Consider the following 72089-nt stretch of genomic DNA (forward strand, 5'->3'; position numbering starts at 1 on the left):
TTGCCCCATCCTTGAGAAGCCATGAGCTTCACGCAGGAGGCAGAAAACTGAGTTACACTAAGAAAGAGGGAGCCCTGTATAGTAGGAGGAGACGCAGAATGTGATGCTATCTCAGGGGTTACAATCACTCCCTGTGGCTACAGTGCGTTTCTATGAGGAGGCAGATCCTAATATACTCCATCTCAGTAGACCAAGGGCACAGGCAGAGAGACCAGGACATGCAAAGCCCCCACGTGGCACTGTCCTAACAATGATAACTTTTTTTTTCCCAGTGTGTGATTGCGTTGGACGCAAGTAGAGAAGAGTAGAAGTGGCTGGAGAGAGATTTCTGTTTGGGGATGAGCTCTGGGGGAAATCTACAAGTGATTCTTGGATATGAACTCTGAAGGTGGAACCCTTGTGGAGAGGGGAGGTTCATCCTCGGAACTGTCCCAAGGGCAGGGCCTGGGAAAGAAGGAAGAAGCACCCAGGCAAAAGGGATGGTTTCTGTTACCCTGTGACAAAGGGTTAGGTCTGGGCCTGACCTAAGTGTTCAAGCTCTCATTGGCTAAATCTGGAGATGCTGCCTAGGGAGCCAAAATTCTTACCAGGGGTTCAAGGTCCTTTTCTAGCCTCTATGGTTATTACATCAATTTACTAGATTAAAGTGGCTGTCCATTGAGGTCTGTCTTGGTGCAGAAACAGTTGCCTGTTTCTGCCATGTGTGGGCCCTTGCTCCCTTCACACCTCCGACTCCTCTTTCTGCACCAAGGAAGAAACTCTAGCCTTCTAAAATTTCCACAAATAAGTTAGACTCAAGACTCACCTATATAATCTCTGTAAACCAAAGCCGTTAACAGAGAGCTGTGCACAGTCCCTTCACAGCGGCACTCCAATTCATTCTTGATTGGATAACAAATTGTGCGATTCTAGGGGGTGTAGGGGGCCAGCTTGGGTTTCTGCCTGATCTGGGACAGGCAGCTTCTGTCTGGACAGCTTCTGGGAAGGCACTGAGTATGGGAAAGTCACAGAAGGGAGAGGAGGCAGACAAAGGCCACGGTGGCCCTGCGTGCTCCTGCAGCCTTGCCTAGTAGGCCTCAGAGTGGCATCCCTGAGGCCTGTCCTAAGGCAGATTACACCCCTGTCCCTCAAGGGTTGTGCTTCTGCTTGGCTTCTGAGTCAGGCGAGGGTGGGAAGGGGCTGAATCTAAGTGGCTGTTGAAGACCGGGTTTCTTCCTCTGAGTCCAGTGTGGAAGGGAAAGGGTGAGCAAACACCTGAAGGGACACAGTCCCCCCCCCCCACCCCACGCATGCACCAGTCCCACAGCCTCTGCTCTCTGCTCAACATTCTAATGCTAAACCTATGTACAAAGTCAGGAAGCTCTCCCCCAAATTCTGACTGGTTGGTCACTTCCCTTCTGGGCCCCTTCTGTCTAGGCTAGAGGGCCCTCTCAGGCGGCAAATGGCCAAAACTTGTGAGAAGCAAAAGATATGAGTGAGGAGAAAACCCATTTTTTTTTTTTACAAAGGTGGAAACTGAGGTTAAGAGCATGGCAAATTTGGTACAGGCACAGAGCTTGTACGAAATGGGGTTATCTTGAAACTGGGCCTTGGTTTTTTTAGTCACTCAGGTGTCTAGCTGGTGAAGCCCAAAGGAAGGGAGAAGCAAGGAGATTTCAGGGCATGATGAGGGGGACCTTCCTGGTGCTCCCTAATTCAGGCATCTCTCTGTGGGACTCTCTTTGCCCTCAAGCTGAAGCATCACTGCACTCTGTGTGTTTCCAGAACCTGCCATCTTCCCCTACCTCTTGGTTCTGAAATGTCTAGATATATTTTAGTGAAGGCCTTTAAGATGAGGAGAGAAGTCTGTGGCTGCCAGTGCTGAATTACTTAACTACATCGTGTGAAGTCAGCCTTGGATGACCCCACCCCCCAGCCCCCAAGGGTGGAGAGTCAGGAGGATTCCTTAACAAGCAATCCTTGGACTGAGCCTGGAATGGTAAACCCTCACTCAGACCTCCTGCACCAAACTGGCTCCACCAGAGACCAGGCAGGCTTAACCTTAGTGCCCAGGTGGAGAGAAGCTGGTGACGTTCCCCAGACACCCACAGAGCAGATGCCTTGCAAAGCCTGAGGATTATTCACTTGGCATGTGTAAGTAGCTAATTAAGTTTCACTATTTACCTCTGGAAAAGCACAGGGTTTCCTGGGCTCTGCAGAGGGCCTGAGCCTTCCCCTCCCCCACCTCCTTCATCTCTCTCATCTTCTGCCCTTAATCAGGCCTGGAGACTTGTAGCTCCTTGGAATCTTTCGGTGGGTGGGAGAGTGCTTATGGACAGACAGATGGCCATGCCCACCCCTAGCCTGCAGGTAGAGCAAGGTGGAGAAGAGGTGGGGTTGAAAGGCTAATTAGCAACTCTGGCTGAGTGACCTTGATCCCTTTGAAGGTTGTTCAGCTGTAAGGTGGGGCAGATAATCACCTTGGCTATGAGGATTGGTAGAAGGACAAGGACAGGGGTTTATGAGGGAAAGGCTAGAGGTCTCCCTACTGCCCATCCTGCCCTGTCTCCTTACCTAAACACTCAGTAAGAACACCCACATAAGACAAGACACTTCTGGCCTCTTTGCCTTAAGGATGCCCCACAAGAGAAGAGAAAGTTGGATGGTAATAGTGGGGTTCCCAGGAGCAATGTTGGGTGCTGTTCAACTTAGAGACGAGACTTTCCCTGACTACTTTCTCCCCCCTTCGTGCCTGGAGTACGTGCATGCTGGCTGGAGCCTCGGTAGCTATTTTACAGCATGAAGCAACCTTGTGAGTGGACCTAGTGACGCAGACAGTGAAGCCAAACATTGGAAACATCACTGTGACCCTGGATTGCCTTTCTGAAGAAAAGAGAATGAACTGTTAGGGGTCTTTTGTTGTTGTTTAAGCCATTGGTTTTAAATTTTCAGCATGGATTCCAACCATCTGGCAGGCTCATTCGGGCATAAACTTTCGGTCCCTGTCACCAATCTGTCTACCTCACAAAACAAGTGACAGAACTCATACTTAGCATTGGACCTGGATGGCTAGTCAGTGAGATTTAGGCCTGGCATCACCCTTACTCTGCCATGTTCATTTGTGCCCCCCCCCCAGAGGCAGGAAAGGCAAGGAGGTGGGCTTTGGGGGGGGGGACTTTGGGAACTTTAGGAGAGGGAGAGGGAGTTGGAATACTCAGGCTTCCATTCCTGGTCTGGCCGTGAACTTTCTTCCTAGAGGGCTGGTGCAAAGCCCTGGAGAGAATGTGCAGCGGCAATCTTCTTCCCAGTGGGTTATGGTGACAGATGAAGCAGGCGTTCCCTAAGGGCGGAGGTGTGTGGCCCAGCATCACCAGCTGCTCCAGTGAAATAGGAAGTTAGAACCCTCTAGGGAGTCTCCGTTCTGTAAGCTGTGTAATGGGCTCCCAAGCTAACTTCATTTATCAGCTCTCCTGAGTCTGCCTAACCGCGATGACTGCAGGTGAGAGCAGGGTCCCTGAGAGCAGCAAGGGCATTGGTGTAGGACCACTTGTCACCCTCAAGTCTTGCTAATGGGGGAAGGTGACACAAGCAAGCGTCCCACTGCACTGTATAAATCACAGACTCTGTGATGGTACCCGATGATGTTGGTGGGAGGCCCCAGGACCTGAGTACCACTTCATCAAAAAGGCAGCGCAAGAGACACATCCTGCCGGGAGGGAGTGGAGAGGTAAATGCATCTCTCAGCCTAGTGCAGCCTGCAAGCCCTTAAAGGCAGAGTCAGATCCTTGGCTCTCGCACTTATTGGCTGTGGCAGTAGCTGAGACCCATAACTTCTGTCTGCTGAGTTCGTGCTTAAGGGTATCAAATTTGGTTTTGTAGCTGGTTCTGTATATTACCTGCTAGGTGATGGGGACCAAGTCTCTTCTCTCTGTGTCTCCATTTCATCACCTGTGAAATGATCTGTGCTGATTTAAAAAAAAAAAAAACACCTCATGGATAGGGCACTGTTGATTCCCCAGGCCTGGGACAGCAAATTGACATTAAACTGAGTGGCATAAAGAGGTAAGAGCATAGTGCTCCACTAGTCTGGAGACAAGATGGTCACAGTCAAGATGGAAGCCAGGCCACACTCCAGTGAAGGATGTTCCTGGCCCTCCTAGCCCTCCCTGGCTTTAGAGTGCCCTGGCAGAGGCTATACAATGGCAACTGTTGCCTTTGCTCCATGGGAGACGCTCTTGGAGCTCACTTGGAGGACATGATCTGTCAAGACCCTTTTTCCAAGCAGAGTCCCATTCACAGAGCTCAGGCTTAGAATTTGCCCATAGCTTTGTGGTGGTGGAGGGTTGGCAGTAGGGGGCGGGGCACACACCATAATCCTACTCAGTACCAGCACTGCTGTGAGAATCAAAGAACTAGTGTTTGTAGCTTCCTTAAGGGGCCCTGGCACATGCTAAGCGCTACTACAAGTACCTGCACACCCAACCATTCATTCATTCACCAAGCCTGGCTCCCCTTGCTCCCATGGCCCTCCATATGAGCCTCCCTATGAAGCTCCCACAATCCTTGCTAAAGTCCTCCCCACAGTCCTCCCTATGATCCTCCCGGTGATCCTCCCCATGGTCCTCTGTTCTGGGCATGCTATTCTGAAGTGTTGAGAGTCAGCCCACCTCCCTGTTCCCCTGAGCCTAGTACTTTGCCACTTATGCTGCTTTCTCTGGCCACCCCAGGGCTGACTCAGTCTTGTCCCAGGTGTCTCAGCTTGAGTGACATCCTACAAAGGCTGCTCAGACTGGCCTCTCTAAGGAAACAACACCAGCTGTGTTCTGAGCACTGTGTCCCTTCAGGCCCTCTGGATTGGGGACTTCAGCCGTCAATGGTGACAGTCCCGTAGCTACGCCACTTCATTTCATTTCCCGATGTCCCTAGACACAGGGTTCCCCAAAGGCCTGCCAGCCTCTCAGGCCTGGGGTGTGTTTTGGGTGTCAGAACCAGGTTCAAGAGTGTTGATATCATGTTCAGTCAACACGGTATGTGTGTGTGTGTGTGTGTGTGTGTGTGTGTGTGTGTGTGTGTGTTGTGTGTGTGTGGTGCGATGTGTGTTTATGTGTGTGTAGTGTGTGCGTGGTGTACGTGTGTATGTGTGGTGTGTGTGTGTGTGTGTGTGTGTGTGTGGTGTTTGTGTGTGTGTGTGGTGTGTGTGTGTTGGTGTGTGTGTGTGGTGTGTATGTGTGGTGTGTGTGTGTGTGTGTGTGTGTGGTGTGTGTGGTATGTGTGTGTGTGTGGTGTGTGTGTGTGTGTGTATTTCATAGGACATAGGGCCAAATGACCTGGTCCATGCTGCTGCTGGTTTCCTTGACACCCTTCTAGGCTCTTCTCCTGTCTCTTCTCTCCCATCTCACTTCCTAGCTGCTTCCTGAGGTTACCAGCTGGAAAACACATTTGTACCCACACCTGCACCTAAAGCCTTGTCTCCTGTCTGTCCTCACGACTTCAGAAGAAGTCCCCACAGCTCCCTTGCTGTATTGCCATGGAGCTACGACGATGATGGTCTTCCCCGCCCATCACCTACACATCACTGTTACCTGTTGTGGTAACTAGCTCTCAAGAGACTCCCTCCACATGTCCCCCAGACCCTCGTGGGGCCTTCCTTGACCATATTGTGTGACAGCAGATTCTACTATAGTTTTGGTATGTGACTTGAAAGCCACTGCTCACAAACAGAGATTGCTTGGATTACCATCTTCAGGGCAGCAGTCCTAGATTTCCCATCCACCTCCTGCATTTAATGTTGAGCCCAGGGGGCTGTACCAGAGAGGATGCTCCAGCCCTATCTCATACCATAGCACAAGCATGGCCACCGTGCCACAAGAGAGCTTTGCCACAGCCACCAAGTAACTGGTTCTGTGTTCGTAACCTGCAAAATAGTGAGAAAGAGCTTACATGGAGGACTATCCTCGCCTGCTGGCATGCATATTTAATGTGCTGATCCCATTGAGTGGCTGCGTACTGGCCATGTGCCAAGGGCGGATGTTGCCCTGAAGGGCACAGCACACATGCTACCAGGGCCCTGCAAAGTGCAATAGACAAGCAGTCCCCAAAGCTCAGTGGGGGAGGGGAAAGGGGGCTTGGGTACAGTGGGCACTGCCAAGATGCGAGGCTTTCCAAATCAAGTCCCCACAGCTCAGAGCTGAGGAGAAGCAATAATGGACAACACGTGGGAAGAGGGTTTTCTTTAAAGGCAAGGCATTGCATCATTGTGAGTAACCCTGAATCGACTACCTCTGGCCACTTCTCTATTCTCCCCACATCTGCTTAGCATCCCCCAGCAGCTCCGTGTTCTCTCCTGTGCACAGTGTTTTTTCAAATCAGATTCCTCACATGCTACACAATGCTGCTCCTTTACCTGTTAGGAATTGTAAGGTATGCATCCTTTTCTTTTTTTTTTTTTAATATATTTTTAGGGCTGAAGCTAAGGGTCAAAAGGGAAAAGTGATTTGCTTGTTAACCTGACAAACGCTAGAATATTATCTTAATTAGGTTGGCTGGGATGAGAAGATCCACCTTAAAAGTGGGCGTCACCATTCCCTAGGCTTGTGTCCTAGACTTCAGAAAAAGAAAGTGAGCGGCATGTATGCACACATAGCTCCCTGCTTTCTGGCTGTGACCTTAGCCCCTGACACCGCACCTCTCCATATGACAGATGTTTTCAAACTGTGAGGCAACAGAAACCCTCTCTTCCTTAGATGGCCTTGGTTATTTTATCACAACAGAAAATACTATTAATACACCACTTGTTGTTGTTGTTGTTGTTGTTGTTGTTGTTGTTGTTGTTGTTGAATATCTCTGAGATCCTAAAGACTTTGGAATTCCTCTGCTTCATACTGTCATCTGAACATCCCAATATGCTAATATCCCCAGGCTGCACCCGACTCAGGCCTCTGTCAAGCCTCACACAGGTCCCTGGAACATGGCTTGAGGTCCATAGTCCCCTGTTTGTAACCCTGACACAGTGCTGATCAGAGGCTGGCCTTTGCCCAGTGTCCTCTCTCCATGAGCTATGTGGCGTTGGTCTGCAGGAGGTATTCAGGAGACCCATTGCTGCAGGGGAAAGTCAGCAATCGGGGCTCTAGTTTGACCCCAGGCAACCCTATTTACCTGTTCCATAGTCTGAGACTTTAGGCAAAATATCGCTTGATGCATACATAATTGCTACACTAGTAAAGGAAACCAGGGGCAGCCATCGCTGTGATGGTGCTGATGAGAGCTCTTATCCACCGATGTGGGAACGTAAGATGAGACCCTTGCAAACTGCACTTGGACAGTTTCTGAGAAAACTGAGGCCAGGCCTGTTTACCAAAAGGAACTAATACATGCCCAACTTGTGTAAGCGGGCTTGCGGAAACTTTCCTGAGAATAGCCTAAAGTAGAAGAGATCAGCATGTTCCTCCCAAGGAGCCGATGAGCCAGTGGGGCCTTCCCTGCAAGGACTGCCGCTCCATAAGAGCTGGAAGCCACCAGTGTGCTCGGCAGCACAGATGGCTCTTCTGGACACTGTGGTCAACTCAGTGCCTGCATGGTGTGTGTTTTTACAGACCATTCTAGAAAAGGCTGGAACTCTAAGCAAAGACAACAGACAGGTGGGTGCTGGCAGGTGTAACCACGAGAGGGTTGGCGGGGATCGAACGAATCTATTTCTGCCAGGGCAATCTGCGCAATCCTGTGTTTATAAGAATTTCACCAAACACAAAGTGTGCCTTAATTTAAAACTTCAAAGAAAATCATGAGAGGAAAGATTTTGTTGCTACAAAGCAACAGCTGGCAAGTTGTCAAAGTGGTGCAAAGCAGGGTCTTTCCTAAGAGACCATGAGAAATCCTGGGAGGCTTCAATGTTGCCCTCATCTACTGGGGCCAGGGCCAGGCAGTCTGTGGCTCTGACGGAGTGTGTCTGAGAGGCACTGGGCACCCTGCCTAAAGACAGCCAGTCCTCCAGAGTGGTCAGCTGTGTCCTCTGCTGAACAAATACTGACCTCTGCTGTCTCCATTTCTTCTCCCTCTTTCCTGCTTGCTCTCAGGGACAGGAAATTGGAGGCCATCTCCAGATCTGAAGGTTCTTTGGTGGAGTGTTGTGTGGGATGCTAAGGGAGGGCACCCTCCGGCTACTGCTTCAGGAAGGGAGACACTCCTGAATGGCTTGGACCCTGAAGCTATACCGTATGGCTCAGAGCAGATGTAAGGCAGACAGAGGTGGGAAGACCAGAAGTTCCCAGAATCCTTTGCTGCCCGCTTGCTGGGGGATTCAGGTTTCACTGCCTCTGGCCTCTATGTGAGGAATGGATCCTAAGAGTCCACAGATCAGGCAGCCCTGGCTGAGACAGGAGGCAGATAGGTGTAGCTTTAGTAAAACCTGGCCTTCTTGGGCCATGGTTTCCACAGCTGCTAAGTGGCATAGTGGAGAACCCAAGTACTTTAATGGCCTGAGTAGAAATGAATGAGCCATGCAAGTATGGTCTCCTCCATATCCACAGGCCCTCAGATACTAAGAGCCAGTGCTCCATCTACACATGTAGGCCTAATCTCTGGAGAGGGTCTGGGCCTGGTCTGCTGTTGACTCCATCTCAGAATCTTCAGTGTGCAGAGGTAGAAAGATGCTAACCCGAGATGAAGGTGGCAAGTGCAGAGTGAGGGGGATTCTGGATAACTTGCCCTACCCTCCCATCCCAGCACTCACCAAAATGACCTTGGATGCTCAATTGGATACATCGACTGCTCCAGCTTTGACCCTCTAGGATGATCATGCCTAAGATAAGAAGCATCCTAAGAAGGCTAAGAAGGCAGGGTCAGCATGCCGGGACTGGGAGACCACTTTCCTAAATGTACAAATGAGGGGTGTGTGTGTGTGTGTGTGTGTGTGTGTGTGTGTGTGTGTGTGTGTGTTCATGTGAGTGCTCCTGCCTGGATACATGCTAAGGCTCCTATATGTCTTCTCTGGTATGTATATGCACTCCTGTACACATGTATCAAGGCTCTAGAATATAGCTAGCTGAGTGGATCTCTGCATATGTATACCTCCCAGGTCCACCAAAAAAAAGCACATGTGCTACCTGTTGGAGTAGGTGAGGGGTGTTGAGTGCAGGTGTGTGTATGTGACAGTTGGTCACATGTGTTGCTCTCAGTGCACATCTGCCTGCCTCGTCAAGGATGCATTAGCTTATATAGCTGTTTGTGGCCATGTTTGGAAATTCAGGATGTCTCTATGTGTTGACAGCTGTAAGTTCTTGAGGAGTGGCCGGATTAGTAGGGTATCACCCCTGAATTTCTAAGGACTCTTGTCTTAGAAATGGCTGGCGTTTTGGAGGCTGAAGGCCAATATCCAGGCGAACAGCGGCCTGCCTTCTTCCTTGGGCAAAGCCAGAGCGGTGGGGAACAGCAGCCTTAGCATGGCAGGGCAGGGCAAGGCAGGGCAGGGCAGGGCTCAGCCCGCCACACACCTACGAGTTCCCTTCATGTGGTGGTCAGGGCCTATTTCTGTCCTGTTTGGCTCATCCTGGCCGGGTGTTCCCCTCCAATGATGCCCTGTTTCCCCACCCAGCTATTTCGGCTAGGAATGTGATGTTCTGTCTGAAGTAGAAACCCCAAAACCTCCATTATGGTTAGCTGCCTGAGGCCCCGAGCCGCCACTCACTTATTTAGGTTTCTCCTGGTCTATATTTGTCCACAATGACATGATGAACTTAGAAGGCGGGGGCTCTTCGGGGAGGGGAGGGCGTCATGTCAGGCCCCCCCCCTTCTGTCTAGAGCAGAGCTGGCATCTCCTCCAGGGGGTGCTGGCCTTCTGCTGTGCTCTATCTTCCCGGGCTGGCCAGATCCCCCAGACATGGTAGCCTGCTCTTCAGCTCAGCATGCTGGAGGCTAACCTGGCCTCTCCTCTCTTGCCTTGACTGGACCACAAATTCTTGCCCAATAGCAGTTTCCTGGCTCATCTCCACACACTCAGAAGAGCAAGCAATAAATAGTTAAACTGCAGCATTTGGAACCAAACTGTGAGGCTCAAATCTTGCTCAGCCATCCGCTGGCTGGGTGGCCTCGGAGAGGTTATTTATCTTCCAGGTGTTGCTTTAAGAGAGAAGGAATGCTCTCTCCCACAGATTGTGGGACACATATCTTTACACTCTGATGTTGATCTTGCTATAGGTGGCATGTAACTGTTTAATTGACTATATTTTTCTTAGTGGCCCATCAAATAATGCAGGGAGTAGAGAGGTGGATCAGTCAGTAAAGTGCTCATTGTACAAAAACGGGGACCTAAGTTGGAATCCTTGGCACGGATGGTAGCATGTGTCTTTAGTGGAGGCCTGAGAAGGTAGAAGTAAGGGGCCCTTGGGGCTTTCTGGCCAGCTGGTTTAGCAGAGTCATCAAGCTCTGGGTTTAGTGTGAGATCCTAGCTTTAAAAAACAAACAAACAAACAAAAAATTCTGGGTAGTTTTATGTCAACTTTACACAAGCTACTGCCATCTGAGAGGAAGGAGCCTCAATTAAGAAAATGGGCTGTAGGCATTAAGGGACTTAATTAGTGATTGACGGGAACAGGGCCAGCCCGTTGTGAGTGGTGCCATCCCTGGGCTGCCAGCCCTAGATTGTATGAGAAAGCAGGCTGAGCAAGGCATGAGGAGCAAGCCAGTAAGCAGCACCCTTCCATGGCCTCTGCATCAGCTCCTGCCTGCAGATTCCTGCCCTGTTTGAGTGCCTGTCCTGACTTCATTCAATGAGAGACTGCAATATGAAAATGTAACCCAAATAAGCTCTTCTTCCCCTAAGTTGCTTTGGTCCTACTGTTTCATCAAAGCAATTGTAACCCCATCTAAGACAACACCTGATGTCAACCTCTGACTGCCATTCATGTGCACACTCATGAACCTGTACACAGCGTGTATACATACATCCCCCACACAAGTATATGAACATATGCATATACCATACACAAGAACATGTGCACACACCAGCTATAGTATACACGCTACACGTGAACATGTACACACACATATACAATGCATAGCACAACACATAGCAGCATGCACACATATATCATACACACACCAAACATGTACATGTACACACACATATTGCACATGCACACACATGTATACAGCACATGCTAACATATACAGACCACATACACGTATACACAGTAACAAAGTGGTGCTGGCCATCAGTGTTGAATGAGCCATGCCAAGGGATTCTGATGGGTGGAGCACTCAAATTTTAGATGACATGAAAGGGTTTCAGTGCTGGCTCGCTGTCTGTTCACTATGTGGTCTTGGGCAAATGATTTGCCTTATCTGTGCCTTTAGTTCCTGCCTCACACTGTGGTAAAAGCTTAAACAAAGACATGCAGACTGCGCAGGGGACATCAGCGCCAACTGCACATCACTGTGTGTAATATGCCAATAACAGTCCAGGAAGAGTTAGCTCAGACTGGTGCTCTAAGTATCCCCGTTCCCATGGTACTCAGGCACCACCCCCTCCATCTGACCTGTGAACATCCCAGAATCAGCGCAACCCCATCATTTTTTGACTTGTGTTAGCATAGCTTGATTTATGAGGCTTGCCGTCAAAAAGCTCTAACTCTGCCATAACACAGTAATCACCCAGGAGTCAGTCACCTCCCCGGCAGTCACCAGTGATAACATGGTTGCTGGTTCACAGTCTCACCCCACCCCAGCCAGCCGCATGCAAAGCCAGCATAAAAGGCAAGCCCCTATCTCCCCGTGCTAGCCCCTTATGGAAGTAGGAAAGGAAAAGGCACGATCCTTGCTGCTTCCCCCCCCCCCCACCGGTTCCTCTTTCCCTTCCCTCACCTCAGGACCCCAGTCCTAGTCTTGGTTCTTCAAGTATACTGATGTGCTACCGATTACGTCCGCTGCCAGTCAGTGCAAGCCCAGCCCAAGCCCTCAGACCACCAGTCTTGCCTGCTTTTGCCAGAAGGAAAGAGACAACAGTGCCGACATTAACAAGCCCTGTGGGGACACATGTGGAGCTCTGTTGTTGAAATCGGGGCAAGAGTGAGTCACTGGCAAGCTATCGCACCTACATGGCTCACAGTCTGGTAGTTATTGGAAAATGATAGGCCCCACACTGTGCTGGTGCAAATGCGTACCCCTACAGGCTCTGGGGTTAACCAACAACCCACCACAAGCTGAGCTGGTGACCAGGAAACCAAACCAACAGCAATTCATAATTAAAATGTAAGAACAGCAGCGACTAGAAAGCAGGAGCCACACCAGGCAGGCAGCAGTGCCCTGGTCTGGATGGATCCTGCCCAAACAGGCCCGCCATCCTCCTGCTTGTGGGAACATGCCAGGCAGGCATGGCATCCCCACTGCTCCGCCAGATGCTGAATCAAGTCTTCAGAGAGACCCCACAATGTGCTAATTTTCATTTTTAAACACCAAATTTGGGTACCCTGGGTGAATCCCAGGTTTATTGTTAAGTGATCTTTGTGTATATAAAGTGTGTCATTTGGGGGGTGGGGGGGGGAAAATAACCATTTCTATCCTGGTGTGTTTCAAGGAAATTAGTCATGAGGTGGGAGATGAAAAAGTCTGAGCGGAGATCCAGTAATATACAGTGTGAGTCTCAGAGTCCCCACCAAGCGTGATGGAGCAGGCTGACTCAGCCACTTTGAATGAGGCACTGGCTCAGCGTGTGCAGTGGGGACATCACTGGAGGAGCAGTGGCTAGTCCCAGCGGCAGAGGTAGATTCCAGAACTAACTCGAGTTGGGCCTTGCCTCTCTGCACTGTCTTCTTCCTCAGTGTGTTAGGTTAGAAAAGCAAATGCAAGGTGTGGGATGTTACCAGGGGGAAAACCTTGCAAGTGGAGGGGGTCGGGTATAGAGGGCAGTGCAAGGATACAGAGGGAATTAGAAGGTGATGGGAGCACCCCAACCTGGTATCCAGCTCACCCCAAGTTCAACAGTCTAGCCAAAGTCACCACCACCTTTGAAAGAATCTTGTATCTCCCTTCCTGGGACTAGCCTGCCTAAGTGTCCCTACCACTTTTCTTTAAAGGCTGGGAGCCAGCAGTCTGTAGGATGGGTGATCTGAGGGCAGAGGTAGCAATGGATCTCAGGGGCCCCTGGTCAGTGACTATTTCTTAACCTTGAGGTCTGCAAAGGACAGCCTCCTCCAAGATTCTTCATCGTGTCACTTTCACTCACAAGAGGGCATTCCTGGTGGCCTTGGTGGGCTGTGCCTTCTTCCAGAGCTTAGTTAAGTCCCTGGCCTCGATAATGCATTCCTTTCAGCCTACCAATCTCCCCAACCTCCCTGCCTCTTCTGCCAGAAAACTGAGACACTGTAACTCAGTGGAATCAGTCTTGATTTGCCCTATACTTCCAACACCACCCTAGAAGTGAGCTAGCCCCACCCCTGGGGTCTTTGATGGGGGTGCTTGATAGCACCTTAAATTCCCACATTCCCAGAGAAGGCTTACAGGTCAATGGATACTGGACATTCTAGTTTTCTGCTCCAGCATCCTTGAAAAAGAACCCCTAAAAGAAGGGAGTGAAAGCTCATGCCTATATTCCAGCATTTGAGAGTCTGAGGCAGGAGGATTGCCCTGAGTTACAGTGCATCCTTGACTATGTAGTGAGTTCCAGGAGAGGCTTGGCTACAGAGTGAGAGCCTGTTTCAAACACTAAACCCAGAAGCCTCCAGGCTGCTGCTCCCTGGTCCTCAACTGTGGCCATTTCTATGCCAGCCTCACCCTTCCTCTCATTTCTTTAGACCGTGGTCTAGTTGGTTCCCATTTTTGTCAGACTCCATGGTGATACTGTGTTCTATTTTGCAAGACAAGCAGCAGAGGCAGTGGGGCAGCTCCTAATGGAAGTATCTGTTCCCACTCTGCAGATGGGCTTTGACAGCACTTCCCAGGCCTCAGCATGCACCGGCTGTCATTAGGCGAGGGTGATGGGACACTCTTGCAAGCGCCAAGAGCTCAAAGGACTGTGGAGCCCACATCCTCAGGGTCTCTGGAAGAGATACCGCCACGCCATCTTTCAGGATCCTGTGACTTCCCAGTCCTCTGCATACCAGCCCTGCCTTGGCTGTGCAGCTCACCATCTCAGGCACTGAGTAGCTTTTACCGTGCGGGCCTCTGCCCAGGTCGGACCGGTGAGAAGAGCCTCTTTGTGAGCTATCACCAAGGCACTCTGGCTCTTGTGCCAACCTATTAACACGTCGTGAATAGTCTTCAACCTCTTACTGCCTCAGGCTGCAGGAGTCACCGTTGTTGGCATTATCTGGACGACTCGGCTATCTTCGTAGGCATGGGTCATCATGACTTTCAAATGCCTGCTCCTCACTCGGGCCACACCAGTGCCTCTAACCAAGACACACTTAGACCACTGAGCTACTGCTGTGTGTCAACCAAGATGACATCTTCTCCTGTCACGTGGCGAGGGAGACATTCTCAAGTTCCCCCTTAACTCCTTCTTATTCAGATCAGATCACTCCTCCATAATCCACTAAGATCACGGTCCTGGAGATTGAGAGAGGAAAGGAAAACAGCCTGAAGTGGCAGCCTGCCACTCAGCGTGAGTTAGGTGTGGCCATCCCTCAGTTCCCACGAGAACAAATCTGATGCGGTCCCTCTGCCACACATTGCCTGGACACACAAGGAATTCAGGAGAGGATTTCAGAGTGTCCTGGACTGTGTCCCTGACCTCTCTGGACATAGAGTCTTTGAGTCCATCTATCCTCATGGCTGCAGCACTAGATCTGGGTGAGCCTACCCTTCTGGGGGACTCTGGTTCGTAATGTTGGCTCTTAGGTGCTATAGGGGAACTGGCTGCTTCTCCCTGGAGCCCTAGATCGATATCAAGTGTGAACTCCTGGGCATCCCCAAAGAGGTTTCTCAGCGTGATTAAATGGAGCAATAACTCACCTGCTCTTAAGGCTCACTTCCTCTGTTACAAGGCAGACCCTGTCCTGGAAGGCTGCCTAACACCTTTTTTAGAGAAAGAAGTCAGTGGACACTGAGCTATGCGAATCCTCCAGGCAGCCTCGCTGCCAGGACTGCACTCCTCCCTCAGCCAGGTACCAGACACTAGGCATAACATCCTGCTGCTGTGTCTGGATTGCTCAACACACAGGTTCCAGAGGGTCCAGGGCCATCTTTCTCTCTGCAGGCCTCTAAGCCAGAAAGATCCTAAGGAAACAACAGGAGAGCGGCCTTCTCCTGAGCCCATAAGGCTCAGCTGGAAACTGAGGCTGGGCCCAGTTTGTACTGCTGGGTTTGAGTGAGCACCTGCCTTTTCCCATTGGCGATCACCCTCTCAATTTTAAACGCTCCATTTTAAGAAGCAATTTTATACGTACAGAGTAGCTTTAAAAGATCACACGAACAACAAGACTTTTTTTTTTTGTCCAGTTCCACTACTTGGTTTTAAGGTAAATATTATAGGTGAATGTGATGTTGTACATCCAACACTTGGTAAGCTGAATCAGGAGGCTGGCTGTCCATGAGTGCAAAACCAACCAGGGCTCCAGAGTAAGACCCTGTATAGATACATAGATAGACAGACAGACAGACGGACGGACGGACAGACAGACAGACAGACAGAGTTTTACTGTGGAGTGATGGTCTTTGCATCGCCTCTCAGAGAGTAGAGAGGCGGTTTGAGGAAGCTCTTCAGAAGATGGGCAGGTATATTAATCAGATCCATTTAAACTGTGGCACAAGGACGAACTCTGAAATCCTGTTGCTTCTTTTTAAACAGGGACTCACTCAGTAGCTCTGGTGGCCGAAGTGGCCTGGAATTCACAAAGGATCCCTTTGCCTCTGCCTCCGGAGTCCTGGGATCAAAGACAGGTGTGAACATCCCTAACAAAGTCTAGCATCTTAGTGGCTGAAGGCATGCCTATTTTTCCCTTTGTGACACAATTTCTGGTTCATTCTTTTACCTTTTCCATTTCAATACAGGGCTTCTCAAGTTATTCTGGCAGGGGAACCAGAGCTAGTGATCCCATTTGGCCTTAACTGCTTTAGTTCAGAAATGACATTCATCTCTCCTCACAGTAGATGGTAGAGATCAATTCGTGGCCTTCTCACAACTGTCGGTGAGTTGCGACTGTCTCTGCCACAGAGTTCTACAGTTGTTACTGCTGGCAGCACGCCCTCTGAAATGACAGTGGCAAGAACCACTCTTTTTCTGCCTCTGACACATTGTGACTGGGAACAGGATCGGGCCTTGGGGAATCACAAATGATATAGGTGAGACTCTTGCTTGTCTAAGGAAAGAGGGCAAGTCAAAGAGTAACAAGAGGACGTGTGGAGAGGAGGTCCCAGCCCCAAAGCACACTGTTGTGCCTGGATAATCTACCCAGGTCCTCTTCCTTAATATCAGGGCCTCACAGAGTGTTGCCATCTGCCCAGGGACTTACATGTGCTCTGCAGCTCCCTCCCACAGCCAGCCAAAATATACAAAAGTCAGTTCCTTTTGTTGTTGACTTCCAGCCTGCCAAGGGTTTTTGAAAACACACACACACACACACACACACACACACACACACACCCCAGAAGTAAATTATGAAGGAAATTGATGTTTGAGACTGTACTATCAGAACCAGGAATTAAAACAGTCCAGATGAAACACCCAAGAAAGCAACTTAGTACATATTCAGTAATGTTTAAGGCAGTCTGGAAAACGGCAACGAACCAATCGAGAAAATTAACTGGACACGGGGGGGGGGGGGGGGGCAAGGGGGGCGCATTACATCCTGCAAGCATCTGCCAATGCAATTTCAAAACACAAGCATGGCTAGAATAAGAAGAGCATCTAAGCGTCTTAGGATCCTCTCCAAGGACATGTAGCCATCGATGAAACTCTTGGGTGCCATGGCAACATAAAACCTTAACATGGAGTTCAGCCTGACCCCAGCTCCTGTGTGTCTCTCACACAGAGGTTTCCGGCCAGGAACCAGTTCATGAATATACCTGAAAGGCTGGTAATGATCTAGAATAGAAAGTCTAGGCAAGCAGAGCCTCGATTTCTCTAGAATACCCAGGAAAGGCTCTTAGGTAGGCTGGCTGTTCATTAACAGAGACCTGCAGCCTGTCAACAAGGGAGAGCATGTACCCCAAGAACGAGTCTTGTCCCTGAAGGTAAGTGTTGGGGTTTTCTTCTTTCCAGGCATCACCACTTTCCCTTGGCACCCTACACCCGTGCTCCAGAGTTCCTCACTGAGGTGGATGGCTTCTGCCTACTTGAGTCTATATTAATTAAAGAGCAGGCTCAGAGAGGAGAGCCAACTGTCTTATTTCATAAAGCAGATAGCCTGAGTGATTTTAATTTACACAGAGAATGTGACCAGGGTCTGTGTGCGGCAGGAAGAACCTCAGAAATCGTCTTGGTTTCTCAATCTGATAGCTCAGGACTCTGAGTTGCCATAAATTCTGATAAAATGTCTTGCCGGCGGCAAAAGATAATTTTTATAAGCTTTTGGAAGGGGCTAATAAAGCCATAATCTACAGTCTTCCATTATTTAAAGACCTGGCTTGAGGGATGTGATTTGTAAGGGTTTTATATATAAATATGGAGATGTATATTAATTCTATGTCTCAATCCATCACCCTTTCTGGGAAGGAGCAGCGGTAAAGGCTATGGTTGCCCATGACTAGACTTTTCTCTGTTCTGGATCTGGAAAGATCTGTGTCTAAGCCTTCCCTACAACACATAGAGTTCCGTGCTGCATGAGGGGTAAACAAAGGTGCATGGGCTGGCACCTCAACCCTCCCCTGGTCCTGAGTGGCATGTCTGACAAACAGGATTCCACTGTGACAAGGCCTGGTGGTGATGAAGGGTAGCTTTGTCATCTCTGACAACAGACATATGTTGGGGATTTTCATATCTCCCCCTGGCCCGAGTTCTCTAGCTCTGGGGTTACCAGGCTGATGCTGTGCCAAGCATCCAATAGCAACAAGTTTAAGGACAGAGCCAGGGAAGCAGCCCTCACATCTGATGCCAGCAATCCTGGTCCCCCACTGAGGAAGCAAAGCAGGTTTCAGATGCTGCAGGGTCTGTGTGGCTTTCTTCTTGCAGCTCCAAACACTGGACCAAGCAACCAAGTCCCCACCCACTAGCTTACAGCATTGCTTAAGTCAAAATGTCTGGAGATGACAGCAATGAGCCAGGGAGCCCTCACTAAAGGACAGAAACTAACCTCTAAGTTGGACAGTAGTGATCTTCTCCCTCTCTGCACCTACCTGATGCCCCAACAACCGGAAGAGACGATGAGCATGGAGGCATATAGTCTATAAGCTCTCCTCCCCAGTTCATGGTTTATGACCCATAATGCAGAAACTTCTGCGGAGAAAGCAAAGTGTGGCTTACAGAGACCCAGAAGGTATCGCTACCGAGGCAGAACCAGAATCTAATTTCACATCTGCCTGGACCTGGTGACACACATCTGTCACCCCAATACTGGGAAGGCTGAGGTGGGATCAGGAGTCAGGGGTCAGCCTAGGCAATGCAGGTGAGATAAGACCTCTTCTGTTAAAAAAAAATTAAAAGTGGGCTGGAAGCCATTGGGGAGGCAGACAGAGAAATAGAAAAGGACAAAGTTGAAGATGCTTGTCCAGTCTCAGAGTCAAGCAAGGCTACTTACTTTCCCAAACCTTCAAGCAGATGCATCTTGGACATACTGAGTCTGAGGTGGTTGCTCCCAGCAGCCCCACAGCAGCTCTCACTGGGCTCACATAGCACCTGCTGTGGAAATAGGAAGCTGTTTCACTCAATAATTTATGACGGGTAGATTTCCCACGAAAAGCTGGGCTTCTGGCTTTTTCTGAAGCATTTGGGAATCAACTCATTGGGGCTGACTCCTTCCCTAGCTCACTCCAGCCTTCTGTTCCCTCCCAGCCCCACCTCTGACCATGTTTGGCCACAAAGTCACCTTCTTGCTTCTTCGCAGACGGGACAGCATAGCATAGGTCCCCTTTGATCCCAGATCCTTCTTAAAGGTAGCTCAGAAATCACAGAAAAGCTTCCTATGCAGCCAGGAAATACAAATCCTGGGTCCCGCTGTTGAGGGCCTCTTTCTTTGTATGCAGTAAGGGATCCCTGTGATGGTCACTCTCTCTCCACTCTGGAGTGTGAAGATGATCCCCCAAGACCCTGTCCCACCAATGAGGACAGGAAACTGCAGGCCAGAAGAGGTGACCCCCACATACAAGCCACTCTTTTATTATTTACTACTGAACACTTGGAATCTTTTGCTGGTCTGGGGCTCTCACCTGAAGCCACTTCCATCACTGGGGCTGCAGTCTCCTCTCTAGGTGCAGAAGGAAAGAGACTCCTTGGTGCGGTGTTGTTGCTTTGCCCAGAAGAAGAACTGGAGGGGAGGGAAATGGATTCACAAGGCCCATTGTTCTCTTAGCCTCAATGGCCTCAGAGTTAGCAGACCTGCACTGAGAAAAACTGACCATCCGGGGATACCTGTGCAGTGTGGTGAGCAGGGAGGAAGGTGCTGGTTTCCTCTTATCTCTACCTGTGTTCTGGCTCCCTGCTGGAGTCCATGGGGGCTCTGAGCAAGTTTTAAACATCTCCCCAGGAACTAAAGAAGCATGTCCACATCCTTGTATTTCTGCTTTCTGTGGGTTCATATGAAGACCCCCAGAAAGGTTAGCCTTGAGTATAGAAGAAGCTCAAGTCCCTAAGACTGTATGGAAATCATCACCACCCCCCAGCGCCTCCTGCCACCGCCTGATGCCACTGTCGTGGCTTGGATCTAGAATGAATGTCTCCTAAAAGTGCAGGCTGGCTTGATCACCAGCCCATGGCACCACTGAGAGGTAGTGGGGCTTTCAGAAGATGGGGCTTAGCGAGAGGAAGTTACGTCATTGGAGTAGGCCTTTGAAGGGGCATCTGGCCTCTTCTTGTCTCTCTGCTTTCCAGTTTCTTCTGCTACACCTTCCTCCATAATAATCTCAAGCAGAAAAGCAATGGAGTCAACTGACCATGGCCTGAAACCTCTAAAACTAGGGGCCTGTAAGCTGATCAGCTCAGGTATTTTGTCATAGTAATAGAATGTTGACTAACACAGTAAGTTAAATAAGAAAAGTAACTTCGCGTTAAGCCAATGACATCTTAAGACTTATTTTTGTTTGGTTGGTTGGTACACAGAGGTTTGTGTGTGAACCAAGTGTAAGAAGGTTCTACACGATGAAGCTCAGGATGTCTTTGGGATCTTTGATCCTCAAGGGAGACAATTTTCACTCAGACAGAGCTGCCTCTTTCTCCAGGGAAGCCTGGCATCTACAGATCCGAGAAATCTGGATGAGAGTACATTGAAGTGCCTGCATCTCTCAGGGGTCTGTGGGCAGCAGAGATACATTCTTTATAGAACCCAAAATGACCAAGGTGGCCAAAGAATGGGTGCTCCATAGCTCAGCATGGCATTAGCAGTAGGGGTGCAGTGGCAGTCCACAGAGCTCAGCCAGCAGAACATGGGTACATGAAACCATCAGTGTCTACTCAGCATAGATGTGCTAGTGGCTATCACTCAGCTAGCGTCTGTTTCCCTGACATGCAGCAGCCACTTTCCATGAAGCGACTGTGACACATCGCGTTTTTGCTGGTCTGCTGTAACTGTGCCCTCTCCCAGCCTAGAGCCTCAGAAACTCTGAGAGAGGCTGCAGGCAGAACTCCACAAACCTCGGCCTAACTCAGCGCTACTTGATACCCTTTGAGGCCTGGGGACCCCGACACCCTGGACTTGTTTATTGGAAAACCCATATCCAACCCTCTGCACTAGAAACGGGGACCAAATGAAAGGCTTTTTCTGCAGGTCTGCAGTTGGCAGTAGCCTAGGGGAAAGACGGCCTGAAGTCATGCAGGCTCACTATTATTCCTGCCATGAAATGGGTGTGCTGGTACGTAGCCCACCGATCTAAAATGCGGTTTAAAAATAGTACAACAAAACGTGGCATTGCCAGTTAGAAAGCCTTCTACCTTTAAGGAATGGCCAAGCTACCTCCTGTGGTCTAAATAAATAGGGAGTGGCATTTTCAGATAACCAGAGGATGGCACCTTGGGGCTTTGGATCGGTGCTTTGATTATGGGATCAAGGTCTAAGGGCTGTATTATCTCTCAGTTCCACCATCCTAAGCACGCTAGCTTTGGACCGGATGTTTTCGTCTCCTGGTTCCAAAATGGCTGCTGGCTGTTTATCCTCACGCCTTCATCCAAGGATGGGGGAAAATAGGAGATTAAAGCAAAAGCTTTCTCAGAAGGAAGCTTCGCTTTTTTTGTAATTGTTTAGATAAACCATCCCTATCGGACCAGATGGGAGATGGATTAGTGGGAAGGAAGGGGTCTTCGATGATGGCTTTGGATAGGCTCTATGGCTTGCCACAGAGGAAAGAGGCAAGATGAACTGAGCCCTGGCCCTCATCCTTCGCTGAAGGGGACTGTGTCTTTCAGATCTGTCCCTGACTTCTCCAGGCCTCAGGAAACTAGTGTAGGCAAAGTCAGACGGCCCCAGAGGAATCTGGCCTTTGACAGAGTGACTGTGGATACCATGACGTCTGTGTCACCTCTCTTCTCACGACATTTACCCAGGCCGACCTTCCTGAGGTAAACTTGATTTTGAATGTTTTCCATAAATCTATTTTATTTAAAATTATGTGTAGGTTGTAAATGAGTGTGCACATGTATGTGGTACTCATGGGGGCCGGTGACATCAGATCCCCTGGAGCTGACATCACAGGCAGCTCATGTAGATGCTGGGAACCAAACTCAGGTCCTCTGGAAGAGCACTTCATGCTCTCGACAGTGGAGTTAACTCTCTAGTTTTGTTTTTTCCTTATGCCTGGGTTCCTTTTTTTTTTTTTTTTTTAAAGAACAGCAATCGAAAGGAAATCATCAGCCATATTTCTGGTTTCACAACTAGATGACTGTATTTAAGCAACATGTGTTGAAGGAGACTGCGTTTCTCACACGCATCTGTTCTCCACTCTCCCCTCCTTTCATTGGTTGGTTGTAGACAGTAATAGCCTGCAGATGTGACCTGAGTGCGAGTGACTTCTTAGAAATGGTTTTCTTTAATCTTATTTGTATTTTATACAGTTTTATAGTTTTTAATACTTTTAAAATAATCCCATCACTGTGTGCGTGTGTTGTTGTTTCGAGACAATGCCTTACTCTGTAGCTCATCTTAGCATGGAGCTAACCATGGAATCCAGATTAGCCATAATCTTTGACTACCCACCACACAGGCTCCAACATATTATTTGAATTATTATTATTATTATTATTATTATTATTATTATTATTATTATATTTTTTCTAAGTAAACCTAAGTTAAAGACTTCCTGGCCCCACTCTGACCTCTCCTTTTCTTTCCTAACCCCCGGGTTCAAATTCCTCTCTTCCAACCTCTCCATCAGATACCTTCATGGGACAGCCAGTGAGAACTGCCATAGCTGTTCGTGTGAACAAGGGCGAACTGAGTTCTGAGATCGGAGCACCTCTGGCAGCGGGTCTACGGGAAGACTTGGGATTGGAGGCCAAGAGCTCTACTGCCCCCACCCAGGACAGAGGCCCCACCTAAGGATCTTCTGCTTTGATCCTCCTTTGAGTTTGCCCACCTCTCAGAGTCCTGTTCTAATACTCTGAGAGCCTTTAATGAATGGCAGCCGACATTAGGGACTTTAAAAAAAAGTTGCTCATATTAATTTCACAGAAATAAAATCTAATTGAATCCCTCCTGGATTTCCCCCCATTAACTTAATGTTATGGACTTTTAACGGATGTTTTAATTAGACATTCCTATTAATGGGGATATGGCTCAGTTTTCAAGTGAGGGCGTGAGCTGCCAATATTCCCATTTGGATTTTTAATTAAGGCAAAGAAATATGAAGGATTTGCACTGGGTTACTCCTTGGGCTCATTGGATGTTGATAGGGTCACAATAGTCTAGGCCTAGGAGGAAATGGGGCAGCGAGTAGGGCCTGGCACCACCAGGGAAGGCAAGTCAGGTACACAGTCACATGGAGAAGGGGACACAGCCAGGTGACAGCTGTTCGGCAGATTTTGCATCCTGATGTGGGGGGTGATTGTAGAATAGGCAGTTGGCGACTGTATCCATTTATTTGCTATGTAACAAAATACCCCCAAATCTATGGCTTTCCAAACAACCTATTCTTTCCCAGGTACACAGGGGAATAGGGGAATTGTTTGAGCTAAATTTAGTTGGGCCTTTCTTCCAAGCTACCCAGATTTCTGGGCTTGGTTGTGTAGAGATCTGTGGTCAACTCATAGATCAACAGGGGCTGGTTGAGTAGGAATGCTCTGCAGACTAGCTGGGATGACTGTGGCTTTTATACAAGTGTTCCCTCACCATATTGCAAGAGAGAATAATCTTCAGGGAAGAGGCATCAGAAAAATAAGCTCCATGCTCCAACACTAGACAAGTCTCTGTGAGTCGCCACTGCCTCACTGGCCAAAGCAAGTCATGTGACAAGGAAAAGGCTGACGATACAGGCTTGGGCAAATCAGGCCGTTCCTGTACTGATTCCATAGCTGAAGGCTGGGTAGTGTGGGGGACAGAGGAGGTTTTCCAGCTCTGAAACACCAAGAGAGGCTTCTAGAACAATCCTCCCATGCACATACCCCAGGGCACATCACACATGAGACACATGAGTCAAGTGGGACTCATGTGGGAGCCACTGAGGAGCACCCTGATGGAAGCTGGCTTCCACTCCTGACCTGCCTCCAATCACTGCCTGCCACAGTTCCAGTCAGGGGTGAGCACAGCTGATTATCTCTGTTAAAATCACACATCTGTATTTTAGTGCAGGGTCTGTCAGTGTTGGAAGGTTGTGAACAAATCAAAATGTTTAAGATTCTGTGTAGTTGATAATGTTGTTTCTCTACAGTGTGGGGATGTGTTGGTGGTGTATGGTGTATGTTGTGTGGTAGTGTATGTTGTAATGGTAGTGTATGCTGTATGGTGGTACATGCTGTATGGTGGTGTGTGTTGTATGATGGTGTGTGTTGTATGGTGGTGTGTGCTGTATCATGGTGTGTGCTGTATGGTGGTGTGTGCTGTATGGTGGTGTGTGCTGTATGGTGGTGTGTGTTGTATGGTGGTGTGTGTTGTATGGTGGTGTGTGTTGTATGGTGGTGTGTGTTGTATGGTGGTGTGTGCTGTATGGTGGTGTGTGCTGTATGGTGGTGTGTGCTGTATGGTGGTGTGTGCTGTATGGTGGTGTGTGTTGTATGGTGGTGTGTGTTGTATGGTAGTGTGTGCTGTATGGTGGTGTGTGTTGTATGGTGGTGTGTGCTGTATCGTGGTGTGTGCTGTATGGTGGTGTGTGCTGTATGGTGGTGTGTGTTGTATGGTGGTGTGTGTTGTATGGTAGTGTGTGCTGTATGGTGGTGTGTGTTGTATGGTGGTGTGTGCTGTATGGTGGTGTGTGCTGTATGGTGGTGTGTGCTGTATGGTGGTGTGTGCTGTATGGTGGTGTGTGCTGCATGGTGGTGTGTGCTGCATGGTGGTGTGTGTTGTATGGTGGTGTGTGCTGTATGGTGGTGTGTGCTGTATGGTGGTGTGTGTTGTATGGTGGTGTGTGCTGTATGGTGGTGTGTGCTGTATGGTGGTGTGTGTTGTATGGTGGTGTGTGCTGCATGGTGGTGTGTGCTGTATGGTGGTGTGTGCTGCATGGTGGTGTGTGCTGTATGGTGGTGTGTGCTGTATGGTGGTGTGTGTTGTATGGTGGTGTGTGCTGTATGGTGGTGTGTGCTGTATGGTGGTGTGTGCTGTATGGTGGTGTGTGTTGTATGGTGGTGTGTGTTGTATGGTGGTGTGTGTTGTATGGTGGTGTGTGCTGTATGGTGGTGTGTGCTGTATGGTGGTGTGTGCTGTATGGTGGTGTGTGTTGTATGGTGGTGTGTGCTGTATGGTGGTGTGTGCTGTATGGTGGTGTGTGCTGTATGGTGGTGTGTGCTGTATGGTGGTGTGTGTTGTATGGTGGTGTGTGTTGTATGGTGGTGTGTGCTGTATGGTGGTGTGTGCTGTATGGTGGTGTGTGCTGTATGGTGGTGTGTGCTGTATGGTGGTGTGTGCTGTATGGTGGTGTGTGCTGTATGGTGGTGTGTGCTGTATGGTGGTGTGTGCTGTATGGTGGTGTGTGCTGTATGGTGGTGTGTGCTGTATGGTGGTGTGTGTTGTATGGTGGTGTGTGTTGTATGGTGGTGTGTGCTGTATGGTGGTGTGTGCTGTATGGTGGTGTGTGCTGTATGGTGGTGTGTGCTGTATGGTGGTGTGTGCTGTATGGTGGTGTGTGTTGTATGGTGGTGTGTGCTGCATGGTGGTGTGTGTTGTATGGTGGTGTGTGCTGTATGGTGGTGTGTGCTGTATGGTGGTGTGTGCTGTATGGTGGTGTGTGCTGTATGGTGGTGTGTGCTGTATGGTGGTGTGTGTTGTATGGTGGTGTGTGCTGTATGGTGGTGTGTGTTGTATGGTGGTGTGTGTTGTATGGTGGTGTGTGCTGTATGGTGGTGTGTGCTGTATGGTGGTGTGTGCTGTATGGTGGTGTGTGCTGTATGGTGGTGTGTGCTGTATGGTGGTGTGTGTTGTATGGTGGTGTGTGCTGTATGGTGGTGTGTGTTGTATGGTGGTGTGTGTTGTATGGTGGTGTGTGCTGTATGGTGGTGTGTGTTGTATGGTGGTGTGTGTTGTATGGTGGTGTGTGTTGTATGGTGGTGTGTGTTGTATGGTGGTGTGTGTTGTGTGGTGGTGTGTGTTGTATGGTGGTGTGTGTTGTATGGTGGTGTGTGTTGTATGGTGGTGTGTGTTGTATGGTGTATGCTCTCTATCTTATTCCTTTAAGACAGAATCATCTTCTCTGAATCAGAAACCCACTGTTTCAACTAGGCTGGCCAGTGAATTCCTAAGATTCATGTGTCTCCACCCAAAAGCCCTGAGGTTATAGGCAAACACAACCATGCCTGGTCTTTTACCTGGGTGTTGGCGATTTGACCTCAGGTCCTCGTGTTTGTATAGCACGTGCTTTTTAGCCACTGAGCCATCCTTCCATCCCCAGAATAGTAACTCTGAACAAGAACTCCCCAAAAGGAGAAAACATGAATAGACTCCATTCATGGTCAGAATGGTGCAAACCAAACTTCATGAGAGGCAAGGGGAGTGAAGCCTGGTAAGACAGCGGTCCTCAACCTTCCTCATGCTGTGACACTTTAATACAGTCCCTCACGTGGTGACCCTCAACCATAAAATTATTTTTGTTGCTACTTCATAACTATAATTTTGCTACTGTTATGAATCATAATGTACATATCTGATATGTGATCCCAAAAGGATTTCGAGCCACAGGTTGAGAACCACTCACTGGTCTAGAGAAATGTTCCTTAAACACCTTTTCCCACGTGGTCCCTTTGCACTCAAGAAATAGTACACAGCCATAGGTATACAAGTACATGAAATAGGGGCACAAATAAAACTTACATTGCTAATAAACCATAAAGAAATTTATTTTAAAATAATTTCAGTACACATATGATTTTATCATTGATTTAGAGTAAAGCAAGTTTGCACACTAATGAGATGAATGTACTTGTTTACTCTTATGTGAAGGATTCACCCATGGATAAATATTGAATGCTGCAGGACACACATCTTTGATGTTTTTCAGAATTTATGAACATTCTGATTTTATAATCACCAATGTAGAGAAAATCATTTCACAGAAATATCCAGTACAGATGGCAGGAGTACATTCGGGACCATTTTGGAAACTGTTGAGGGTTATGCCTTAATTCCAAGCCAAATTTTATGACATAATTCTTAATTTATTTATATATTTTATGTGCATGGATGTTTTGCCTGCATGTATGTCTATGTACTGCATGTGCACCTGGTACCCACAGAGGCCAAAAGAGGGGTTGGATCCCCTGGAACTGGAGTTACAGATGGCTGTGAGCCACTGTCTAGATGCTGGGAATCAATACTGGGTCCCCTAGAAAGGCAGCAAGTGCTCTTAACTGCTGGGTGACTTCTCCAGAACCCCATGTCTGTCATGATGTTTTAAAGTGAATCTCAAAAAAAAAAACCCTCAAGTAGTAATTTTAAAACACCAAATGTTCTAATACAACCTAAAAATATACCAAATAAAGTACTGATACACTGAGGGATGGTGGGGAGTTGATAATGACAATATGTGATGGAGATTGATTTACATTCAGAAATTTAGATGCACCAGATAGGAAAGATGTCTTCTTCAAGGCTGTCAAATACAAATAGCCAAAAACACTAAGAATATAACATTTATATAATTCCTGATTGTGTCACGGTTCTTCTTGCCATAGGTAATCTATTGTATATATGTGTAATAATATAAATGTATATATACAAAAATAAAATAATTTTTAAAAAAGTTTGTTTTGCTCTGTATAATGGCATACTTATTTTTATTCCTGCACTAAGGAAACAGAGGCAGGCAGAGCTCTGTGAGTTCAAGGCCAGCCTGGTCTACAGAGCAAGTAACAGGTCAAAGAGGCTTACATGGTAGGATTCTTTTTTTTTTTTAAGTAACTTTTTGCTTTTCTTAATTAAACTAGTATTTTTATCTAAAGTAGAAAACTTTGCATGTACAGTGAAAACACTAAGGAGATAACATACAATAAAAATACTGCAGCCATGACACACAATAGTGTGAAAACCCTGCAGCTGTAACATGCAATAGTTGGTGTTTCAGGCAGTGTTTGGCATTGTGTGGCGTGCGCCACACACAGTGCAAATGGCATCGTGTTCTGAGAACCACGCTGCAGTGCAGTCAGTCCCAGCATGCCACACACTCAAGAGCTGCCAGAAGCACCTCAGATTCACGACACCCTTGATCTTGGATTAATTTTTTTTGTCATGACTCCTTGTGAAACCTTGCCAATATTTTGTCACCCTCACTTTCAGCTAAATGACCCCTATGGGATCATGACCTACAGCCTAAGTAGATGGAATCCATAAGAACAGAAGATAACAGAGACTGCACCCATAAATTCCAAGTAGTGTTGCCTGGAGTCGAGAGCAGCTATCAGTGTGATGGGATGCTGTGGAGACTCCAAGGCTCCATCCATCACATTCTTGGTGCCTTTACAGGAACAGCTGGAAAATAAGGCTGACCTGGCTCCCTGGAGGTCATGTGATCACCTGTATTTCTAACACATTAGAGGCGCAGGGTTCCATAGTATATACGCTCAAGCACAGCAAGTAGGTGTTCCAAGGACTGCATAATACAATCCCACTCCCACTCCCCAGAGTAACATTGATGAATGTAGAGCGCCAACTAGCACTGCATCGCACTAAAGAGCAGCATCAAGGACTACTGAGCATCACAGAGGTCGCAAAGCACCACATAGCATCCGAGCACCTTGGAGCATCACTGAAGATCAGAGTGTTGCAGAGCATTCATAGATCATCACAGAGCATCTGAGCACCTTGGAGTACCACTGAGCACCACAGAGTGTCACAGAGCATCATAGATCATCACAGAGCATCCAAGCACCTTGGAGCATCACTGAAGACTACAGAGTGTCACAGAGCATCACAGAGCACCACAGATTATCAAAGAACCATGGATCATCACAAAGCAGCAGGTTCAAGGAGGAGAGACATGGATCCTGCCTCCCCTTAAGGGACAAGGCTCTGTGGATGTCTTTGATATCACATTAGACTATTATTACTATTGTTCCTGGTGCATTATGCCATGGTAGATGTGCAGGGAGGTAGTGACAGAGCCAAACTCATAACTGGCCCTGCTGAAGAAGCAGGCTTTGAGCATCATCACCTTCTATAGTCCCAACAGGAGGCCCAGGATCCTAATTATTCCTTAGTGTTAGGTCAGGGGCCAGATGGTAAGCAGGTGTTTAGCAGCTTTTGCACCTGAGGACAGGTCCTCACGCTCAGCATCCTCTAAGTGCCCACAGCTCCAGAACCATTCTCCAGCCATTCTCATGCTGCCTTGATTCCTGCCTCCCCTGCTCCAGAGCAACTCAAGAGAGTGTGTGGGACACACTGCCCAAAATTTTACAGCGAAAATGTGGCTCCCTATGACACACCTGCTCTTGTTTTCTTCCAGAAGGATTCTGTCCGCTGACTATTCTATCTGTCTAGGAACTCACAAAAGCTCAGCTATGTGGTAGAGATGTCAGTTCTGCGTCTACTAGCAGCATGGCCTTTAGAGGGTTATCTAATTGGCCAATTCCTTAGTCTCCGTCTATAAAATAGGAATACTGAGACACTCCCAGGAGAACTTCTGAGAAGCTCAAGTGAGCAAAGATAATGCCTGTTTCCTCTCAGGGATCTGGCACTGTCACACAATGAGCAGCCATTTTGCCTTCTGAATCTTCTCCCAAGGGCCAATCTGTGTTGCCAGTTTTTTAAAATCTGGAGACAGAAATGTTCATTCACGTATGTGAGGTGTGCAAGTATGAGAGAGAGAGAGAGAGAGAGAGAGAGAGAGAGAGAGAGAGAGAGAGAGAGAGAGAGAAACAGACAGACATACAGACAGACAGAAACAAAGAGACAGAGACAGAGACACAGAGAGAATGTGTGTGTACATTTAAAAATAGTGTCTATATTAAGTTTTAAATGTGTCTATCTACATCAGAATGCTGACTACCTGGCACTACTTGCTCCATAACCCTATCACAGAGATGAGTAGAGTGTTGCAGACTTTACAGCTATTTATTGGATTCTTTTATCTTCCACCCTTTTCCATTCTCATTCTACCCTCCCAACCCCCCAACACTAGGCAAAAGAGAAAGAAGGCTAGATGGGAAATGGGAACATTGTTGTCTTTAGGCTACTTCTTGCTGATTAAGGTGTTGAGTTCCTTGGGAGCAGGGTTGGTCTTCACTGACAGGGTATCCAGTTTCTCCTCATGTCTTTGTGTATAACCACTTGACAAACCGCAACCAACAGCAACCAGCAACCAGCAATAACAGCAGCAGCAGCAGCAGCAGGAGCAGCAGCAGCAAGAGGAGGAGGAGGAGGAGGAGGAGGAGGAGGAGGAGGAGGAGGAACTGCCTCAGCCCCTCTCAGGGCTCTTGCATTTATATACCTTCTCAAGAGTTCCCAGAATTCCAAACATCATGCACTTGCAGAAACTATCTGTAGCTGGCAAAATCACGCCTCTGCTAGAGCACAAGGCAAATCATAGTCATCTGCTGTGGACAATCTGAAGCAGCCCCATATTCCACACCTGGGATTAAAACAAAAACATATCCCCATACCATTTCTGTCTTTTTAAAGAAACCAAAATCCTCACTACAGATAGATAGAGCCCTGGCTGAGCAAGGTCAGAATGCTCTGGCATTCAGCGGAGAGCTCCGTGGATAGGAACATCCTCCTGAGTGCTCATTGGATCCCACGATGCAGGCAGCTGCATGCATGGTGAAGAATATTTGCTGCCTGGTGCCCTGGAGGCCTGCAATGGGTTTCCAGGCCAACCTGGGTTAGACAGCAAGTCCTTGTCTCAGAAACAAAACAAGATAAAGCTATTCTATATTTTGTCCCAAATTCCCAGCGAAATCTTAGGGAGTCCCTTCTCTCTGGCCTGAATTTCCTGCCTGGTAAATGTGAATTGGACAAGACTGTCTGCAAGTCTCCCTGAAATAGGACAGTGAAGGACTTCCAGGGTACAAGTCATTTCTGAAGGTCAAGGCCCCTGGGCTCTGACCTTCTTTTGCAATGTAAGGGTGGCCCAGGGCACTTCACGTGGTTTGAAACAGGCTTGGGCACATGTGACACTGAAGCATGAAGAGCTGGGTAACAGGCTAACAGACGGAAGACCGGGCAAATATCCTGGGACTGTGTTGACGCCAGGCAGGCGGATTTGGTTTGTCTTGGATGCCTCACAACCCACTGTGGTAACGGGACTGGCTTTTGTTTGTCTAAATGGGAAGATATGGACTCATGCTGCCTGAGATGGCTCCACAAACAGCCCCTGGCTATAGCAGGCATCCAGGGGCCCCCTGGGGCAACCACAGGCCACAGGGACTAATGGGGGATCCTGGAGGCCAGACAAACTAAACCTGGGAGGAATTGGGAGGGAGGGAGGAGGAGGAGGAGGAGGAGGAGGAGGAGGAGGAGGAGGAGGAGGGCTGAGCTGTATAGAGTTGGTCCACCACTTTCTGCTGAGAACAGTGGCCTGTGAATTACAGCATCTTCCAGCACCAGGGTGCAGAATGGAGTTGCTTCCTCCTAGGCCATAAGAGCTGTAGATGTCTAACAATGGCAATGGCCTCCTTGACTCTAAGGTCTCAGGCCCTGCTTTCTTTTTCCAGGCACCATGGAAAGATGGAGGTGAGGGTGGCACACTGAAATTTGTAATTAAAGTAATCCATGTTCTTTTCTGAGAGAAAAATCAAGCCTAGGAAAACGAGATGTAAAGACGCAGGTGAGAAGCATATTCTTGGATATGAATATAGACATAGGTGTGGATGCTTATGGGTCTAAGCATATTCTGGAACCATAATTTTTATGGGTCAAAGGGGGTCTGGTTTGGGCAGTCTCATGTGATAAAGCTGCAATACAACAATGATACAGACATATCTGAACCTGCACACTTCCGTCTTTGAATGATGCAATGGCTATTGAACTATCAGTGCTTCTGCTGCCTGACCCTTTGCTTTGTCCTTTGAGCATCTTCATCCCACCCCTGCCCCATGCCTCGTGTCTCTGATGTGGTGCTGGGTCCTCTTGGGCCTAAGGATTCCCTTCCACAGGGGTCAACCAGCCTGGTTTCACTCATCAGGACTGAGCCGCCTTGTCTTGCTTCAGGACTGGACAGCAAAAGGGATGCCTTTGGCAGTGTCTCTACTTTGTCATCTACTGCTGGTATGACCCTGGAGCAGAAAGTATTGCCTGGAGCTTCCATTTCCTGGTCTGTGAGGAGAAGCTTCAAGACAGGCTCCATTGGCAGGTGGGAAAAGATCTGCCAAGGAACCATGCTGACAGAGTGACTGGCACTGATTGGCTGTCTTCTGTCCCAGCCTTTTTTTTTTTAAACCTTTACAGGTCCTTCCCTGGCTATAAGGAGGGGAGAGATGTTTTGGCCACTGTGAATGTGACACAGAGAAACTTTGTTTTTCTTAGACAGGCTCTTGCTATTCAGTTCTGGGTAGCCTGAAATCATGTAGACAAGGCTGTCGTTGAAGTCACAAAAATATGCCTGCCTCTGTCGCAGAGTACTGGAATTAAAGGTGCATGCAGCCATGCCCAACCGCACAGACATCTTTTAACTCAACAAACATCTTTTTAATAGCAAAAGTAATCTAAGTGAAGTTTATAAAACTCAAAGTAGTAAAATAAAAGAAGAAAGAAATTCTCTCTAGCCTGAAAGCTGAATTCATCGTGTTATTATTTTTGTGGTTTGCAGGACTCTTTATTTTTATTCATTTATTTTTCTTTTATGTACATTGGTGTTTTGCCTGCATGTGTGTCTGTATGAGGATGTCAGGCCCCAAGAACTAGAGTTACAGACACTTGCAATCTGCCATGTGGGTGCTCGGAGTTGAACCCATGTCCTCTGGAAGAGCAGCCAGCACTCTTAACTGCTGAGCCTTCTCTCCAGCCCCTACAGGAATCTTTTGCTTACATTTTTCCAATAAAGAAAACCTCTTTACACAGAGGATGCTCTGAGGTCTGATGAGGGCCAGGCTCAAAAGAATTTAAGGAAATAGAGAATTGGTGTGTTCATATAACTACATTGTGAAGGAGATGACAGGCATCTGTCAATAATGTCACCATCTTCCATACTCAAAATTTCACAACACAATATGATCAAAACTGAGATGAGCTTAGGGATGTATAACACCTACCTAAATGTCACTGGTGTGACTGTACCCCAAGACTGAGCCCCTTGCTCCTGCCATTCTGCCTTGCTCTCTCTGCCTTTCTCAGATACGCTATCATTCCTACCACTTGAGCCACCTCTAAAAGCAGCATCTCTCAGCAGACGCGTCCCTTCTAGAGAGAACCACAGTGACCTGAGACACTGACAAGGCAGAAGAGACATTGGCCCTCAAGGGTTTTGAAGAGGAAAATGGCATCACATTCCATGCACCACCAAGTGACAGGTGTGTCAGAAGAGTGGAGCCTTGGTATGCCTCTTCTTGCTTTCTCCAATCCTAAGTGGGACAAGCTATGAGGAAGTACAGTCTCCGTTACTGAGGATCCCAGTCCTCAATCTCTCAGAATCCTGATTCTTTTTAGAGACCTTTCCCTATCCTTCAGAGGACTGGATGACAAATTCTGAGCTTTCCACACTGTGTAGAGGCCCTTGGTACAAGACTTGACCTCTCTAGGAACTGTTCAGCCAGGGGCTGGCATGTGACTTTCATGTAGCTGATTGGATTTCTTCATAGAGATCCTCACAGAACCAAGGATGTAAGGATCAAGTCACCAGTGGGCTTTCCTCACCCACCTGTGGTCCATTGGCTCCCCTGCTCCCAGGCTTGTTTCCATGACTACACAGCTATAGCTGCTATACCTGGGGCTTTTGGAATACCATTTCCACATCCAGCTAACGATTTGACACCTCCCAAACTTTCCTGTGCTTGTTCGTTTCCATTACTTACGGCAGGACCTAAACCTGCCAGTGTACCCAGGCCCATTCTAATTCTGAAGTTGTCTGAGCAGGTAAATTCTAGGAGAGACCAACCCTGAACACTGTCCCTCTCTGGATACCCACCTCAAGTTCCAAGAGAGTGACATTGTAAGTTGAAAATGTCAGAAATCAAGAGTGCAGTGTGCACCACACATCTTTCATCCCAGCCCACCTTGACATACTTGGAACACTCACATTTGCCTACAGTTGGACCACCTAACACAGTCTACATTGTCTCTTCATTTGCATGTTTTGAAACAGTCTCCCTGTGTATCTCAACCTGCTCAAACCCTTGATCCTCCTGACTTAGCCTCAAGATCTCTGGGGTTACAGTCATACTCCTCTGTGTCTGGATTCAGAGTCTTTTTAGTACAACAGGAGTGAGTGTCTCATGTACACACACAGATGGGTCTTTTGTAAATGGCATGGGGTGTAGAGACATGAAGCTCAGTGTACCAAGAATGCTAGCCACGCATCACTCTGAAGTCTCTACTGCTTTTCCCTCCTGATCTTGTGACAAATGGTTGGGAACTAAAGCTCTGTTGTCCCTCTGAGCATCCCGAAGAAGCATTAATCAGTCCAAATGATGGTCCCTCAAAAAGGTCAAAATGCAAAGGATGCTTTCTATCAAATGTATACCGATTCAACATTACCATGAAATTGAACCATTGTGAGTCACAGACTGTCTGTATTTCCAAGCTTTGCTTGCCTGTAGGTGACAGCAAGTTCTGGACACTAGAAAGTGACTAACTATAAGTGGCAAGCGTCACCTTCTGCCTGGCCCACAGGATTTCACTGTAGTCTACACAGAGGATGCTCTGAGGTCTGATGAGGGCAAGGTCTAGGATGGGAGGAGCCTCCTGCACAGGCTGACCTTAAAGACAGGGGTCCCTTCCCTGATTTTTCACCTGCCCCGTGAGCTGAGCGTGAGTGACTGCGAGGCTCCCGTGACAGGCTGGTTACAGCAGCCAGGTCTCTGTGCTCTGACTCTCACACCATCCCAGCAAGGAAGAGACCCCAGCTGCTGTTTCCTTCATTGGTCAGAGGGGTGGGCTCCCCCATGGCTGGACTGCAGGCCAATAACATGGAAGAGCTTTGATTAGCAAAGAGTCTCAGCCCGAGGCTGTCCACTTGGGGACTGCTCCTTTATTGCTCCTTCAAGTAGAACCTCCAATTACATTAACAGTGAGGTTTCATCAGGGATTCGGGGATTTTGAAGTGACTTTCGGATGTTCTGGAATCTTCCCTTTAGAGTTCCCTGAGCTGAGCCTCTTTTTCCCAGAGCACTTTGGGAAGATCCTTCCTGGAGTAGAGGAGCAGATGTTGATTTGCATATATGCATGTTTCTGGGCTCTGATGAGATTAGGAGGTGCATTTTTAATCAAAGCCTCCAGCGAGGCTGGGCCCTGCGAGGCCGACTGGGGTGGGAAGAGGAAATGTCACAGAGAGGAGGGTGTGGGCCAGGGAGACAGAGACTCTTGAACCGAGCCTTATTTATGAAGTCAGAGAGGGTCTCTGTGGGTAGAAGAGGGAGGCTCAGAAGTCAGGCCTTCAGTTCCAAACCCCCACCCTGCCGTCCACAAAACACTGGACAAGTCTCATTCCTCCCGGAGTCTCAGCTTCTTGTATAAAATGGAGGTTGATGTGGCCAACTGGGCTCCCTAACTTTTCTAGGTTATTGCGGAGTTAAAAAAGAAAATAATGTAGGCGGCGCATGAGACACTGTGAATGCCCTACTCTCCTAATGCACTTGAGAGGAATTACCTTGTGATGGTTGTAAGTAGGGTACCCCCCTCCCAACCCTCTATGCCTGGTTCCTGAAGATGGGGCTCCTGCTCCGAGCCCAGCGGCTAGATGGTTTTTTCGAAAAGATGCGCACGTGAGAGGCAGGTGGAGGTTGGAAAGTCTAGCAACCTTTCCGCTGAATGGACTGCGCTCTTTTTTTTTTTTTTTTGGATGCAGGTTGAGAAACGCTTCCCAGGGCGGACTCTGAGCTCCTTGATATGTCTGCTAAGCAAAGAGGAGGCTTTAGGAAAGACAAGTCCTGTCTGCAACTATTCCTTGGCCATGTCTGTACCTCAGGGCCTTGGCTTCTGCTTACACCGCTCACTCCCCCGATGTTTACATGCCACCGTCATTTTTGTCTCAGACGAAATGTTACCACCTTGCTGCCAGCTAGACTGAAATAGCTGCTGGCCCTTTCTTCCTTGGCTCCAACCCAGGAAGTCTTCATCCCAGGCCATAGATATTTTATGCTAGATAGTCTTTTGTTATCAGAGCAGGTTTTTTTGTGCGTGCTGGGATAACGCACAAACTCTGCCCATTAGGTGCCAATAACAGTTCCCCCAAATAGCTATGTAAGCAAATATCTCCTAGCATTGCCAACCCACTCTGGTGAATAAATCTTCCTCAGTGGTGGAAGCCTACCACTGAGGCTACTTTCCTTTTCTCTGCAGGACTTAAAATTGCCTGAGATATAGCTGACATGTTTTCTGGCCACTGGTGTCTCAGCTGTCACCTCCACTGCAAGGTGAGGTCCATGAAGGCACGAGAGGTCTTCCCTGCTCATCTGTGCCACCCAGCCCACAGCAGAACCCAACCCCCCACCCCTGTCACCTAGCTAGGATCCCAGCAAATGCTTGTGAAATAAATAGGCCAGTGAGAAAACAAAGTTATAGCGTGAGGGAGTGCATGCAGCTAGTCCATCACTACCTGTGTGCACACGGGTAAAAGATACAGCCGACTGTCTTTTTTAGGCCATTGGTGCAAAAAAAAAAAAGCCTCTTGGAGGAGAAGCCAGTCTCTGCTGGAAGAGCACCTTTCATCACAGGTCTAGAGTAGGGCATCTCTGTGGTGTTCTGAATGGGCGCCAAGCAACCTCCCATTTCTCCTGCTTCCCACCATACTCAGAATAAAAGCTACTGTGTGTGCGTAAGCCGTGAAGGTCATTCATGACTTCACACCTCTCTGACCTTCCTCCCGTTTATTGAGCCCTTTGATAAGCTGTCTCCCTGCCATAATGCCCCAGGAGTCGTCTTCTGCCTCAGGGCCTTTGCACTTGCCATCGCCTTTTCTGTCAGACGATGTTTGTGGTTTGAGCCTTCCCTCGCTGTTCTACACTGGCAGTATCTGCAGGGACTAGCTCAGGCACTGCTTCTAAAAAGAGCACCTCCTCCCCTACATTTTTAGGGCTCTTTACCCAGACATTCATCAGGGACCCTCTTTCCCGGTCACCCCAAAGTCTATGCTTGTTGGTTTCTTCCTCAGGCAGCCACTGCTGTTCCTCTATGGAAGCCAATGCTTGCCAGATACCTGGCCTCATGTATATGCCTTAAGTACCCCAACCAGAAGATGAAAAAGGAAAGGGCCTGCTTAACCCCAGGTCCTATGTCATGGCCTTGAAACTGGCTTGACACTCAGGGGCTACAGTGACCTCCTCCATGGACTTCTCTTAGTGACCTGGCCTGGCTTCCCCTCCGTATCCAGGGGCCTGACACTTCTCTCCCGACCAGCTCCTGCCCAAGGAACTCCTGAGGCTGGGTTAGACTGTGATGCCCCAGGGGCTAACAGCTTTGACTGACCATTTCAAACAGCTCACCGTCAAATGGATTTCTCGGGGCCAGCAGGAGAGACTGAGCACAGCGGAGCTGGGCAAGCGAGGTTTGTTTTTCTTCAGACTACTTTCTCCCATTTGAACCCTTTCCCAGGACAAATCCTCAGCCGGTTTTCCCTGGCTCTCTCTCCTCCCGTACAAAAACAACTTTATCTCTAAAGAGCAAATAACACCCAGCGCTCATAACAGATGCCACGAGCTGTTTCTGTTTTGATTTTTGAAAATAAAAATTCAACTGAGTTCAATAAAATTCGGAAGCCTCTTCCCTCAGTGGAAATTAAAGGAATCCAAGACGCCCCGAAAAGCCAGCGACCTTCCTAATTAAAGCTGCAGCAACGGCGGGAATCCGCTTCCTACAACCAGCCTGCTCTGGCTGAGCAGAGAACAAAGCCTGCCCCATCAATATTTCATTCTCTCTTTTCTTCCGTGATAACAATGCCGAGTGTTCTGAGTGCGCCCCAAAAAAGACATGCAGAGCTATGTTAATTAGTGTTTAAATAATTGACACCCCCCAGAAGTGTGCCAAGTGGGCCGTTGGCCCTGCTTGTAAATTGCCTGTGCTAGTGGGCATAGCCTGTCCGTCTGTCTGTCTAATTTGGCCACTATGGGCCTAGGGAAGACCGATCTCAGTTTCCTAAATCACCTCCATGGCCCAGGTTTCAGGTCGTTTTTGCTTTGAGTTGTAGGTTTGAGTCTATAAGAGTATATATCCGGGCAGACTCTCAGGAGCTGAACTCTGCGCTTTATGTTTTATGTCGGTCCTGGCACCACCTGCAGCTCCAACCTCCCTCTAGACGTACTCTCCAGATGTCTAGATGCCTCTCAGGAGTTGAACAGACCTGTGTTTCCGAGCACTGTGCCTCTCAACCCATCCGCAGACATGCAGCCTGTATCCCAACCAGCTAACACCATCACCTGCAGAAACCTGTGCAGCTCATGTCCAAATCCCAGCTCACTTCTAGGTCAAGATAGCCGGCTCTGTTCACCTCCACCCCCTGGAGGCCGTGAATCCCTGATGCAAATGCCACACTTCCTGCCTGCAGCTTCTGCCCCTCCTCCACTCCCAGGGTCCCTTCCCCAATCCTCATACTTGTCCTTAATTGACACTGTCCCAGATGTGCAGAGGTCGTAACCGGTGCCTGCATCCCAGGCCTTGCCTGTGCGCACAGGTACCTTTCACTCAGTTCTTCTTCCCAGTTCAACAGCATTGCCGCTTTCATGCAGGCTTCCCAGCACTTACACAACGCTGTTCCCTCCATTTGGATTGTCCTTCTTTTTCCTTCCTGGAAAACCCTGCAGTTCAGCCAACCCTCAGCTGCAGGGTCATGGCAGTAATTAGATCTGCCTGGGATGTCAGCGAGTACTAGTCGCATCATCACAGGGTGAGTGGCGTCTGAGGCTTGCTCTTCAGCTCAGTGGGAAGAGCACCAAGAATGAGACATTGAAGGTAACTCTCATTTCCACACAAGACCTAGTCCACGGCAGCGTTCAGTTACATGAGTGAATTGGTAGACAAATGAGTGGATGGATAGAAAAATCATTGAACGGGTGAATGAATAGATGGATAGAGTAACGAATGAATGGAATAAAATATGGGTAGATGGATGAAATAGATGGATGACTCAGGGAGTGTATGTCTATATGGATAAAATAATGGAGGGAAGGATGGGCGGAGTAATAGACTGATGAACGATAGATGGAAGGACGTGGGTAGGTGCGGGTACCTGGCTAGATGGGGGAGTCAGCAGGTGTCTGGTGGCTGTAGAGATAGGTAGGTGAGCTGATAGGTAAAAGGAGCATCTGTAGACAGTAGCTGGCCAGATGACTCCCACCCACAACCTGTCTGACCTGGATGCCCCCCAGGCTCCATCACCTCTGCCAACCTTCTCAGAGAGACATGTCTTCTCTGACCCACAACCACAGGCTGACCTGAGCCTCTTGGCTGACAGCTGGGCAGACAGACACTTCACTGGAGGACCGAGGAAGCTTGAGCCTCTGAGATCCTGGCAGAGTCATCCTCCTCAAGGAGGAGGTCCCAAGAAGCAAGAGAGCAGCCCTTTTCTAGGCTGCCTTCACACTCTTATGCTGCAAGTTCCTGGACGTCCCCCACTCTCTCCACGGCAAGGAGGCTTTATTCATTGGTTACATTTTCCCCATTGCTGTGATAAAACGCAAGGACGGGAGGGTTTATTTTGGCTTGCAGTTTGAGGGGATAGCTTCCATGGTGGCCAAGGAAGGTGTGGTGGCAGGGACAGGAGGCAGCTGGTCACACCCCATCCACAGGCAAGAAGCAGAGGGAGCCGGAGGTGGATCTGGGTTTTAAAGCTTCCTCCAGCAAGGCTTCACCTCTTAAAGGTCCCATGACCTTCTCAAAAAGCACCATCAGCGGGCCACCAAGCGTTCAAGTGCATGACCCTATGGGTGACATTTTTACACTCAAACCTTGTCTTTCCCAGAAGCCTCAGCCAGATATTCACTCTGCTCTAGAAGCTCCTGAGGCCTCTGCAGGGTCTAAGATGTTGAGAGGCATGGACAGAAAAAAAAAATCACACACAAACAAAGAAGGGGTGCTTTAAGGCATAGACAGACTATGGGACAGTCAGTGGTGGTGTCTCGCATGGTACAAAATCCCAGGGGGCAAGAGGAAGGACCAAGACTGTCAGATATCCAGTTATAGCAGTGTGACAGCAACCTCTGCTGTTGGCGGGAAGACCCATCTTAAGTCAGGAGGATAGCCCTTCCTGGCAACAAATGGAGAAAGCATTCCTGTCCCTTTGGGAGCCCTTTGGGGGGCCCTATAAGGAGGACTCACTAGAGAATGAGTTCAGCATAGAGACTAGTGGGCCTAGAGACAAGCAGGCCATATTCCCAAGCCCCCAGACTCAGTTTCCCTCCCTCGGGGCTGGGAAGCCCTGAAGGAAGGGATGCTGTGGAAGTGAGCTCTGCAGGGACCCAGTCAGCCTCAGATCACCTCCCAACAGCTTCCTTCCCACAATCTCCAGGCTCTTTAACAACTTAGGATAGGCCACCAGAAAGCACATGTGGGGATTTCTCACACTTTCTGAGACCACAGACTCAAGTGGACACTGACGGGACTCTGGCCAGGCTGAGCATGGTAAACGTGGCTCTGGTACCCTTCCTTCCCCCTTACCTTCCTAAAAACTCTTAGATTATATTCCTACAGCTAGCTACTAGCGTCCACTCTTTTATTTGGCCACTTCCTCCTCCTGAGGCTGACTGTCAAGGCCCAGTTATCAAAGCATTGAAGTCCAGCAACCAAAAGCCCCCTTTGGGCTCCCCTAATTAACCTACCCAACTATAATTAAACACCTCATCTTAGCATGAGGTTTCCCCCTTTTACCTTTATAAACCACCATTTGTTTTTGGGCCATGTCTGTGTCCTCTCTATCCAGAGGCAGTTCGATGTCCAGTTCCCCTCTGGGACAACATTCCTTTCCCCTCTCGCTTCCTTTCCCCTCCTCCCTCATCCTCTATCTCTTGCCTTTGTCTGTAATTCCATGCCCTCTGTCCCTCTGGGACAAACAAAACTCCTTTGTGCTAAGAACTTGGTCTTGGAGGTCCTGGTCCTTCTTGGCCCCTGGCAAGGCCCATCAGCCACCTAGCATATTATCACCCAGCACAACAGAGGGAGATGGAAGAGGGAAGCAGCTGGAGCTGGGTACCAACCTGGCTGGAGCACAGCATGCACACTGCACCCACCACCCAGTGCAAGACCTTCACACATGATCACCTAAAGACTGGCGTGTTGAGTGTCTTCAACCTAGGGACCTTCTCCCTCCTTCTTCCAGTGCCTCTTATTCCCACTTCTCTGATAGGTTCCTGCATTGATTTGGACATCTCTCCATACACTGCCCTGCCTACCTACATGCCTTTATCTAACTTGGGAGACCGGGGAAGACGTTTACCCAGCATTAGTTAGAGTGGACAGCATCTGACTGTGCATCCCTAGGTCCTTCTGCAGTAAACCTGCCCACACTGCTCACTCTACAGCATCGGTGACCGCCTCTGTCCCACTTCCCAGGTAAGGTGCATCTTTACCTCCCCTGTTCACCTTTCCCCTCCCCTTACACCTAGCTCTCCTCTCCCTCCTCACCCCCACCCGTCCCATTCTCTCTTCCCTTTCCATCCATCTTACTTAACCCTCTCCGTGGCTTCCATGGAACTATTTGACACATATAAACATTCAGTATGAGCAGAGATTCTACACCAGGGCCTCAGACCAGCTACCACTTAGTAGCATCCTCTTGGCATCCTAAAGCACCACACCAAACTCAGCCTCTCCGGAGCAGGATGGTTGGAAGCACACTCTTATGGTAGGCTCAGTGTTCAAACCTGGCCTCTTGCACTAGGGGTTAGTGTTCTTAGCCCTCTGGGCCTTGGCTTCTCTGCCTGTAATAATATGAAACATGATACTGCAATTAGGGGCTAAAGAGTGCTTTCGAAACGTCATACAGCCTGAGCCCCTAGAACGGGTCTACTGGCTACGTCACGGGGAAGTCCTCCTTGGTTAGTGTCACCCTTCACTCCGGGCCCCTGACACCTCATCTTCCTCAGCCTTCCCATCGTCCAGAAACTGAGCTTCAATCTGTGCCCGTCCACTCCTTCCTTCCCACAGCCCAGGCTGCCACCCACAGCATGCCTTCACCCTGATGCTGTACTAAAGCGTTCACTTCCTGTTTCCCCTGCTCTCCCCACCTCCTGCCTCCACTTCCCACCCCCAGCTCCAGCCTCTAACTCCTCTCCCTACTCTTGGGCCCAGCTGTCTCTCTCTATGTATTATATAGCCCCCAGGAAGGCCGTTTTCTCACCTCCTCTCTCTTCTGCCCAGCCTGAGAAAATGGTGATCTTCCTACGTCTACTCTGAGCATGCCACAGCCCTTACTGGCTACAGGATAGGTCCCAAGGCTCAATGATCTGAGCCCCAACTTCCTCTGGATCTAACCTCTACCAAGGTCATGGCTTCAGCCCTTTGCTCCTCTCTCCACAGAGACTTAAGCATCTGAACTTTCTCACTTCCCACTTCCCACTTCCCTCTTCGAAAACCACTGAGACACCACATACCTCCTCTCCCCCACCTCCTCTCTAGAACTTTCTTGACTCCTGCTCCTTGGCCAGGTCTTCTGAGCCTCCTGGCTTTGCCAGCGGCTGTGCAGCCCCATGGGCTCTGAGAATCACACAGTGAGTGGCATGTTAACTCCCCATCACTGATTTAAACATTACCATAAAGTTTGTGGCTTAAACTGTCACTTGCTTATTGTCTCATAGTCTCTTGGACCAGAAGTGCCAGCGGGCTCAGAGGTGCATCAGCTAGTGACAGAATTCTGCCTCCTGTGACTATAGCCCTGAGATTCTCGTGGTCTCTCTGCCAGCCACAGCTTCAGTTAGGGGCATCAGTATCAGCCTTGGGTGGATAGGAGGGCAGCAAGAGTTTGCCATGTAGCTATTTTTCAGAGTCATGCCATCCTTGGAAGATTGTTTCTTCAATGCCAACAGAAGACATTATCTCTCTACAAAAGGGTTTTAAATATTCTTTTGAGCACTCCCTAAGTAAGCCAGGCCTACCCAGGATAATCGCCATTTTGCTGAACTTACAGATTCAAGACATTAATGGGCAAAGTGGTGCACGTCTTTAAACAAAGCACACAGATCTCTGTGAGTTCGAGGCCAGCCTGGCCTACAAAGAGAGTCAAAGACAGGCAAGGCGTAACAGAGGAACCCTGTTTTGAAACTTCAAAATTCTTTCTCATTTGCCATATACTGCAACCTCATCACAGAATAAAATCCTGTCGTCTTCCCCAGGCCTTCTGGTACTCAACAGGAGGGGATCTGACAGGATAGGGACACCAAGGAGCAGGAATTCTGGAGGCTGAGTTGTTAAACAAGAGAATACCCAGGAGAGGTTAACTTTATGAAGCAAAGAGGTTTGCTGAGCTCGACTTCAGAATGCAGAGCTGGTATCCGCTTGGCTCTGGTGACCAGTCTCTTGATTGTCACATCATGTCAGGAGTGACTGTGATAGAGATTATATCACAAACAAGAAGTGAAAAAGGACAGGTCCCTCAGATCTGCTGAAGGCCTCTACTCAGTTTCGTTTTTTAAAGGTCTGACACTATCCCCCAACAGCATGAACACTGAGGACAAATGAGCCTTGGGGGGCAAACCTTGCTGAGGCCATACATAGCAAAGGACATCTTATAGTCCTGCCTGTCCTGTCCCAAAAGGAGCCATTTCACACATATAGGGTGTGTGTGAACCCACTCAGTAGCTTTTTATTATATATCCAAACAAGTGAGTGAGTGAGTGAGCCCAGTGGCTACCCACTGCTATGAGGGAGGAAATGGAATGGGGTTAGCTGAGTCTGGGAGGCACCCCCAAGAGTCACCCTGGAGTGCCACTGCTGTCAACTCCCACTGTAAAGGGACTATCCTTACTGAACAGTGCCCAGGGGTCGCTGGTGAATGGAGTTCAAATGAAAACACCACAAGTTTCAAAGGCAATCTCCAGCAAGAGACATCACTTTCCTATAATATCACAGGTCAGTTTTGCTCTTTTACTTCTGCCCCACACTGGCCTCTCATGGTGTCCCAAGAGAGCCAATAGAGACCCCCTGGAGACACTGGGACTCCTGACAAGGGTCAGGAGTCAGGGATAGATGTGTGCAGTGAGCTGCACAGAGTCGCTGGCTGAGAGGCCTGTGGCATCCTTTATTTATTTGCATTGAAATATTTATTGGGCTGGGAGGCATCTATAATAGATACTCCAGCCACTTGGCGGACCCATGGGGGATTCTGGGTGGCCTCTCTCCCACGCGTCCTGCTCACTGAGAACAGCTCACCTGGAAAACACTGCACATCAGGACTGCTCTGTGGAGTCCAATTCAGTCTCCATCCTCCCAGAGAGGCGGAGAGTCAAGAGAGGTCTGGGAAGAGGTTTGACTCTTGAGGGCCTACTGTGTGCTAGACTTCTTTGTTCATATTGTCTCGTTTAATTCTCAAAACAGCCTCGTGGTGTAGGCATAATTATACACTCTGGGCAGATAAAGAAAAGGCTGGGCTCCGGGGGCGGGGGTGGGGGTGGGGGGCGGATGCCAGAGCTAGTACTACAGTCCAGATACTTTGAGGCACACAATCAGTGTCACCCTGTGACTTAACTGCCTTGCTGCAATGTGCCTGGGGCCCAGAGGTGGCCTCTAGGCTGAGGCAAACAGCCTAGAGAAGAGACTGGACTTCCCGAGGTCAGACCCAGGTCCAGATTTAGCCAGTTCCAATAGCTCTACCCTCAGGTAGGAATGCAAATTGGCACACACAGTAGAAGCCAGTATGGAGAACCCTAGATAAATAAACAGGAAGATAAATAAACAGAAATCCCACCTTGCATAATCCAAGTATCATAATTCTGAGTTTATAGAAGTCTCTAACTCAGCTATACCCCAGATAATACTGCACTAGTCACAGTAGCCAAGATATGCAGTCAGCCCAGGGACCCACCAACAGGTAAATGGATAAAGAAGTGTAGGATGTGCACGGTGCAATTCTAGTGAGACATAAAGAAGAATGGAATTGTGTTATGGGCAAGAAACTGGATGGAACTGGAAATCATCCTGTTAGGCAAAACATGCAAGCTCAGAAAGAGAAAATCATGTTTTCTCTTTTCTCTCATAGTCTGAATCTAGACTTAAGTGTGTGTGAGAGAAAGGCATGGAGGAAAGAGGATGGGGCAAGGAAGGGAGAGGGAAAGTGAGGGAGGGTGGGAGGGAGGTAAAAAAAGGATAATGAGGAAAGAAAGGAAAATATCATGAACAGAAACGAAGAATCACAGTTTATAGGAAATTCATTATTTTGTGTGCTAAATTTTTTAAAAATGTGAATTCACATGTGTGTGACACGTGTTTGCACGTGCCTTTAATTTTTAATTGAATAACGTTATCAAAGTAATAAATGTGCATGATTTGAAAACTCAGATTATTCTACAAGATTGATAACAGACAACAGTCCCTGCCTCATCCTTTCCTGTCGGCCAACACCACCCTCTAAAAGAAACCTTCCTCACCTGGCACTCTTTTCCTGTTCACAACCTATTAATGTGATACTTGCTACTGTTGAAATGTAGCCGCCTTTGGTGGGTGGAGAGAGCTGACAGAAGATGAATAGCACATGTTTAAAGTACATAATTCGCCAGAGTGTGATAAACACCACGAAATAGTCAGAGAAAGGTGACTTCTAAGTTGATGGCATTCATAGACAGTTTCCGGTTTTTAGTTGTTCTGGGTAAGTCAGCTGAAGCCACTGAGGCGCAAGCTTTGCATGGATCCCGCCTCTCATTTCTCTTGGCTTAACCCACAGACACGTACAATGCTTGAGTCAGAAGACAGGTGTGTGCAAAGCTTTTAACATTAACTGCACAACAGCTCTCAAAGAGGTTAAGCTATTTTATGTCCTCAGTCTCGTACCATTCCAGGTCTGTATTTGGTAGGGTGCTTTTAGCCACTTCGGTTGTGCGTGCCACGTTGTGACTTTAATTTACATTTGCCCAATGAACATGAAGTTAAGCATGTTTCTGTGTGTTTATCTTCCATTTGTATCTCCTCTGTGCAAACCTTCTGCATCCTGTGTTTTCACTAGCAATTACTCGTCTAACTTTGACCTTCAATTTTAAAAGTGCTTTGACTCATCCAGGTGCTTTGATTGTTGGGTGGATTTTATAATAGATTACATTTAAATTAATTCATCTGTTTGCAGAGAATTGACATCTTAACCGTATTTTAATAGCATCTTAACCTTCTAATCCATGAACATTGTACACCCCTACATTTATCCCACATTTCTCAGTGCTTTTATTTTTTTAGTGTAAAGATCTTGCATATAAGTTTTTTAGATTTATAAGTAAACACTTTAAGTTTTTGGTGCACTCTAAATTTTATTTCAAATCTCAATTTTTTGAATTTACACTATATAAGAACTTAATTGAATTTGAGCATTGATCTTGAATGCTGCAACCTTGTTATTGTGGCTGATAATTCTAGCAGATTCTTACAGATGCTGTCGATTTTTTAAAATATATATAATCATGTAATTTTCCAATAAAGAATTCAATTTCTACCTTTTCAGTCTGGATGCTTTTTAGTTTTTTTTCCTACTTTATACCAGAGAGGCCCCTCTAGAGCAGCATTAAGTACCAATGTGGAATGTGGATATGCTTTCTGATCTTAAGAACAGAACAATCAAATTTTATCATTGCGTTAGTAGGATCAGGTGAGCTGTCTCTGTGGTTAAAGGTGAGTGCTGCCAAACCTAAACGCCTGAGTTCTATCCCCAGAACTTACAGTGTGGAAGGAGAAGACTCACTCTTACAGGTTGTCCTGTCACGTCACACACACACACACACACACACACACACATCCACACACATACTGGCACATGCAACATACCCACACAAAGGAAGAAAGAAAGGAAGGAAGGGAAGGAGGGAGGGGGAGGGAGGGAGGGAGAAAGGGAGGGAGGGAGAAGAAGGATTCTTAAAGCATTACCCGGGGGCTTGGGGTATGTAGAAAGATGTCTCAATGGTTAAGAACTCCTATTCTTCTTGCAGAGAACTCAGGTTCGGATCCCAACACCCACACAGCGGTTTACAACCATTCACAACTCTAGTTCTAAGAGATATGACAGCGTCTTCGGACCTCCCTGGACACCAGGCACACCTATGTTGCACGGATAATACATGTAGGCAAAATATCCATATACATTAAATGAAAGAAATAAATGTGAAAAGTCTTTTTAAGGGTCAAAAAAGCTGTTACCTCTTTCATTCTTTGCCCCCCCTCTCTCTTCTCTCTCTCTCTCTCTCTCTCTCTCTCTCTCTCTCTCTCTCTCTCTCTCTCTGTGTGTGTGTGTGTGTGTGTGTGTGTGTAAGTTGCAATGAGGGTGTGATTTTTAGCACTTCCATGTATCTACTGAAATATCCATTTAAAATTCTTGCCAACACAGTGAGTTCACTTTAATTAGTGTGTAGGTGTTGAGCCAGCTCTGTCCCAGGAGTAAACCTCATTTGATGACAAATCCAAAGTGCAAGCTTTTTAATGTATGCTTTTCTGTTCTTATTTATTTCCCCTTTAAGCTTTGTTGTTCCGGGGTTTTTCTTCTTCCTTTGTGTTTACTTTGTTATTTTGATTATTGTCCAAATTCTTAGCATGGAAACTGAGTTGTTGGGTTTTGGGCCACTATTCCTTCTATGGCAACTTCCTCGTATAGATACAGTTTTAGATGCAACACATATTTTTCTCTTTATTTACATTCATTTCAAAATTTCTTTCTAATTTTCTTTCATTTCTCGTGTATAGTTTATTATTTAACTTTTGAATATTGGGTTCTTTCTGTACTTTTTTCTATCATTGAGTTTTAATAAATATCATGTGTAATCAGAGAACTTACTTTGCATTTCTTAAGTGTACTGACACTTGTTTGATGGTTCAGAAATAGTCTATATTGCGAAATGTTGCAGAGTGTACCCAATGTGGTTAGATGGGGCATTCTATAAATGTCTGCCAAGTTCACAATTATAGCTGGACCATTTCCTGGAGCTTTACTGATTTTCTTTCTTATCGACTGTGGAGAAAGGGGCATTGATATTTCCAATTCTGGTTATAGATTTGCCCATTTCTGCTTGCAGTTCAATCCCTGTTTACTGTACGTCTCTTGAAGCTCTGTTACTAAGAGAATACATGTTTAGAACGACTAGATGCTGTTGTGAACTTGATCTATTATGCTTATGAAAAGGAATTGCTTTGTCTCCAGCAGCATTTGTTCCAAAGCAGCCGCTGCCTAGTCTCCCTTAGACTTTTCTGCACATCTTCCAACTCAGGGATCAGCTAGATTCCTGCCTGTACCATGACTCAGAAATACTTGGTGACTTCTAGACTCAGACAACACCTAGAAAATCCTTTGGAGCTAAGAGGGAATAGGCATGTCCTTTGGGCTCACCCACAGAACCAATGGGTAAGAGCCCCGAGAAGCAGTCTTCACACTGCTTGTAGATGGTGGATTTAAAAAGGATAAAATTTCACTGGGTAACGATCCAGGGTTTGAGTAAACATGGGAGAGAGCTGAGGGTGAGCTCCCAAAGCATGGAGGCAGGGCAGTTCCAAGGACAGGGGAGAGGGGGACAGCAACAGGAAGCTAACCATGTGTTCCACTTTGCAAACAACCTATGCAACATGATTGAGGCCAAAGATTTTGTCTTCTAATTAGAGCTGTGGTTCCCCCACTCCTTGAGCATTGTCTGAGTGCTATAAGGCTTTTCCAACCATCCAGGGTGAACCCTTTCAACAAAGCAGTGGGTCTGGCCATGGGATGCTTCATGCTCAAGAGAGAGCTGGCCACACAGGAAGGTGTGTGTCCAGGCAACTTGCTGGGTGACATAAAGTAGTCTATTCACCCACTTTAGATGGGGCACTGACAGCCCGAAGAAGGATTTTGTCCAGGTCCAGCTTGGTGAAACAATGAGTTTGTTTGGGTCATTTACAGGATCACTGGAGACTCAAAGGCAGCTAGGCTACAAAGAAGTTTCTTGAGATACATACAGCTCCCACACCAGCTTCGGTGCTGAAGAGCTCACTCAAATTGTCTACCTATTTATAGCCACGCAGGGGATGGAGGGGGATGCTCTGCATCTCTTCTCTCCATGAGGGAGCATCCATGGGCCAGAACTCAACCAGTTTGTCATCACTGTTAATTCAATATGGTTGTACTTATACCCAACCCAAAGCAACCTACAGTACACAGGTCATTCTGAGCCCGTGGCTCTGAGCGGTGATTTGAATGAATGAATCTGGCTCTGTACCCTGCTGTGGTCCCCACAGTCCAGTCCGGTCCTCATCCTACTAGGACAGCAGCAGAGCAGCAATCAGGGACTCATCTCCACCCGGTGCTGAGGAGAATTGATGAAAGGGAGAAGTGGGACTGTCCTACCTTCTCTATGAGAGAGAAGGCCTTTTAGAAGGGCGACAAGATCTCCTCAGAATCTAGGTGTCAGTTTCCAGGCTTCTTATGCCGTCCTGGGAGCCCTGCCTTGAAGACAGCTTGGGCCACACTACAAAGCACTAAAGCCTTGTTAACTTACCATCCTGTCATCGCAGGTTCTTTCCTCAGGGCACTTAACCAAATAGGTCCTGTCTTCTATCACCAGCATATTTGGAGCCAGGCCCTGAACATCCTGTGAATTTCAGGTCTGATGGTATCCAGGGAACGTGGTCTCCTACCCCAATGACAGAACTGCTGCTGCCTTTAGTCCTGAGGCCTGGATGCTCACACAGAGGACCTGCAATGCTTAAGTCATCCCAGCCTACACCAGGAGTTCAGCCTTAGTAGTACTCAAAACAGTTACTGGGTGGCTTAAGACTATCCGGCCTGGGCGCACCCCAGACTCCTCTTGCTAGCTGTGTCTCCTGTCATTGTTCACAAGTTGTCGCCCCTGAATGGTTTAAAGACTAAACACCAGGCAGATGCCTGGCAGACAGTGGGCATTCCCAAAATGCCTTCCTTTCCTTGCCGATAGTCCAGAGGGACCCCTCTTTGCTGCCACTGGGAGAGTCCCTGGAAGAGACAGCTGGTTCCCTGCTCGGATCAACCTAGCGCGTTTGAAAACTTCCAAGACAGAAAAACTTTGTGGTCGCGGGGCCGCTACGCCTCGCCGCCGTCTTGAAAGGTCCCGCGTGGTCCCCTGTGACCACCTCGCGCTGCCTAACGTCGCCGGCAGGAGCGGCGGGAGCCAGGCGCCGCGCTAATGGGGCTGGTGGCGGAGCCGAGGACGCCATGAAAGCCGCGCGCGCAAACGCAGGCTCTTGTTGCGGGAAGAAGGGCCAAGCCTGGCTTTCCGCAGCCGCTTTGAGAGCAGCAGCGCTGGGATTTCATGGCACGGCTTCGGCGGGAAAATCAATCAGCGGGGCTGCCGTTTGGAGAGGCAGCAAGAAAGGCCACTAACGAGGCCAGATTGTAACAGTTCTGCGAGCAGCCACAGTGCTCACCTTACACGGCGGCCGCGCGCTGGTAAATAATAAATCACAGCGGCCGGCGGGCGGCGGCGGCGCGGGCAGCCCGCGCGTTTGACTGCAAAGCAGCGGCGCATCAATTATTCACTGCGCCAGATAAAACGCGGCGGCGGCCGACGAGCAGGTGCCCGCGCCCAAAGCGGCCTTTTGATGGCCGCGGGCCGGGCCAGGCGGCTGCGGGGCTGGGGGGCGCGCAGAGCGCTGCGGGATCGGGGCCGTGCGCTCCCGCGGCGCGCTTTGCACAATCCCGGGCTGGGAGCAATTATGGCCAGGCGGCCAGGCCATGGGGCTGTTTGCGCACGAGTGCACGCGCCCTCGAGAGTACTTCCGTGCTCTAGGTGGTGAAGTATATGAGCAAGCTTGTGAGTAACTGGCCTAGGCATTTGTGCTTGCACGCCTGTGGTGAGTGCCTGTCGGTTACACAAGCACACTGATTAGCGTTTTGGGTGTCTGATAGTGCCCTCGTGCCTATGAACTTTGGTGTGCATATGAGCTGTGCTGATCTATGGGAGATGTGTATGCCAAGTACAGATGAATATACCTGGTTACTCCCACACTCTGCTGTGCATTACTATACAAGGCATCTGTTCAGGCACAGCCAAGGTGTGGGTGTGGGTGTGGTCACACAATCGTGTCCTTGTGGGCACATAGGTGATACGCACGAGGATAGCAAATGTGTAGTTTTATCTGCAGATATTCATGTGGACTCACTCAGACTACGTGATGTTTGTATACAGGTGATGTGTTTATGCATACGTACAAGAGCATGTGTGCAATGCCAACGAACACATAAAGGCCATGACTGTCCAAACGTGGGTATGCGTGTGAATAGATGTGGTTATGGGTGTGCATAGTCATGTCTGTGTAGGCATGCATACAAGGCTTTGAAGTTTGAACACCATGGGTATGCATATGTATGTTTGGGTAATTATGCGTGCATGTGCATGGGAATAAACCAAGGAGAGGACTGGAGTTATTAAGGCCCAGGGAGTCAGAGCTCCGCACAGGGGCTGGTGCTTGCCTAGAGGAGGAGCCCCATGAGGCAGAGAATGCACAACACCTGGGAGGGCACTGCAGCTGGAGTAGGTGGTTCCGGGGAGAGTTTTTCTCAGGAAAAAAAAAGCTGGGTTCAGTCTCTGCTGCCCACTCCCAAGGTGGGGAGCACTGCTCAGATTCAGCTTCTCTGTGAGTCTGTCTGCAGGGCTGGGGTGTGTAGCTAAGGGACACACACTTTACCTTCAACAGAGTACCCTGCCAGCAGGCAGCAAGGGAGGGTACCTGCCATGCGGTTTTAGCTCCCAGGGAGGATCAAAACAACTGTGTGTCTGCCCAGCTTGGAGCTATTTGTAGAAATGAAAGCAGGCGCCCTTCTCCCCAAGAAACAAAATGTGTCCCCGACTAACAGCGTGCGTTGTAGCTCCGCAGAGATGGTGAATATGCTCAAGGCAGAGACAGTGAAGTCCCCAGTGATCTTCCTCACTGAATCCCCTCCCCTAAACCCCAGAGGAGTCTCTGCAGGGCTAGTGGACAGCACAGGGAAGGAGGACATCTCTGGAGCTGGAAAGTGACCTCGGCTCTGTAGAGCCAGACCCACAGCTCTGGAAGCAGCCAGGGCTCCCGGGCTCATGCATCTTGTGACTGTGACTCTCCAGGTTTGTCACTGGTCAGAGGAACCCACCTTAAGTAAGAGCCTGGGGGAAGGGGGAGGTGCGTACAAGAAACATTTCCCAACCTCAGCATAAGGGAGAAATGGTTCAATTTTTTTGGCTCCTAGGTTGAGGCTACTGTCCGTCATGATGGAGAAGGCTTGGCAGCAGGAGATTGTGTCTAGAGGAAGCAGGGGGGAAATAAATGATGCAGCTGCTCAGCTGGCTTTCTGTTTAGGCAGTCCAGGACCCCACTCATGGAACAGTACTGCCCCTCAGTAAGCCTGGGTCCTCCCATCTCAATTAACCCAAAGTAGAAACTCCCTCACACACAGGCCCAGGGGTTTGTCTGCTGGCTTGTTCTGGATCCTAAGTTGACAGACACTATGAACCACTACAGTAAGTCAGTATACAAGAGCAGGCCATGGAGCAGCTAGCTGAGTGCTGGGTTACGTGGACAGAGCCGCTGCTTTCTCTGCCCATTGGTAACTCTTGTTGGCGGTTTCTGCTCTGATCCCAAGAGCTCTGATGTAGGATGTACCTGGGAAATGACCATCTCATAGCACGACTGGCCCGGACCTTGCAGAAGAAAGGCGTTAATGATGCCAATCTCTTCACAGAGGCTGACAAGGGCATCCTTTGTGTCTCAGAGCTGGGCCACAGAAGCAGACCAGGCCCACAGAACCTGGACACATCTCCCCTCGTCACTTCCTGTCTCAGCCCTGGCTGTGCTGAGACTCACTTACTCTCACAAAGCTCCTCGTGATGTGGGAATCAGGTCTGTCTGCAATTGTGACATTTTGTGGGGAGGCAGGAAGGGATTTACCCCCAGAAGGGCATCAGATAGGGCACAGCCCAGCGAAAGGAGTCTACCAGACTTCAACTTGGCAAGCCAGTGAGTTTATTGGGGTTAGTTACAGAGCCATGGACATCTCCTGAAAAGCCCACCCCATCCCCACCTGGTGTTGACCCGAGAAGGCAGCAACCTGGAGCTATCAGCACAACTTGCAGACAAGCTGGACATGCAGAGCGCCTCTTCTCCTGACCCATCCTTACAGCTTATATAACCCGGGCACAGAAGACCCCTGTGAATCTCGAAAGTTTCAGGAACTTCCTAAAACTTATGCACTGTTTATTACCGGAGTCTCTTTAGCCCTCCCTCCATGAGTGGTTATCTCACTTTCGATGGAATCTTCAAATCACATGTACCTACCAAGATGACTTCTTTCTTTGAGACACTCCAGGGCTGGCCTGCTTATGGCCAGGGAAGAAGCAGCTGGGTGGAGTGGCGAGCACCCGCAAAGCTGCACCGTTGTCCAGCACGCGCGCATGCGTACTGCCAAAAGCTGCTATTGGGGGTCGGGGTTGATAGGGACCAGTCCATCTTGAATACACTGGCATGTGCTGGGAGCTCACAACACTCAGGAGGGTGAAGTAGAGGGATCACAGGTTAGAGGGAGAAGCTAACAAAGTGAGACCCCGGAGACAAAGAGGGTGGGGAGGAAGAAGGAAAGGAGGGGACTACATGTGCTAGAGGGACGAGAAAGGGAAAGAGTTGAGACTCATGCCTCCTCGGGAATCCGGAAATGGCAGTTAGGGCCTCTGCCTACTTTCTCAGTCTGCAGATGACCTTGGACTCCATGGGGATGACAGACGATTGGTTCCCTGGTCCTCAAGCAGGCCTAGTGCTCAAGCCCAGCCATCGACTAAGCAGCCCGCCTTATCAGTCCTCAGCTTCTGTCTCTGTAAATCGGGGATAGCGAAAACTCCACAAGCCCCATGAAGACGGAAGTGAGGCGACAGACAGCCGCAGAGGCCATCACTGTAAGGAAACCGTTCCTGGCTCACTGGAGTCCCACACTGACGTGGGAGCATTCAGTAACTTGTCTTGAAACTGAGAAACGGGAGCTTACAGAAGTTGAATAATTTAGTCAAAGTCATGTCGTGGAGGTGCAGGTCGGACTCAGGCAGCTCCCAACAAGAACCTGTCTTATGTCAGCGTGCAGGGAGGACCGGGCATGGTGAGGCACACCTGGGATCCTGGCACTCAGGAGACTGGTGAGTGTGAGGCCAGCCTGGGCAACACAGGAGACCCTGTGCCAGAACACCACTCCCCGGCCCCGCAAAACAACAACAACAAAAAAACAAACAAACAAACAAAAAACCTTGGATCCAGAAATAGCATCCAAGACCAGCAAAGAAACATGTAGAGATCACAGTCAGGTTGTGGCTGTACTCAAGAGCAGTTCTGGGTTAGGGCCAGCCAGGTCAACAATGACCACTGTGGCTGAAAATCCATTCTCAGCCCAGTGCCCACTCTTCCTGAGCCAGCCCCTGGTCTATGGGGACCTCAAGCCTGATGCCCTGCCCACAGCCCTGAAACGGGCAGCTGTACATTGCTGGTGACATGTGTTTAATTAGCACAAACTTCGGCCAGCTGCTATGTGCCTCCCTCCAGCATTTCTGCCCATGAACAGCCCCACTTCAGAGCCTTTTGCAGAGACCTGGGGAGATCTGCAGTAAAGACACATTCTCTCTACCCTCTTGCTGACAGAGTGATGAGGTTCCTTTCTAAAGGACGCCTTGCATGAGCGGTGAATGGCCGGGCAGCCACTTGGGAATCTGGGACTGGTGAGATAACTGGGCCATGAGCTCCAAGTACTAATCAAAAATAAAGTGTCAGGCCTTGTGAACTGACACCCCATATCTCTGGCTGGCTACACAACAGACAATTGGTTCAAGGCCTGACCTCTGTAAGGTTCTGGACCCAGTCAAAGAAATAAGCTCTGTGGTCCAGACCCTCCAGGCTGTGGGCACTTGAGGAAGCTGTGTTATCTCATGGCTTAATAAGTGTCCTGTGGCTCTATCACTTAGTGAATTGACTTCTGTAGGAGGTGGCACTGTTTAGTGACAGCTGGGTTCCGTCTTTTGACAAATGACTTGCGTTCTCTGTGCCTCACTTTTCCAATGTATGATCTAGTGATGAAAATATATATCGGTTTGTTCCAAGATGTATAGATGTAGTGATTCTGTGTTTTGTGCCCAGGTCAGTGGCTAATGGGGAGTGAATGCTACCATTTGGTGGTACATGGTCATGCTCAATGACATGGTGATTGGCCTTTCTTCTGGGGTTTTGTAGCACTGGGTCTGGGAAGGAACTACGAATCTCAGTGGAAGAGGTCAGACTCAGACTACGGGATTTGGGGAGTTAAGATCATTGTTTCAGGGTAAATCAGCAGGGCTTTCCTGAGCACTGTTACTGACAGATTGTGCATCTGAACCCAAGAGAACCAAGAGTGGAGTTGATTCATAATGTCTGCCACAGGCATGAATAGAGGAAAAGAGGACTTAGTCGGGCTTTTGCCAAGTCAGCCTGAGACAAGATGGAGGCAAGTGATTTGCTGGGAAAGGAACCCAAGAAGTCAGTGAGGAGATGAGACATGAAGTCAGAAGACCAAAGAAAGCACCCTGGAGTGCAAGGGTCCCTACAAGAGTACTGGGGACATGCCCTTTGGGGACCTAGAAGTCTATGTGCACAATCATATGTGGGGGGTGGGGGAGTGCTGTATTTTAGCAGTAAGTCTCTTTGTGCCTGTGGAGACAGTTGTCTGGCTCTAACACTCAGCAAACTGTGATCTGAGGATGTGCTCACAACCAGGCAGCTGCCCTGGAGCAGAAAGATGCTTAATCAAGGAGTAAGCCAGGCGGGTTGAAGGTGAGTGAAGGTGGCCCGCCTCCCTGAGAGCCCCCTCCTGCTCCTGGATGTCTGTCCTCTGTGTGTTTTCCTTGCTCCCACCTCAGACATGGTCTGAGGCCGGGATGCTTGCTGCACATGAGGGGCCCAGAGACTAAGGCCCAGCAGAGGCCACTTTGCCCTTCCAGGCGTTAGACACCTTTGTTCCCCAGGGGTGGCCGGACACACACCCAGGGCAGCTCCTAAACGGGGACAAGTGGCTCCTTCCCTGTGCTTTTCTCTCTAAAAGCAACGCTCAGGGGCCAAAACAGCTGCCAATTAGCTAAGAGTTTTGCCCCAACACAAGAGCTGTGCAGAATCAAGACACCTTGGAAAAAGTAAACTTAATAAGTGGCGGAGGATCTTAAAGCCTATGAAATTTACAAAAGCCCCACTCCTGGTAACACTAATGACAGGCCACAGCCTTGATCTTTAATTTACATGCTGAAGTGCGTGGTAGAGTGGGGGTGAGCAAATGTGGGGGAGGGAGGGGAAGCGTCTCTTCCTAATAATTCACTTAAATTGAATTTTATATGGGAAATTAATTTCTTGAAATCTAACCAAGACATTACAGCCCAGGTAAGAAGTCACCCTAGATAGCCCTGTTCTTGAGTCTGTCCACTGCGCTCTTCAGAGGCTGGGGGGTCCTGTTTTGCGGGCTGGGTTGTGGAAAGGGTCTGGGGGTGGTAAACCCTGGCCATATTTGGAGAAATCTTTGGTTACATTTCACCGTGTAACAAGTCACACAAACAAGAAGCTTGAACCTCACAAATGGATGCTCTTGCAGTTCCCTTGAGGCCCCAGATTAGAAAGAAGATAACTAGGTCCTCAGTTTGAGTCCAAGGTCTCTACGGACTGGTCAGCTGGCATTGAGTCTCATTTCATGCCACGTCCTTTTCCAACCTTGTGCAATGCTGTCAGACTACTGTCCCTTAATGTTGACAGACACATGGTGACTGTCACCATCTGTACTGAAGTAATTGCCTCTAAAGCCTCTATCTTCACCTGACTAGGCCAGGCTCTTCCAGGATGCTATCCCTTAGGTAAACTCAGAGTGACCTAACTAGAAGCTACCCTAAGATTGAAAGCTCCACTTTTTCCAGGGGAGGAAGATGGACAGGCCATGTAGACCAATGGTTGGCAGTTTGAGGACTATTCAGCTTAACGCTTACCATTCCAGCAAATGGCTGGATCCAGCTGAGCCTTTGCCATGTTTGGGACAGTAGCCAAACTATTCTGGACTGCTCGGCACATCTTCTCATCTGGAAAGGAGGTTGGCAACCTACATCTTGCTAAAATGTAGAAGCATAAAAGGGTATCTAGGTGTTTAAAAAGTGATGGCTGAGGTGGGACAGTGTTAGAAAGATGCCTGCTGATGCATGGGGAGCGTGTCACTTCAACCTCGGTGTGACAGTGAGTGGGCGGTCACCTGGGCTCTTCATGAAGCACAGAGGGAGTTCTAGGTGACAAAGCCTGCACCTCCCCTTCCGGGACCTCTTGTTCGTTCCTGTGTAGCAGAGAGCTGGCTTTGGAGTGCAGAGCAGTGGTGCACAGTCTGTAGAGACAGGTACGTCTTGTCTTCCCAGACCTGTTCCTTTCCTTTTCTGGAAGAAAGAAAAGAAGGGAGAAAGGGAAGAAAGGGGAGAGGAAAGAAGGAAAAGAAAAGCAAGACAAGGTCCTCACGTGTAGCCCAGGCTGGCCTCGGGATATTCCTCCTTCACCTCCACCCTGAGGATCATGCTGCCTGCCATGCACTGCCAGAGCCAGATGTGTGCTTTGCACTTCTTCTTAACTCCTAGTATGTGGATATTTGTCCTTCTAGTAGACGCGATCGCTCTAGTTTTATAGACGAAGAGACCTGGGCATAGAAACGCTAAGTGATAAGCCAAGTAATGAAGTAGAGTGTGTCCAAGATTCAGACCAGGATTTCTGGACACCAAAATCATTGCCATTGGTCTGACAGAACTGCACAAAGAATCCTGGGGGACAGTGGAGTCAATAAACATGTCACCTCATAGGACCCTGTCACATATGATTGTGATTGGTAAGTGGAAGGCATGGGTTGTGTAGTCCCACAAACATCCTGGTGAAAAGGTAGCTGGGAGCAGTGGACATCAGTGCAAAATGTCATGGTAGGGTCTCTACACCAAGCATGCTCTTGTCCTCAAGAACAGGGCACCCTCTCAGGAGCATCTCCTGCCTGCCCAGGAGGTAAAATGCCCAGAGGGCCCTGAGACGTTCCAGGAGTTGAGTTTGCCTACACAGTGTAATCATTAGGATGCTTTAGCACCCTGCCCAGAGCTGAGGTTGAAGCTCAGTGCTGGAGCACTTGCCTAGAAGATGCAAGACACATCATTCAATCCCCAAGCACAACTCCAGGCCTGGAGGCATGGAGGGTGCCCAGAGGCATCACATTTGAGTTGCAGCTGAGACTCAGAACTTCTGGGCCAACAGAACGGTTCCCACCCAGGGTCAGATAGCATTTTTCCACCATTACTGCTGCCAAGACAGTGCAGCCTGCCTGAGAAAGGAGTGAGCTCTCCAACTTGGAGGTGCTCAAGCCAGAAGCAGCCAAGTGCCGTTTACTATAGCTGCTTGGGAGGTGCTGGCTGGCAAAACCTGGTGGAGGAAGGTGGTCTCTATCACTTTGGACTTGGAGAATCTGGGCTGGAGTGAGTGAGTGAAATTTTGTGCATTGAGGGCAAGAAATGAAAAGAACAGGTACCAGATTCAACAAACCCCCCCCCCTTCCATGACAGAGGCAGGGCCACTGACTGTCTGTCATTAATCTGAGGATGCCTGTTCCTGCAGGACTTTGAAGTTTCTCCCCAAACCTTGTGGGCTATGAGCACATGATTTTACAGTCAGGAAAGTAACGCTACCTCTACTACCCATTTTACAGATAGGCAGACTAAGTCCCCAGCATGTTAAAATTGTAAGCAAGGTCATTCAGAAACCAGGGGTTAAACTTTTCTATCTTCCTACTTTGTGTGGCCACCTACTACTGTGTTGTGTATATATATAACCCCATGCATATTCACATCTACACACACACACACACACACACACACACACACACACACACATACACACACACACACACACACACGAGTCTTCAGTTGAACCTACCTAGTCATGTACCTGTTTCTGCCTTGCCCTCTGCCCTCTTCTGTCCTGTTTCTAACACTGCTTCCTATACGTCACATTGCCACAGGGCTTCAGTTGAGCATCCTCTGGGGTTCCCCTAAGTTGCTCCACCTACCAACCAGAACCTTTCAACTCTGAAAGAGGCACGGGTACCAGGTCCACCAGCTGCAGCCTCTAAGGAGCCTTCACACAGCTCTAGTTTACAGAAGACACAAGTGGAAGCTCCAGGGTGCACAAAGGCTACAACTTCCAGTTATCGTCCCTGAGATGGAATCCATCAAGCACACCAAAGGAAGAAGAATTGGATGGGTGAAGGCAGACAGACTGCAAGGCCCAGTCTATGCAGACTGGAAGTGGCCTCTACTCCCCACCTCTCCCTGGGCGCATGCACCTTTGAGCTGCATCCTTGAGCATCAAGGAAGCTGGGCGGAAGCATGGACAGACAGCATCGCACCAAAGTGAAAACTGAGGCCAAAGAGGTAGAAAGCAGCTGTTTAGTGGGCCGGTGGAGGTGGGAATCAAACTCAGCCCATGAGAATGAAGAAGCACTTCAGAAAGCAGCAGTCCCACTGTGTTCTGGGGATCGGTGCGCATACTACAGGGTCACTCAATCTTTCTGCCAAGGAACCCTGTCCTGGCCCCAAGGCCGACTCCCCTGAGAAGCTCAAGTTCCCAGGTGGGCTGCAGGACGCAGCTGTAAGCACACGGCTCAAGTTCAGCCCAACTTCCAAATGGCTAGTCCACAAGGGGCTCCCAGCAGCTGACAGACCACTCTTCTCTTCACCCCTCACTTTCAGTTCTTGCAGAGAGAATAAGAACATCCACTCCTCAGCCCCCTTTCTGAGCCATCCCTCTGCCGATGGCACCTTCTCATCTGATGGATTTACAAGCCCAACCATGGCCCCAGTTTTTCTGTGCCTTCCCGTGTGCTGCCCGGTGCAGATGTCTTAATATGCCAGCTGAGACTTTTTAAATCCACATTGAAACAACTGTTGGGTTTTTATACCGTTGTAAAACTCTTTGTAGGGTATTCATAGAAAATGTTTTATTAATTGCCATATGTTTATTGATTTCTCTTTCATGTCGGTTCTTTTGTTCTTTCTTTGTAGTGGCAAAAGATCGCTCGCATCATCATTTGCAAGTTATCTAAAATGTCAAAGGTGTCCTTTTGAAGTTTATTACAGATCACATGCCATAAGGCCCGGACGCTAGGTATTTACAGAGAGGGGGAAATTCCCGCACGGACTTTCAAAGCCCACAAAAGAATTGAGATCATATTGGTTTAAAACAAGACACACACACAAAAGCCCAATTTATCATTTTTTACATTTTTCTCCCCGGGGGGGGGGGGGCGGCGTGTGATATTGCAAAGACATTTCCCTGAGGAGAAATGAACATACACACCAGCCTATATACCCATTCTGCAACGGTGCTGTAGCCCGGGTTATGGCCTCTCACCCTGTCTTTCATCCAGTCCTTACCTTCATCCAACCTTCAGGAGGTTCCTTGGAACCAAAGAAAGAGGTGCCCATGGTACTCATGGCTCTGAGACAGTGCCCTTCCCCAGGTCACAGAGCCCGTACTATTGACTGATCGAGAGGACACAGGGCGCCCTTGAGGCAGAAGACCAGAGGACCTCATTTCTGCCCCTGGGACACAGCATAGGGGAGGGTTTGAAGAGGACCAGTAAAAGAGGCTTTTAAAAAATGTTAATAGTGCAATCCCCCAAGTTTTAAGTTTGCTCTGATGTCTAAGTCAGCACAACATTTTCTTTTGAAAACTCAAAAGTAATTTTTTTTTAAAGCCTTCCTGGGAAAACCTCAAACTTTGATGTAGACGGATTCAAATGAGATCCACGGCACAGGCATGAAGGAAGTGCTTCCTGCCCCCTGCCAGGGAAGGCGGGATCCAGCGAGCTGGCACAGGCACAGGCACGAGCATGTGCTCCAGCTCCTCCTTGCAGCCTCGTGCCTCTAGGGGCCTTGATTGCACCATCTGTTAAATGGCACGATGGCCTCCAGCTGACCCTGGCTTCCCTGGAGATCCAGGAAGAGGTGTTACCCATCAAGGCTCCTGCCTCCTCAGGGGACTGCCAGGGTTTCTCTGGGTACCCACCTCACTGCTTGCTAGGAAACCAAGATGGGCTCTGCCAAGAAACCCCAATCAGCTGGGCCTATCTCTGAGCCAGAGCTGGGATTCTTCCAGAAGAGTCTGAAGAGATTAGGGCCTAGGCCCAGTCTGCTGCACAGGAAATGGAAACTGAACAAAGCAAGCTTCTAGATGAAGGCGTGTGCCTGAGGTCGTGGAAGCCCTTCATGGGCTCCGTCCCTTACTGTGATCAGGCTTCTGGGCCTTGCCTCTTGACCATTCCTGACCTGGGCAGAATTTCCTGGCAGTGTTGTCCCCAAGCCCGTCACCACCTAGCCTCCACATCCTGCTCCACTACAGTCACTCTCCAGATTCCGAGGGCTTCCATCCTGCTCAGAAGCTTGTTTCTTCACCAGTGAAAGGTACAAGGCCATCAAGGCACAGCCAGGTCACAAACCACCAGGAGACCCTCGCTTGAGACCTCTTGTAAGTTCAGGGAGTGAATGCTTCCTTTGATCTTGACCAACTGCCGTCTTAGCCCCGGAGGGGTGGCCATGTTCTTGAGCTTGGGGTAATCTGATGTGCTTGCCTGCATATGTTCACACACACCTATGTTCCCAGAAGTCTCTGGAGCTAGATCCTCACCCTACCACTTTTCAGCTGTGAGACTTGGGTGATATACTTAGCCTCTCTGATCATCAGTTTCTTAGTTCCTGTCACAGAGACATTGGGAGATTCTTTTCCGCACATTTGTACGGAGAGTGGAAGCCAATAGAGTCAGAACCGACTATACGGTGAGGACATGTGCTTGCTGCTCCCGGTTCTGGGCCTTGCACCTTGCAGCCCCTCACTCTCTTCTTGCCCGAAGAAGGCCCTCCTCCCTCTATATGAGCCCTTCCAGGCTTGACACCTGGAGGCAGAGAGGCCAGGAGCTCCACACACAGGCTGCGGGAGTGGGAGCAAGGAAGCATGCTGGGCTTCTGCCTGGTCTCTGGCCAACACAAGTCCCATTTCTCTTACGTTTTATAAGACATTAGTTTCACTGTCTGCCCATCTGTGGTCTTTCTGGCAAGCTCAAGTCTCAGGGCATCCCAAGGTCCTGGTATCCCTGGAGCCTCTCAGGACAGGTCAGCCCTCTAAGGAGAGATAGTGGTGTCTATTGATTCACACATCTGTGAACCTCTTTTAGCCAAGTTCAAGTCTAGCACATTCTAGCTATGTGACCTTGGTCAGGGTAACTAATTGGTAAGAATGTTCTGTGTCTGCATGGGGTGTCCACTGTTATGGCTACGGAAAGCGGCAGTGGAGTCCTGAGGGAGATGCTGAGTATAGCGCTGTGGATTCTGAAGCCTCTCACACCCCGAGCACTCCTCCTTCCTCAGCGGTGACATGGGCAGATGATAATTATAACCTCTGTGACCAGCAAGGCACTGAAAAGCAGGGCTCCTATTGCAAGGTACCCTCCCATCCCAGGTGCCATGTGTCCCACAGGATAGTCCCTAAGCCTGGTAAGCCAGATCCCAAGTGCTCAGTGACACCAGAGAACAGCAGTGCCTTACTGCCTCACACCTCACCCTTTACAACTCCAAAGCATTTGGAAGCACAGGACAGCTCTAGGTTTTCTCTCCTGCCCTGGGTGTGGCTGGTGTGTGGTACAGAGGTCCTGAGAGGATGGAAGCTCTCCCAGGGCACAGTGCCCCTCAGATCCCTCACCTTTCTGGAACCTGAACTGAACTGAACTACTGTGTAGCACAGGGAAGCAGGCTCTGGGGGATGTCAGGGTATGATACGGGAAACACCACTGGGTAGAACAAAGGCCAGTCAACGTTTTCTGGAAAGCTCAAGTAATAAATATTTGGAGTTTGGTGAGTCATGGACCATCTCTATGTCAACGTTCAAGTGTTCCACTATAGTCCCTAAAGCGGTCATAGACGGTGCATGAATGAATGGGTGGAACGGTTTCAATAAAACTTTATTTTAAAAGCGGGTAGTGATTTGACCCACTGGTAGTAGTCTGACAGCTCTCGATATAACAAAACACGTCTAAACGTACAGGGAAAAGTTGGGTCTAGTCTCAACCAATTCTCACTCTCTTTAGGCCTGCCTCAGTTCCCCTCACAGTAAAATAAAAGCATTGAACTAGGCCATTATATTAAAGGAAAATTCCCATAAGGATAGGCAGGTCAAGGTGTAAAGCAGCATCTTTGGAGGGCCTGGGACCGACTGGAGGTCTCCTCACCCACCATGTGCAGCCAGGCCTCACTCTGGGTGCATACTAGCCACATCACAGGGAAAAGTGACCCAAGGTGGCCTGGCTTTGTGGAAAACCCAGACAGGCTGAGTCCTATGGGAAGTGCTGGCACTTTTAAAGCCTTTCTTGAAATAGAACACACTTGCAAAAGAGAAAAAAAAAAAGGTGCACATATCTTAATGATCCAGCTCAGGGAATTTTCTTCTCTGAACACACCCCTGTAACTGACACCCAAATCAAAGCCGCCCTGTTCCAGTAACCAACCCCAAGGGAACCGTTTTAACTGGCTTTGTTCCTGTGTTTAATGCTGTACCTCTCAGCTCTGAGTACATCGATGGGCAAGTTTGCCATCCCTGGCTTCGGTCCTTCTGAGCAAACAGTGATTGGTGAATGGTTCCTGATGGTCCTTCAGGGCACAGGAGGCCTCAATGCAGAGTCAAGGTCTGTGAAGGGGAGGGTGGGTGGGACCTGAAAAAGGAGGGGTGGGCCTTTCTGGTCCCCTAAAGACCTGTGCAATAAGCAATCAGAGTGACAATTTGGCCCAAGGGGTGTCCTAAGTGCCTTCGGAGGGCAGCGAGAGGAGGCCAAGCTGGGCAGGCACACTCGCCTGGCTTATTAAAACGACTTTGATCCCCGACCGCTTTGATATCCTGGGTCTTATAAAGAATTCACTTTCAGGGGTAAATATAGGTAGTTCAGAGAGATTTTTATGACATACTGTACCGGCTCTTCTTCCAGAGAGTTCTTTAATTACTGGGGTGGGGAGGGCTGGGGGGCAGCAAAGTGCTGACAAAGAGGGGCTGGGCTTCCAGCTTCTACTGCCCACAAGGGCAGGCTGGGCACTGTGTACCCTGAATGAAGACCTTCTGTCAGACCCACAGCCAACCTCCCTCCTCCCATCTGTCATAGGAAAGGTCACCTATAGGGAGTGCCTCTAGCGAAGGATGCAGGAAGGGTACACCCTGCACAGGAGATAGGTGAGAAGCGGGGCAGCATCGGGGTAGCCTGCGGGCCAGGCCTTCCACCAGCCAATGTGGGTGGGAACATAAGGTAAGAGTGCCTTGATCCAAGTCAGCAGGAAAACGGCTCCCCGTGCTCCTCTAGGGGACCCTAGACTCCTTGCCATCTCTTCACACTGGTGGCAATCCGCTGTGCAGTGTGCCCAACCCCTCTGCTGTTAGTTTCTCCCTCCTCTGTCCCCAAGGCACTTCAACTCATGCCAGTCCCACAAGGGCAGACTTGGGGACCAACAGGGCCCATGGGAAGAGCTACCCCCAGGAAGTCAGAATAACAAGTAGGAAGGACCTGCCACTCTTGACCAAGGACAAGAGAGGTCAGTGAAGGGAATCCAGGCCCATTCCAGAAAAGTGACTAGGGCTGGGCTTCTCCAGACAAACACAAGGGGTTTACCAATGTACAATCCCAGGCAACGTTGCCCTGCCACCCACAGCCGACTGAGGCATTAAGTGACAGATGCTATGTTCTCAGGTCTTGCGTGGAAGACAAACCATCCCATCTGTGCTGTTTGTGCAGAGAGATCCATCTAGAAGAGCTCCTTCCGTCCAAGGACTCTCAGGATTGGGTTTCTCCAGAGAAAGTATATGCAAAGCACTTAGCACACAAGTGGGATTTTGCAAGAGCTAAGACCCTCCCTCTGCACACTCAGCGGGAATGGCCATGCTGTTGGCTCACCTCTCTAGACAGACACCGAGCTATCATAGTCTACCATAGACACCCCTTTTCACTGAGAACCACTTTTACATAAGTGAACGCACACACTCTCATGAGAAACCCCTCTCACGGTGCTCTTCTCATCTCATGGGTCAGAAAGCTGATCTCCCAGGAAACTGAGACTCAGGTGCTGAGTTCCAACGATAACCAGTGGCTACCCAGGGTGGAAGGTCAAAGGAGCCTAATATCAAACCCACGGGAACACCTACCACATTCATTTCTTCACCTGTGATTTTTTTAATCTTGTCAACTTGACTGGGTTTGGCATCACCATGTAAACACAAACATGTCCAAGGAGATGTTTACAGATATGTTTGTCTGTGCAGGGAAGGCCCGCTCTGAATGTGGGTGAAACCATGCCATGGGAAGAGATCCTAGGCTGGATGAAAGGAAAAAACAAGCTGAGCACCATCGTTTACCAGCTCTACTTCCTGCTAAGACACACTGTCACCAGCTATGTCACCCTCCTGCCACACGCCTTTCCCACCATGATGGATGGCAATCCCTTTGAACTGTCATCTGAAATAAACCCGCTCTCCCTAAAGTTGCTTCTCTCAGCCTTTGGTCACAGCAGTGAGGAATCTGATGCATTTCCATCTACTATGTCCATGAGCACAGTGACACACACACATGCATGCACACACATGCACTTGGTGAGTACAACTGGTGTACCCTTCAGTGCCTTACAGAGCTTCTTATCTTGTTTTCATATACACGAGCTACAAATTCTCAGATGGCAAGAACAAAATCTCAGCACCCTTGCTCCGGAGAGGCAGGTTCAGGAACAAATACACAGCAGGCGCTGCCTAACTACCTGTTAGGTGAGTGGCTGTAGGTTGTAGACACTCAGTACTCAGATATACCAAATATTACTTGAATGTCAGTGATTCCATTACTTTCCCCATTAAGCTGACTGCCTAAGTGCCTCCTGTACACAATGGCTGTCACAAGGGAGACAAGGATAAATGGTGGCTTAAGTCTGGAAAACAGCTCCCTTTTTTTTTTTATCATGATCTGCCATGTAAGATCCTTGACTGTAATCATGGAAGGATTTGATGCCAAGACCTTGGCATAGAAATGACTTCAGGAAAGTGGTAGGAGTCATGCACTACTTACTCCCATTTGCCAAGAGTTTGTGCATAGATGTTCACAGATGTTTGCTGAGTGAATAAACCAACATGGGCTCTTTTTTCTTTTTTCCACTTAAGAGGTTTAATAGGGAGATACAGGAACCGTCTCTAGAGACACACGTGGAGAGAGAGAGAGAGAGAGAGAGAGAGAGAGAGAGAGAGAGAGGGAGAGAGAGAGACAGAGAAAGGTAGAGAAGAGTTAGAGAGGTAGAGAAGTAAAAAGAGATAAAGACATAGAGAGACCTAGAGAGGGGGGAGAGAGGGAGAGGGGGGAGAGGGAGGGGAAAGAGAGAGAGAGAGAGAGAGAGAGAGAGAGAGAGAGAGAGAGAGAGAGAGAGAGCCTACACGGGCTCTTTCAAGCAAGCAGTCAGGGTGTCTGTCCCAGAGTCCTTTTGCCCCAATCACACATGTACACACACATACACATGTTCATAGACACACACACACACACACACACACACACACACACACACACACACACACACACACACACTGCTAGATGCCGCTTGGCTGAGAAAGGTGTAAGGACCCAGCAGTGATGACTAGTCTGGGGGCAAGATCTCCTTGTAAACTTCTCTTGACTCCTTTCGTTACCCTAGAGCCAAGACAGGATTGCATATTGTTTCCTGGCCTAAATAGATAATTGCCCTTCTGGCTAGATAAAAGATGTCTCGCAGAGCTGAGTGAGGTATCATTAATAAAGGAGACTGATTCTTCAGGAATGCCTCCTGAAGTGAGATTAATAAGCCATCCCCAGGCGTTCGATGGGATCTTCTGCCCGCTCCTCACCGTGTGACTTATTTCTGCAGCAACTGCTCTCGCTATTCTGCCACTTGCCATTCCAGGAGGCCGGCAGTTTATCTAGCCTAATGGGTCTGACACGCAAACAAGACAATGCTTCCTCCCCTTTGTCAAGGGAGAAACCCAGGGGGAGGGAATTAATCAGAGGTGTTGCTCTTTAAGGAAATAGGCTACCACTTAACCAAAGGATTAGAGTGATACTCCACTTGTGGATAAGATGAAGAGCGGTGGGTGTGCGTGAGCGTAGCGTGGCTCCATGGAGGTGTTTTCACTTAAGGAACAAGGCTGTGGTACTGTAATCTAGATGGGCCAGACCCTGTGCTTCCATGTGGTGTGATTCTGTGTGTTGTTGAGCAGGTATGGCTGCGTGCGAACAGGGTGCAGAATATCAGCACTAGAAATGTATAACCTGAATTTTTGCTAAGATTTACATGGGCCACTGCCCCCGCCCCTTAGTCAAAGTTCCACTCTGCAAAACTTCAGTGACCCAAAGTTAACTAAAAATTGGGTGGGATGTTTTAGAAATAAATAATTCATAAGTTAACTTAATTTTTAAAAATTTATCATGATGATGATGATGATGATGATTTGCATGCACAGATCCAATATGTGTGATTATGGGCATGTATGCCACAGTGCGTATGTGGAAGTCAGAGGCCGGCTTGATGGAGTCAGGGTTTCCCTTCCACTGTGTGTTCCTCGGATTGAGTTCAGCCATCGGGCCTGTGCAGTAAAACAGCCTTGACCCTCCAAGCCATCTCACTGGCCCACAATTAGTAAGTTTTAAATGGCTTTTATTACAGTTATTATTTATACTTGTCCTGTTGTTATTTTTCATGGTGTCTAATTTAGAAATTATACTTTTTTTTTTTAGCAGACTTGGGTGTACGGGAAAACATGTGTAGCTGTGGGCTGTCTGTCTATAGTGTCAGGCACTCACCAGGAGTCTTGAAAATGGAGGATGCCTGTGTGCACATATCTATGCCTGTATGTGACACACATGTGTGAGAAGGATGAGACTCCAGCTGGTAGATATCTATTATTGTCCATTCTGACAAAATATAACCAGCAAAACTTTACCCATTTTATGCCTCTCAATTCCCTAGATTTCCTCCCCCTACCCCCACCCCCACCCCCCGACCACGACTTGAACTGAGGTCCCAAAAAGCAAAACCAAGGCAGGGGTGGCCAGGCATGTCATTTACTGAGGGAAGGGCTGTCTTCCCCAGCACTTCAGCCCAGGATAATGTCAGACGAAAAGAGGAGCCTTAGTAGCCACCGCTCCCAGCTGTTGGGGTGGATGCCTAGTCAATGGAACCCAGGGGTGTCATCAGAGCTTCTAAGTCACCTGATCTAAAAAACCAAGAGCTACACAGGAAAACATCCTAGAAACATGATTTACTGCTTCCTCCTTGTCCTCCTCCTCCTCCTCCTCCTCTTCCTCCTCCTCTTCCTATTATTATTATTATTATTATTATTATTATTATTATTATTATTATTATTATTATTCTCTTGGCTTTAAGCTGAGTGAAATAGTGATTCAGAGAAGATTCATGAGAAAAAGGGGAATGAATAAGCCTGTGGAACTTCAGATAGAGCTGGGCTCAAGGCCATTGTCCACGAAGAAACTCCAAGGACAGATCAAAGGAGCAAGGGTTGTAGTTATCAGAAATGGGGAGCGGCACAGAGTTCATGAGGCCACTGTGAATGCAATGAAGAGGACCTTCACTTTGCTAGACTCCTGCCTGGTCCCTGACCCCTCCGTCCCGCTTAAGAAGATGTGTCTCATCACTTCTGGCGTGGAGGTCCTTCTGGCTGCTGTCAATGGTAGCATTCAGGCACATACAGGCTCCCCCAGCCACAGCAATTCCCAGTGCAGCAGGAGGAGGAGGGGGGATGAATAGCCAGCTGAGAGCATATGTATAAACCCACCTCCCTGTCCCCAAAGCTGGCAGAGATGCAGTGGCTTGTGGGTGAGGCCTGAGACTCACGCCACAGAGGACAGGTTTGTCTGGGATGCAGGCAAGCCTCTGGAATGGATCTGTCCCGGGAAGGAACTGGGCAGAAGGCAGTTTGGGTTGCGCCCCTCAATCCCTCCCTGTGCCATGATCTATCGGTTGCAATGGCATTTCTGGTTCTGCCTCATGAAACCCGAGTGCTGAATCCTAAATTATGGCAGTGCTTAGGGTGACTCACTTGGTGACTTGGAGGATTGTGGAAGGGGGCACCTTCTGGCCACTCTGCCAACAGCAGCTCTGACAATGCAGCTTTTGTCGATGGAACCAGAGGTGGTTGCCATGTAAGCAAATTGGAATGAGCATGGGTTGGTTTTGTAAAGTAAACTCCGCTGGGTCTGCACTGCAGACACTAGGGCCTGACACACATGCTTGCACACGCACAAATGGTTATACTCACTCTTGCGTCACACACACCAAGACCACTCTGGCCCAGGCATCAGTGACTCTAAACTCAGGCTGAGGATGACACAACAATGGTAGAGCACTTGTCTAGCGTGCATGAATCTCTGGGATTGATTCCCAGAACCATGTACAACTGGGAATGGTTGTGCGTGCCTGTAACTTAGGAGTTCAGAAGTGGGCGCAGGAGAATCAGAAGTTCAAAATCATCCTCCGCTACATCGCAAGGTTGAGGCCAGAATGAGAAACGTGAGGCTGTGATCTAAACGTAGAGATGGCATCAGGGCGGGGAATGAGCTTGGAGTCTGGTTGGGTTCACACCCCAGACTCTACTGCTCTATAATGAACTCGGATAATGGATTCAACCTGACGCATAACACATGGCTGCTGAGTACTTAAGCACTGTCCATACCTCACTCCAGTACTTAACTATGATGGTACTCAGTGATATGAGGATTAAGGGAGCTTCTATCTGTGCAAATGCTTAGAAAAGTCCCTGCTTTGTGTAAGGGGGTATACCTTGGGACTGCACAGCAAGTGGCCTCAATCCAACATTATAGGATGGTGAGCTCCTCCCGTGGGCACTAGGCCTTTCTCACAAATGACAGTGAGTTTTCCCTTTCGCACAGCAATCACGTTTCCTTTTTATTTATTTTTTTTATTTTTATTTTTTTATTTTTTGCTTTTTAACAGTAAGTTTAAGTTAAAACTGATTTGACTGGGCAAAAAAAAAATGTGATAAGGAACACATGTAAATAGGGCCTCCTTGTGCCCAACAGCCAGTGAGTGTCTAATCAAAGATGCCAGTGTTCGCTTCCAACACATCACAGCTTTTGTTGGCTCAAGGTAAAAGATAGGGTCAGTGCACCTGGGTCAGCTCTGTGCTGCTGAGACCTGATCAAGCCTAAAGACCTTCAGGTATTTTGTACTCAAAACTCTACACTAGCTCAATAACAGCATGTCAGCTGGGGGGCTTCTGGGGGCTTTCACGAACACTGTCCACCCTCTAGGGGCAACCCTCTGCCTGACTTCTGCCTTGCCTCCACTTGAGGAGGAAAACAACCTTGGGAGGTCACGTGATCTGTCCATCAGACCTATGTGGCTTGATTTAAACGGAAACCACAGAACGGTTCACCGGTGCCACTGTGGGCTCAGCAGTTACCTAAGCTGGCACCAGCTGGTGATATCGGCCCACTCTGCAGTGAGTCTCTATGCTTTCCTTGTTGGGTGACATCGGGAAGACGGTTCTTGGTGGCAGGGTGTCACCACAGCCCCTTACCTTTCACCGAGCTGTCTTCCTACTGTAGAGTAAAACTTCCCTCAAACTTGCATCCTTGGGCAGTGCCACCACCAGGGATGCTGGGTCCCTTCCTGCAACTGCTCTGGATGCCAAATGGCATTGAATTTTCTCTCTTGTAGCCATCAAATGTTTCTTTTCAACAGTAAGTTAAGTTTAAGTTACAATTAAGTTGATTGGAAAACGCCATTTAAAATAAAAGCGGTGAGAGTATCTAGGGCAGTGTACATCTTCCCAGGGCATTGCAGGCGGGGTGGGGGTGGGGCTGAGTCTCTGGACCTGGTTACTCTGCCCTCTCTGCAGGAGCCTAGCACTGAGGTCCCCATCACCATAGCAGGCTAGAGGGCTCCTTTCTGTACCCTCTTACGGAGGCCGCTACCACTGACGCAAGGCCAGTCTGACTCCCTGAGCCAGGATGCTAGGTATTCAGGACAAGGCCTTGTTGGACAAGGGCCATTTAAAGAGCTCAAAAAGAGACAGCTCGCTGTGGTAGCTTTCTGAAGTGAGATTCCAAAGTCTCAAAGAGGCAAAGGCGAACAGACAGAGAGACTTGCACACAGCACACACATGTACACAAGCACACACTGCTACCCAAAGATACTAACGAGCTCCCATGAGTGCATGCCCACACAGTGGCCTCCCCGGATGTATGCCTTACTGTAAAACAAGTGTGAGTAAAACATGGACTCTTCCTGTAACCTGCCTCTGTCCCAAAGCATCCTCTTCCCTCCCCTCCCAGAATGGAATCCGCTCAGACCTTGGCAGAAGAGGTGTTGGCTCCATCCGGCCTAATTACAGGGGCCACTCAGGGCTGTGCCAGCCTGTGGCCTCTCCAGGGCCCCCATCCATTGCTTTCCTGTGTGCAGGGGGATGTCAGCAGCCAAGCCATTTCCCAGCCATGGTGTCCATTAGGCCTCAATTACCTAGCAGGGCCGCGGCCTTTGAAGTGGCCACAGAGCCTCCGGGAGGCTATTTTTCTCTCACCTGTCACCACTTATTTTCTTGGGCTCCTGGCCTGTGGCCGGGCATTTTTAACTAATGGGGATTCAATAACCCAGCTGCACAGCAAATGCCCACTCTGGCCCTTGGGTCTGCTGTGTCATTAAGACCTCAACCGGCATTGGCATGTGCTCCATGCAGAAGGGTTAAGCGCAGGCCGGGCAGCACATTCTGGATTTCTTTTATTGGCCCTCCTTATAGCCATTATCCACAAACACAACCGCTAATGAGAGACTGAGGAACTTGGGAGAGGAAAGGTTTCATCTGGGTTGGCAAAGGAAACCATCGTCTGCCCTGAAATAGAAGTGCCAGATCCGAGGCCCCGCATCCCCCAGAATCCCTTGTGCCAGACCTGGGAAGGGTGAAAAGAGACCTGGGGCTCCGGAGGTCTGAGGAAAAAAAAACTCTACCTCCCTGGGGTTCAAAGCCTCCTGCATATCTCAGGCTAGGGACTTGGTCTGGGGGAGGGGGAGGTAACCATATCATTTGTCATACAAGAGGGGAAAGGGG

This window comes from Acomys minous (assembly GCF_964271855.1).
Source record: "Acomys minous genome assembly, chromosome: 14".
Taxonomy (NCBI): Eukaryota; Metazoa; Chordata; class Mammalia; order Rodentia; family Muridae; genus Acomys; species Acomys minous.